This window comes from Mustelus asterias, chromosome 20 (assembly GCF_964213995.1).
Source record: "Mustelus asterias chromosome 20, sMusAst1.hap1.1, whole genome shotgun sequence".
Classification (NCBI taxonomy): domain Eukaryota; kingdom Metazoa; phylum Chordata; class Chondrichthyes; order Carcharhiniformes; family Triakidae; genus Mustelus; species Mustelus asterias.
Window position 1 is genome coordinate 57,003,129 of NC_135820.1, and position 72,089 is coordinate 57,075,217.

General features: G+C 43.8%; 1 protein-coding gene across 1 annotated transcript; it reads left to right on the forward strand.

The window, feature by feature from the left end:
* Positions 1 to 24,780: 24,780 nt before the first annotated feature.
* Positions 24,781 to 51,560, forward strand: LOC144508315 (protein LKAAEAR1-like). Its single transcript, XM_078236141.1, has 4 exons — positions 24,781 to 24,894; positions 42,152 to 42,470; positions 46,722 to 46,844; positions 50,567 to 51,560. Exons 2-4 carry the CDS (start codon positions 42,174 to 42,176, stop codon positions 50,627 to 50,629), a joined length of 483 nt encoding a protein of 160 aa, XP_078092267.1. The 5' UTR covers positions 24,781 to 24,894; positions 42,152 to 42,173; the 3' UTR covers positions 50,630 to 51,560.
* The last annotated feature ends 20,529 nt before the right edge of the window (positions 51,561 to 72,089 follow it).

Sequence of the window (72,089 nt, forward strand, 5' to 3'; positions counted from 1 at the left end):
CACACCACAAAAAGCTACTCACCATGCAGCAGGCTGAATGTTCCTTTGCGGACTATGCACAAGTCAACCCCTTTCAATCAGTGTGCATGCACAGCCACATAAAAGAATTAAATGGGTTTGCAGGCACTTTGAAAGAAATTGCTTGCATGTGTGGAGAATATTACAAGGGTTGTACTCAAAATTGTGCCCAAAAGTTCCAAATTGGAGAAGCACAGATATCACAGAGCAAGTTTATTTATTAGTCACAAGTAAGGCTTGCATTAACACTGCAATGAAGTTCTGTGAAATTCCCCTAGTCGCCTCATTCCGGCGCCTGTTCAGCTCAATGCACCTAACCAGCACATCTTTCAGACTGTGGGAGGAAACCGGAGCACCCGGAGGAAACCCACGAAAACACGGGGAGAACGTGCAAACTCCACACAGACAGTGACCCAAGCCGGGAATCGAATCCGGGTCCTTGGCGCTGTGAGGCAGCATTGTGCCACCTTGTCGCTCTAAAGTTGTAGAGCTGAAGAAGATTACAGAGTTACGGAAACCATGGAGGGATTTGAAAATGAGGATTAGAATCTTAAAATTGATGCGTGGTCAGACTAGAGGAATGGGCATTATTCTCTTTGCAACAGAGAAATTTAAGGGGAAGATTGATTACAAGTGTTCAAAATGATGAAGGGTTTCAATACAGTAAATAAGGAGAAACTGCTTACAGCAACCAACTGCTCAGTAAACAGAGAAAACAGATTTAACATAATTGCAAAGGAGCCAGACCCCTTCGGAGAGATTTCAGTGGCAGGGATTTAAGATTTGGAATGCACTAAGGATAGTGGAAGAAGATTCAATAGCAACTTTCAGAACAGGAAATTGAATCAAGGAAATATTTACAGATTCAAGGGGAAAGCACAGCAAAGTCAGGCTAACTGGATAGCTTTCTCAAAGAGCTGGTATATTATATACATGATGGCCTCTCAGCTTGCTACATATAAAGGCAGGTTGGCCAAAACTGGGAAAGATGTACATTTTTCTAATGCTGACAACAGCCATATTAAGTGGGCACTCAGAGTCATCTCTCTGGCTGGTTTCCATAGGTACAGGATGTCATCAATTGTAGGCATGTCACAATCCAAGCACCATCACAGCAACTGGAAGTTATTAATGCACAACTGATGTGAAAGCGCAATGAGTGGTTTATGCAGATATGTGCCAGATCCACTTGGAGCTGATAGAATGCATTCATATTGTGGCAGCCCAACATTTCAGACCTTTGCGTTCACAGCTGACTCTCTTTGGAGCCAATGGATATCCCTCCCTCAGACTTGGCTCAAGACGCCTGTGAGGAACCACATCAATGAGGCACAAGGGTGTTACAAAGAAAGCCACATGACCACCAGACGCGTCATAAAGCAAGCTATCAGAATGTTGAAGATACACTTCAGGTGCCAAGATGATATGGAATCACCCTTCAGTATGTGCCAGAGAGGGTGGCTAGAATGATAATGATATGTCTGGCACAGCATTCCACAGCCAACAGGACTGCAGATGGTGCCTCATCATTCATTTTTGAATAAGGATAACATAGAGGAGGAGCAGAAGAATTGGGCACCCATTGCAGACAGGCATGTCCTAATATTGCAAAGATTCAGCTGGTGTTGTAACCCACAGAATAACATTAGAAATGAAATCCTGAAATCCACTGCCAATAGGATCACCCTTCCTTCCCTTGCACTAAACAGCCATTCAACCTTGATCCCATTGTGTATCACAACATTAATTGCGCAGAAGGGCGAGTTAGGACTCAGGAAGCAATAATGGACAACATGCGGAATTGGTGAAAATCACATTTATGTAGCATTATAAACAAAAGGAAACTTAACAACATAACATTTTCTCAAATACCCATGCGCATATCCATGGTGGATTACAATTTCTTTAACTTGAGTTCTTACTGCTTCAATGTAGTGAATTCCATTTGGTTACAGCTAAGGTATATGCAGGATATTCAGATGATTTTGATTCATGTCTTCTGAATGTTAGAAGCCTTGAGAGTTCCACTAGTGCCTGCGCAGGCACCAACATGAGGTGAGCTGTCGAGCTTCGGGTGATAGGGGGGCGGGTGGCAATGAGGGAGGGTTGGACAGAGTATGAGTGGAGTTTCCACTTCCAATGCCCCTTTCGCCATTCCCTCTTCTTGGCCAGTACCACATCACTCCTATGACTATGATGCAGGCCAACTTTGTAGAGATCAGTAACACAATGTATGGCCCAGAATAAAGTATCTGCCACCCTGATTAAGGCACACACAATTCCTACCTAGCTGTGGTCATTGGTTGCATGGAAATAGTTGAGAGGCAAGCTTGAAATTCCACAAAGGTGGCCACTGTTTCCATGGTGGAGCAGACTCGATGGGCCAACTGGCCTAATACTGCTCCTATATCTTATGAACTTATGGCAGACTTAAACCTCCTTGCATCTCCAACCTACGAGCAATTAGATTGAAATCCTCCATTCTCTCTGTTAGTGTAGAGTTTGCATGGCACATCTGTCAATCAGGTTTATTTGGTAGCAAGTACCATTAGCTTTCGGAGCGCTGCTCCTTCGTCAGATGGATTGGAAATGTGCTCTCAAACAGGGCACAGAGACACAAAATCAAGTTACAGAATACTGATTAGAATGCGAATCCCTACAACCAACCAGATCTTAAAGATACAGACAATGTGTGTGGATAACGTTAACGGCCAACTTTGTCTACCTGATACGCTGCAGGAAAGGATGTCCCGAGGCATGGTACATTGGGGAAACCATGCAGACGCTATGACAATGGATGAATGAACACCGCTCGACAATCATCAGGCAAGACTGTTCTCTTCCTGTGGGGGAGCACTTCAGCAGTCACGGGCATTCAGCCTCTGATCTTCAGGTAAGCGTTCTCCAAGGCGGCCTTCACGACACACGACAGCGCAGAGTCGCTGAGCAGAAACTGATAAGCCAAGTTCCGCACACATGAGGACGGCCTAAACCGGGATGTTGGATTTATGTCACATTATCAGTAACCCCCACAGCTTGCCTCCTGGACTTGCGGGCTGTCGTGTCTGGAGACAATACACATCTCTTTAACCTGTGCTTAATGCTCCCTCCACCCACATTGTCTGTATCTTTAAGATCTGGTTGGCTGTAGGGATTCGCATTCTAATCAGTATTCTGTAACTTGATTTTGTGTCTCTGTGCCCTGTTTGAGAGCACATTTCCACTCCATTTGACGAAGGAGCAGCGCTCCGAAAGCTAATGGTATTTGCTACCAAATAAACCTGTTGGACTTTAACCTGGTGTTGTTAAAACTCTTACTGTGTTCACCCCAGTCCAACGTCAGCATCTCCACATCACATCTGTCAATGCCAGACTGAGTTGCTGATGCACCGCCAGCATTTTTCTTCTCAACATTAGCTGTCAGTACTCAACATCTGTGCTCAGCTGAGTGGATGTTGGAGAGGATTGTACACCCCTGCCGCAACACCTCCCTTCCCCCTTCCCCTTTCCATGTGAAATCTCCAGGGCCAGCGTGTCCACTAGGTGAACTAGGCAGGCACCTAGGGCGGCAGGGTTTGCAGGCAGCATAGAACTGCTGACCTTTCTTTAAAAAATGGAACTGAAAGCCAGCTGGATTTGTGTTGAGCAAATAACAAATTTGTCTTCGCTTTCCAGCAGGTTATTCATACTGAAATGAAGGGATTGTGTCCATTACTCAAGCTGTCTTTTCCTTTTAGAAATCGCAGTAACATTTTACATTGATCACTGTTTTATAGCCTTTTAAAATGAGCTGTGGTGTCAGCCAGGCCACCTAGTGCGTTCATTGTGACAATGTGCTGCTGGTGTATGCACCATCTTTTAATTGGGTGCAAATTGTGGCATTTTTTAGTTACCATCAATATATTGAAAAGTAGTTAGTGTATTGTAGATTGCATAAAATACTCTGATTTTAAACGACCCTGAATTGACTTTTTAACGTGTTTCTGTCATTAAACTTAATTGGGTAATTTGTGTTTTATTTCATAGAATCATAGAATCCCTACGGAGCAGAAGGAGGCCATTCGGCCCATCGGGCCTGCACCGACAACAATCCCACCCAGGCCCTACCCCTGTAATTCCACGCACTTACCCTGCTAGCCCCTCTGACACGAAGAGGCAATTTAGCATGGCCAATCAATCTAACCCACACATCTTTAGAGTGCGGGAGGAAACTGGAGCACCCGGAGGAAACCCACACAAACACGGGGAGAATGTGCAAGCTGCACGCGGACTGTGGGCTGCGGCTGGAATTGAACCCGGGTCCTTAGCGCTGTGAGGCAGCAGTGCTAATCACTGTACCACCTTGCCACAGTTCCAAAGGTCTGTTCCAAAATGTAGATTAGGTGGGTGGGTGGGGCTGGGTGGGGGCGGGGGGGGGGGGGGGGGGGGGGGAGCGGGGTGGTGTAGAAATTACAACAGTAAAGATAGTTTTCAGTTTTGAGTGTTTATTATCTTCTTGCAGTACTGATGGAACATGACTGATACAACATTTTGATGATATCTCCCATTAAATGGCAATAAACTCTCTGTGCCATAATCTAGTTTAATGACTATATTAAAATTTGTGGTGTGCGTAGCTGCCAGTCTATATTTATTTGCTGGACGATGATGTAGTGTAACCTTTAGCCTCATAGATGTTCGAGCTTCAAGATTCTTTATTATCGCAATTTCTACATCAAAAATCTAGTTCGGTCCAAGTACTTTGGAATTTACAGATATTTTGGAGTCTTCTTTAACTTATAGAATAATTGTTGATTTAATAATCATAGAATCCCTACAGTGCAGAAGGAGGCCATTTGGCCCATCAAGTCTGCATCGACCACAATCCCACCCAGTCCCTAGCCCCGTAGCCCCACGTATTTACCCTGCTAGTCCCCCTGACACTAAGTGGCAATTTAACATAGCCAATGAACCTAATCCACACAGCTTTAAACTGTGGGAGGAAATCGGAGCACCCGGAGGAAACTCACATAGACACGGGGAGAATGTACAAACTCAACACAGACAGTGACCCAAGTCGGAAATCGAACCCGGCTCCCCGGAGCTGTGAGGCAGCAGTGCCAACCACTGAGCCACCGTGCCGCCCCGGTATGATTTCCCATTCAGATTTTTTGTTCCATATGAACACAAAGGGGTTTGAGAATCTCAGCACAATGTTGCATTGGTGAGATTAAGATATAAATATGAAGAGGCGAAATAGCATCTTTATTGGGAGTAAGAGAGACAGAATTGTTCATCTTCGAAACCACAAAATCAATAGCTTCGACTTACAATTCGGAATTCATCACAAGGGGATCGATTTCCAGGGTTGCAAATATTTTGAAACAGCAGTACATGGCCAGATAATGTTTTTTTCTGGTGAGGCTGCACTAAAGAAAAATCAGAAGTGAATGTATTGGAGTAGTTTCAGATAATATTTGCATGTTTAACTGCAATGATTGAGACACCCTGGGGGAATGGATGTGTTTAGCAACAAATCTCATTGAGGTTGTAAAGGAAAAGATGGTTCATGAGAAATCACCAGAGCAACTTGACTGGTCTCAAAACACAGGCATTTTCATATGAATTTTATATTTTCAATTTCAGCTCTAATTTGACCTGCCCACTGAAAATTTGTCAGTTGCATATTTGAACACCCCATGTCAATTATAAAGATTGTAAATTCTGAGTGTTTCCGTGTCTCTCTCAAAGTCCAAATTTCTAGTATTCAAGTCATCATGTAATATGAATTCAAAAATCAAATTTAAATGTTTTTTTTATGGCTTATAAGTTTCTCAAGGGAAATTAGAGATGAGTAATAAATGTTGGCCTTGCCAGTGACGCCCACATCCCTTGAATGAATTAAAAAAGCGACATGCAGGGGCTGAGGGATCTCGGGGTAACCAAAAGAGAAAATGCTGGAAAGTCTCAGCAGGTCTGGCCGCATCTGTAAGGAGAGAAAAGAGCTGACGTTTCGAGTCCAGATGACCCTTTGTCAAAGCTATGACAAAGGGTCATCTGGACTCGAAGCGTCAGCTCCTTTCTCTCCTTACAGATGCAGCCAGACCTGCTGAGATTTTCCAGCATTTTCTCTTTTGGTTTCAGATTCCAGCATCCGCAGTAATTTGCTTTTATCTGGGGTCTAGGGGTATATGTACACAAATTGTTGAAGGTGGCAGGGCAAGTTGAGAAATAATGAAAAATGCATATGGGGGGATCTTGGGCTTTATAAACAGTGGCATAGAATACACAAGAAAGGAAGTTATGGTGAATCTTTATAAAGCACTGCTTCATCTTTAAGTTGAGTTTTGTGTCCAATTCTAGGCACCGCACTTTAGTAAAGATGCAAAAGCATTAGAGAGTGTAGGGGAATGGTTGTGGCCTGTAAAAACTTCAGTTATGTGGAATAGATTGGAGAGGTTAGGGTGGCACGGTGGCACGGTGGTGAGCACTGTTGCTTCACAGCACCTGGGATCCAGGTTCAAATTCCCAGCTTAGGTCACTGTCTGTGTGGAGTCTGCACGTTCTCCCCGTGTCTGCGTGGGTTTCCTCCAGGTGCTCCGGTTTCCTCCCACAGTCCGAAAGACATGCTGGTTCGGTGCATTAGCCATGCTAAATTCTCCCTCCGTGTACCTGAACAGGCACTGGAGTGTGGCGACTAGGAGATTTTCGCAGTAACTTCATTGCAGTGTTGATGTTCGCCTACTTGTGACACTAATAAATAAACTTTTTAAAAAAGTTGGGGCTACTCTCCAGAAAGAAGTTTGAGAGAAAATTTGATGAATGTGTTCAAGGTCATGAGGGATCTGGACAAAGTTGACAGGGATAAAGTGTTCCAATTGGCAGAAGAGTTGAGAAACAGAGGGAATTGATTTATTTTGAATAGCAAAAGAACAAAAGGTGAGATGAGGGAAACTACTTTTTATATGGAGCTAGTGGTTAGGATCTGGAATTCACTGCCTGAGAGCTTGGTTGAGACAGATTCAGTCATAGCTTTGAAAAGGGAATTGGATCATTCTCTGAAGAGAAACATATTTTGCAATGCTTCAGGGACAGGATGGTGAAGTGGAAATCTGCCAGTGGAGACATGAAGGGCTGAATGGCCTTCTTCAGTGATGTAACCATTTTATAAGTAAATTACTTATTGAAGATTCCCCTTTAGAAGAAGTTCATGCTCCAAAGACTAATAATTACCTTATCAAAAAAATCTCTTTCTTGATTAAGGGTACCTAACATCACCGACGTTGGCCAGAACACGCCGGTTGGATTCTCTGGTCCCGCTGGCGGCGCACCCCTGACATAAGTTTCCCACTGGCGTGGGGTGGCTTCAATGGGAATTCCCATTGATAGCGGCAGGACCAGAGGATCCTGTAGCCAGCGAATGGCACGCAGCCTCCTGCCAGAGAATCTCACCCATTACATATTTTTTGAATTGGTTGACATCAAACACAGATTATTTTTTGAAGACTTATTCATATTTGTTTATGATGAATCCTATGGAAGTAAAGAAATCCCATTCTCCCCGTGTCTGCGTGGGTTTCCTCCAGGTGCTCCAGTTTCCATCCACAGTCCAAAGATGTGTCTGTTAGATGGATTAGCCATGTTAACTTTGCCCTTTAGCGTCCCAATATGGGTAGGTTAGGGGGATTAGTGGGGTAAATACGTGGGGCAATGGGCATAGGGCCTTGGTGGGATGGAGAGTCGGTGCAGACTTGATGGGCCAAATGGCCTCCTTCTGCACTGCAGGGATTCCATGATTTTATAATATTGTTTATAATGGACAACATTACATACTAGATTGGCCCAGAATTATTTCTGGAAACTTGACATCATAGCACCTTATTTATGGTTCAAAAGGAAAGAATGACTTATGCCATTTTTGATTTCCTTGGAATTGTGTGCCATTCTTTTTAAAAAGCAATTGTCATAATTTGATAAATTTCCTAAATTATTACTACTTGTTTCACTGTTACCACACTAAGTGTCAAATAACTCCACTGGTGGCTGCTTGTAGGCCTGGGAGTGGTCTGACATATATGGGTGGGATTTATGGCCTTGCTCAGGTGAGACCGGAAATTCCCACCTGAGGTCAACAGAGATTTCAGTTGTCGAACCCTCGTCTGCGCCAATTCCGTGGTGGGAGAGGTTGTAGAGTTCCGATTTAAAGGATCTATCAGTTGTTCAATTTGCTATTTTTCAAAGAAAATTGCAGGAAATTACTTTGGCTACCTGCTGGTAGATTTATGGTGATTTCATTTCCTTCGGAAATTAGTTACTATTTTATTACTGTATTATGACTTAATAAATTAGTTTAAAATATGGCTTGTGGCTATAACATTACGAAACGTAAATTGTTAGCCAGGTTTATTCATAGATCTAAATAAATTATCAGTTGATTGCAACAAGTATTTTGTTTTCTTTAACTGATAGTTCCATTGCTATTTACTAGATCCTGTTGCCCAGGAATCAAGAAGTTCTAAATCCTATTCCAACAATTATCCATAGCCTCGGCAGAAACTAAAGATATTTTAGCTCAAGCTTAAGCTGATGTAAAGATGATCAGAAACGTAAGTGCGCTCATGAATATTATATATTAAACAGTTGAACAAGGATGAACTGCAGAGTTGTGTAAAAGTGTCCTATTGGATCCAGGTCAGTAAGCATTGCAGCCATCTATTGAAGTATAATGCAAAACTCAATTCTCAACTGTTCATACACATTATATTGTACCCCTCATCACCCCTTGTTATAAATGTTTGGAAGTTTATTTATTAGTGTCACAAGTAGGCTTACATTAACACTGCAATGAAGTAACTGTGAAAATCCCCTGGCCGCCACACTCCGGCGCCTGTTTGGGTACACTGAGGGAGAATTTAGCATGGCCAATGCACCTAACCAGCACATCTTTCAGATTGTGGCAGGAAACCCATGCAGACACAGGGAGAATGTGCAGACTCTGCACAGACAGTGACCCAAGCCGGGAATTGAACCCGAGTCCCTGGCGCTGTGAGGCAGCAGTGCTAACCACTGTGATGCCCTAAATGTGTCAGGTACATTTTGTTTTACCTCCAATTTTTGCAAAATAACTGGGATTAAGGGTAGTTAAAAACTAATCTTGTAGTGCCTTTGCAATTTTAGAACAATTTCCATGGTGAAGGTAATCAAAAATAAACATAAGTGCAAATAATGCAGATCAACAAACAGATATACTATAAAATATGTAGAACTAGACATAGCCAATTGAACTTTTGGAAGACGAGGGTCAGGATTTTCCAGTGTCGTTCAAGTTGGGTGGGTTTGGTGGCGCGAACAGGAAACATGGCGAGACCCCTTTTCCAACAACATAAATGTAGGACACTATCATCCTCTCCATTCATCAGTGGTGAGCCACGTTTCCCGCTATTCAACCTTGGGAGCATCATTATAATATATCAGCATGTCATTATCAGGTCCATACACTGGAATCATACCCCCATGTCAAATAGAGCATACACAGCAGTGTGATGTCGGAAAGATACAATATAATGCTGCTTTCAAAAAGCGTGTAACTGATAAGCAGAACTCCGAGGGAAGCTCAGAGGTGACTGCACTCAAGGTGGCACAGTGCTCCTGGAGTGGCATCATGTCTTCAGGATGGGGGGGGAAGGTGAGGAGAGTGGGGTAGGGGGAAGGAGGGAGGTCACAGGCATGTCGGAACAGCAGCTGGCTGTTTTCTGGTGTAGGACCATGGACTTCTTTGAAGAGCTGCTCAGAGGGAAGGGAGGCCTGGGGCCTGGTATTCAATGCAATATTGGGGAGCTTGGTCTCTGCGCTACCCCGGTCTGAAGGGAAGTTGAAAAAGCCATTAGACAACTGAAACACAACAATGCTCCTGGAGCAGATGGAATCCCTGCTAAGATTCTGAGTGAGAACTGGGGTCAAACAACACTTTGTCATTACACCAACTTTCTTCTTCTTTTTCCTCACTACAATGCTGTATCTCACAGCAAAGTATCCATAGTCGTGAAGATAATCTACAGGACAGGAAACTGTCTCAACATACGCCGCCTTCAATCCAAAATCAAAACAACTCCAACCTCAGTCTTAGAGCTTCAGTATGCAGGTGACACATGTAGGTGTGCTCACTCAGAAACTGAGATCCAGCTCATTGTTGACTCCTTTTCCATTATACAGTGCTCTGTCTAGCTTCAGTGCTACTTCTCCGAAATCATTATAAACACATAACATTTCTTCTCCCCTTAAATCAAACATCCCCAATAAATTTGAAGAAGTGTAACATGAATATTAATCAAACAACAATAATCAATAAGTCAGACAGTTTGGAGATCATTCACTGGTTGCTGGCAAACCTCAGGTATCTGGTTCTTAAAGTGGGCAGTGGGTGGGGAGTCAGCACAGACTAAAGTTGTCACATAATCACAAAGGTTGGTGAGGGGTTTATGGAGACAGGATGTAGGCAACAGCGAGGTTAATGGAAAAACATGTCAATAATCTGTACCCTATTGCAGCTGAGACCATTTAGCACAATTGACACGCTTGGAGTCAGACTGATCATGCTATTGTGTCCACTCAAGTAGCACTTATGGGTGAGCGTGCCAATGATTGCTTTGCAGCATTTAACCCTCAGTGCACGGACTTCCAAATTTGGTGACTGCTATGGTGCGGCTGTACCATTGCCTGGCTGAGCAAGAAACTATATCCCTTTAGAAAGGTGGCCATGGCATACTGTCTGAGTGGTTAGCACTGCTGCCTCACAGTGCTGGGGACCCGGATTCGATTCCCGGCTTGGGTGACTGTCTGTGTGGAGTTTGCACATTCTCCCTGTGTCTGCGTGGGTTTCCTCCGGGTTCTCCGGTTTCCTTCCACAGTCCAAAGATGTGCGGGTTACATGGATAAGCCATGCTAAATTGCCCCTTAGTGTCAGGGGAACTAGCTAGGGTAAATGCATGGGGTCATGGGGATAGGCCTGGGTGGGATTGTGGTCGGTGCAGATTTGATGGGCCGAATCTGCACTGTAAGATTCAATGATTCTATGAATGTGCTCCTAATCCTTGGCTCTGTTCTGAAGTGCCTATTGACAAGTGGCCTCGAGGGGTTAAACTGAGTAAAAGGGCTTGGAGTGAAGATTAGGACAATGCCTGTGCCTGAGATGTGAACTCAGAATGTAGCAGAGTGGCCAAAGCTGTTGCCACTTGGTTATGTGCTGTGGGGCAGGAGTGGTGTGGGGTCTTACTCAACCAGCATGTGAACCAAGCATCAATAGCATGGCCATGATATGAGTGATAATTTTAGACGATGAATGGATGAAGACTAGCCCTTAGCAGACAAATGCTAACTATCAGATCTCTCTCTATGACACTGCAGTGAGGAAACTGTCAGGAACTTGGAGCTTAATGATCCCACTGTCATTCTTCTCACTTATTGGCAGGAGAGAAAAAGACTTCAATGGTGGAGCTTGGCAGGAGCAGAACTGTCAAGAGGGAGAGGTGGAAGAGCCTGCTCCGCATGCAGAGGATGAACCCCATAATAACATCGCTCGTAGGCATTTGACTAGAAGGTCTACAGATGGTATTTGACAATACCTGTTGGAGTCTAAGAGCCAGTGTCACCAAAAACTGGGCATGTCCAGGGAACTGGTTGGCCCTATCTTGCACCTGCTGTAGGATTTGGTGCCATGGGGACTGAAAGTGATGTGACTATTTACTGTCCAAGGTATTTGGTAAGATACCATATAATGGACTTATCTAAAAAATAGGAGCACATGGGCATTGAAGGGATAGTGGTAACCTCAGTAAATAGTAAGCAAAGGGATAAGTGGCAGAGAGTAACGGTGAACGGATGTTTTTCTGACTGAGAGAAGTGTTCGGTGGTTTTTCTTAGACTTAGCTAAAGGGGTACAATTTCGGAGTTTGCAGGTGATACAAAACCTGCAGTAAATAGTGAGCAGTGTAGCAGCAGACTTCACAAGGGCAAAGACAGATTGTTGAACTTTATTTGTGTAAAATGATGTACGTTGGGAGAACAACATTGAGAGATCGTCAATTCCTGATCAGTGCTGTATGGAAGAGTGGCAAAGAGAAGGTTTGGTGACGTACCCATCAGAAGATCTAAATAGTACTGTTCTAAGGGAGGAGGGAAGGGTGCAACAGCATGGGACACATTTGGGGGACTTGGGGGGGGGGGGGGCTGAGTGCGTAGTCACAAATCTTTGGAGATGAAAAGGGGAGGATGATAAGGTAGTTAAGAAAGTACATGGGATACATAGCTTTGCAAACAGGGGCATTAAATACAAAAAGAGCGATAAGCCTTTACAAATCTCTAGTTAAGCCTCAGCTGGAGTATGGTGTTCAACTCTGGGCACCACACTTTTGAAAGGATGGTGAGGATTTGAAGAGGATACAGATTTACCAGGTGATATCAGAGATGAGGAGCCTTTACTCATATGAAGCCATGGGAAAAGCTGGCACCATTCTCCTGAGAGCACAGAAGGTTAAGAGAAGACCTAATGAAATTATCAAAATTATGAGGGTTTGAAAGAGCAAGTAAGGAGAGGCCATTTCCTCTGGCAAGCCTATCACAGATTCAGTTCACCTTGGGCACCTAATACTCTAGCACCAGCTCTGGTCCTGCCACACACAGTGGCCTTGGTTTAAATTTATGCAGTTTGATGGGACAAAAGTTCCTCGAATGAAAGGAGAGGATGGGCATGGAATTCGTTTGAGCAGTTTCAATGGATTTCCTAGCTGGAATAAAAAAGAACTGGATAAATATTGTCTCAAATTGATACAAATGTCAGCAATCTCACTCAAGAAAGCAATAACCTTGACTGATTTAAGAAATGAAAAATGCATCGTTTAACAGTTACACAACTCGGAAGTTAGTATTAAGAGTTGAAATATCGCACTGAAAGCTTGGTTTCGCATTCATTACAGTGATTATGTAGCCTTAGAGCTTTTAAGTGTGCATGACTCTTGCAGTGTTTTTGCATTAAAACATTCAAGAATGCGTTCAGTGTTATATTTTTGATATTATCCTGGCTTTTTTCATATATTCTAAGTATGTACAAATTTGTTATTTAAATAAAAGTACATTGTTCACAAAAGATGTTGATTCGTCCAGCTCATTTGCTACTGATATTAACCCATAAAACCGTCTCAACACCCTCTGCTTTTCAGTGAAATTGGTGAGTGAGACAGAATCAGCTTTCTGCTATGATTTAATATCATCTCTTAGGCTATATTTAGATAGATAGTCTTGTTCTGCGTGTTTGATGGCAAAGAGAAAGAAGCAGGAAATTATAAATTCTGTCGGTTCATTTGTGTTTGATAATTAATTGGGATACGATCAGCGCAGCGAGTTCTGTCCAGACAGACACACAGGATCGGTCAATTTAATATGAGTTGGATATAAAAATACAGACTGAGAAATTTCCTGAAAGGTTTGTTGTGCCTGCCCAGCCACCAGCCCTCCCCCATCAGATTGTTCTGTGGGTGTGTGCAAAGGATGGAATCACACTCCAATTTCCTGTACCTCCATTCTCAGTGCACCAATTATGACGAAAGCAACTGGAATTTCTAGGCCTAGATGTATAATGCTATGATGTGGCAATGCAGAGTCACTGCCTCTCAAGTGACTATTTGTGATTGTGATGTATTTACAGGCTGCTATATCCTTCAATGTGGGAATTCTAATGTTCCTACCTCTGAGCGAGAAGCTTCAAAGAACAAAGAACTATACAGCACAGGAACAGGCCCTTCGGCCCTCCAAGCCCGCGCCGCTCCCTGGTCCAAACTAGACCATTCTTTTGTATCCCTCCGTTCCCACTCCGTTCATATGGCTGTCTAGATAAGTCTTAAACGTTCCCAGTGTGTCCGCCTCCACCACCTTGCCTGGCAGCGCATTCCAGGCCCCCACCACCCTCTGTGTAAAATATGTCCTTCTGATATCTGTGTTAAACCTCCCCCCCCTTCACCTTGAACCTATGACCCCTCGTGAACATCACCACCGACCTGGGGAAAAGCTTTCCACCGTTCACCCTATCTATGCCTTTCATAATTTTGTACACCTCTATTAAGTCTCCCCTCATCCTCTGTCTTTCCAGGGAGAACAACCCCAGTTTACCCAATCTCTCCTCATAACTAAGCCCCTCCATACCAGGCAACATCCTGGTAAACCTCCTCTGTACTCTCTCCAAAGCCTCCACGTCCTTCTGGTAGTGTGGCGACCAGAACTGGACGCAGTATTCCAAATGCGGCCGAACCAATGTTCTATACATCTGCAACATCAGACCCCAACTTTTATACTCTATGCCCCGTCCTATAAAGGCAAGCATGCCATATGCCTTCTTCACCACCTTCTCCACCTGTGACGTCACCTTCAAGGATCTGTGGACTTGCACACCCAGGTCCCTCTGCGTATCTACACCTTTTATGGTTCTGCCATTTATCGTATAGCTCCTACCTACATTATTTCTACCAAAATGCATCACTTCGCATTTATCAGGATTGAACTCCATCTGCCATTTCTTTGCCCAAATTTCCAGCCTATCTATATCCTTCTGTAGCTTCTGACACTGCTCCTCACTATCTGCAAGTCCTGCCAATTTTGTGTCGTCCACAAACTTACTGATCACCCTAGTTACACCTTCTTCCAGATCGTTTATATAAATTACAAACAGCAGAGGTCCCAATACAGAGCCCTGCGGAACACCACTAGTCACAGGCTTCCAGCCGGAAAAAGACCCTTCCACTACCACCCTCTGTCTTCTGTGACCAAGCCAGTTCACCACCCATCTAGCAACCTCCCCCTTTATCCCATGAGATCCAACCTTTTTCACCAGCCTACCATGAGGGACTTTGTCAAACCTGCCAATTTCTGCCTAATCCCACTAAAGTTAGCCTTCCCCCAGTCCAACACCTTACCCTTGGGACACCACTCATCCTTTTCCATCACTATCCTAAAGCTAACAGAATTGTGGTCACTATTTGCCACATGTCCCCCTACCGAAACTTTGAAGACCTGACCGGGCTCATTCCCCAGTACTAGGTCCAGTATAGCCCCCTCTCAAGTCGGGCTATCTACATATTGTTCCAAAGAACCCTCCTGTACGCATTTTACAAATTCCTCCCCATTCAGAGTCCCAGCTCTCAGCGATTTCCAGTCTATACCAGGGAAATTGAAGTCTCCCACGACAACAACCCTATTTTTCCTGCACCTATCCAGTATCTCCTGACATATCCGTTCTTCCACTTCCCTTGGGCTGTTGGGGGGCCTGTAGTATACCCCCAACATAGTGACTGCGCCCTTCCTGTTTCTAAGCTCCACTCAGAGTGACTCGTTACACGACCCCTCTGAATTGTCCTCCCTCTGCACCGCTGTAATATGCTCTCCAACTAATACTGCTACTCCCCCACCTCTTTTGGCCCCTCCTCTGTCTCGCCTAAAACACTTGTACCCCGGAATATTCAGCTGCCAGTCCTGTTCCTCTTTCAACCAAGTCTCTGTCACCGCAACCACATCCAAATTCCTCGTGAGCATTAAGGCCCTAAGTTCGTCTGTCTTACCTGCTACGCTCCTTGCATTGAAGTATAAGCACTCCAGACCTCTAGGCCCAGTGAGGTCACCCTCCCCCAGAGTGCTCTTCTTCTTTGCCAGCCTTGTCCCAGCCCCAAGCTCGTCCCCAGCCTCTACACTTGGAGACCTAATATTTTGATCCCCACCCCCCTGCCATACTAGTTTAAACCCCCCTGAACTGCACTAGCAAAACTCCCAGCCAGGATATTCGTGCCCTTCCAAATTAGTTGTGACCCGTCCTTCTTGTACAGGTGCCATCCTCTCCTGAAAACTTCCCATTGAGCTAGGAAAATGAAGCCCTCCCTCCTGGACCAGTCCTTTAGCCAAGCATTCAATTGTACTAACTCCCTATTCTTAGCCTCACTGGCACGAGGCATTGGGAGCAGCCCAGAGATGGCCACCCTGGAGGCCCTACTTTTTAGTCTATTTCCCAACTCCCTGAATTGCTCTCGTAGGATCCCCCTGCTCTTCCTATCTACGTCATTTGCACCAATGTGTACAATGACATCCGTTTCTTTATCTTCCCCTTTTAAGATGCCTCCTATCCGCTCGGTGACATCCATTACCCCAGCACCAGGTAGGCAGACTACCATCCTGGAGTCCCGTTCGCACCCACAGAATCGCCTGTCCGTGCCTCTAACCGACGCATCCCCCACCACTATTGCTCTCCTAACCCCTCTCTTTCCTTACCGGGCCACAGAGCCTGACTCTGTGCCAGTGACCTGGTCACTGTGGCTTACCCCTGGAGAGTCATCCTCCTCCACACTATCCAAAACAATATACTTGTTTTGGAGTGGGACAACCACAGGTGACCCCTCCACTAATTGCTCACTCCCCTCCCCTCTCACACCTGTCGCCGAGCCCTTCCTATTATGAGAGACAGCCACTGGAGTACTCTCTGGTTCGTTACCCTTCTGACCTTTACTTCAATTTCAAGTCCCATCCCAGGACTTGATGGCCAGAGGAATGTACAGACATAACATGGCCAACAAGTTGAGTATCAACCTGTGTATCCTTCCAACACATGCCAATGTCATGCAGTTAGAGTGGAAGAGATTTCTAGACAGCCATGTGGTATGTAAATTTGAAGCCTCTACCATCATGTCGATAGTCCCAGCCTACATATTGATCATTAATTGACACTTAAGGGCCTCAATTGGTGGTAGGGTAGGAAAGTTGACCGGGGGCTTCCTGGAATTTAATTCTGGCTGAAGCAGGAGGGTGGCAGGATTCTGGCACTACCATCCTGCCTAATTACATGCCCTCCCTGTCTCCAAGCTCGTCACTAGCTAAAGCAGAAGATCTGTCCCCTGAGTAACAGACCACCACTGTATTCTTCAATAGATACCGTGGCAATGTAAAACAGTGCCTCATCCAAGTTATCAACTTCAAGAACAGCAAGTCCAAGGCATCCTCAGTCTGAATGTAAGAATTTCCTGAGCTGAAAACTGAACAGCTTGGACACAGTATGAAATTACATCAAGGCGAAATCTATTACACTATTCTGTCATTCACTGCCTTAAGTTTAAGTACTGCACTCAAAATATGGTGGACAACTTTGTTTAGAAAGTATTTTATAGAATAAATATTCGATATGTTTATTACATGGCATTTGTTTTACATTGTGAATCAACATCATAAATACAATATTCGTTGAATGCTTTCCAAAAATTGGATTGCAAATCTCCGGTGTGCCACTGAAATACATCACTTGTCAATTGCTAAAAGGGCATTAGTAAATGTTTCAGAAACAGATCACCATTCAACTTCCTGGTAGCATATTATATATAAAAAAGGAAAAACAATACAGGATTAAAATAATATCCAGACATAAATATTGCAAAACATGCATTGAAAATATATCAGAAAAAAATACTAACTTCGTAAATTAAATTAATACAAAGAACATACCCAGAGAGTTGTGGAAGCACAATCATTGAGCAGGACAAAAAGAAAAATCAATAGATTTCTGGAAACTAATGATATAAGGGATATGAATATAGTAGGGGAAAGTGGTGGACAGTGGATGGGTGGAGAAAGCTCAACGGGCTGAATGGCCTACTCCTGTTGCCTATGTTCCTCACATAAATAGGTATAGTACAACAGGGTATAAAAATCTAAATTACTTACAATTACTTTGTCCCTTTTAAAATATACCAACTTTTCCACCTGACTTTTAAATCACTAAAAACTACCAGTAATCAACTCAAAAGGCAAGCAAATTGTAAAGCTTCTCCTGCCTTTGAAATTCTCCTTCAAATATAACATCAGCACAATTTATCTCTCGAGAGGAAAAGCTGATGTTCAAAATGAAGCACCCTTGATGACCCAGATGTTCAATCACAGAAAAACAAAATCTCTATGCTTTTTAGAATATTGCAACTGATGCTGCTATGAATGTGTGAAAATAACTTGAATTTGAATTCATGTCCCTGACCTGTGAGCAGAGATTCTTCACTTCCCTGAATGCGAGGTTTTGACATCCTGAACTGTTTTATTTGATTGATTAGAAAGTAGCAAGATTTTTTCTAATTCATTAATGGGATGTGGGCATCACTGGTATGGTGTAATTCGAATCCAGGTCCCCAGGATATTATACTTGATCTCTGGATTACTAGTCCAGCGACAATACCACTACGTCATCATCTCCCCAGTTTGAGCAGCGTTTATACTGAGTTGGCTAATCTCACTATATATTTGGCTGCAGCAACCCTGGACGGCTGAGATGATGAAAGGAAAGGATTCTCTGTGTGAATTCATGTGATTGTGCCTCTGACTTTCAAGGCTTTAGTTACCTATGCTTAAACATGATCCCTACATTAGAATAGTGTGGGGGGTTGGGTAGCAATGTGGGGGGGGGGGGCGTGGTTGGTGGGCTGGGTGGAAGCAGTAATTATGTTCTTAGAACATGTATTGTTTAAGACACACCAGTCCCCGTTATTGGAATCATATATAATCCTACAGTGCAGAAGGAGGCCATTCGGCCCATCGAGCCTGCACCAGCCACAATCCTACCCAGTCCTACCCCGAAAACCCCACATTTCTACCCTAACTTTAGCTAGTCCCCCTGTCACTAAGGGACAATTTAACATGTCCAATCCACCTAACCCGCAGATCTTTGGACTGTGGGAGGAAACCGGAGCACCCGGACGAAACCTACATAGACATGGGGAGAATATGCAAACTCCACACAGACAGTGGCCCAAGCTGGGAATTGAAGCCGGGTCCCTGGCACTGTAAGGCAGCAGTGCTAACCAATGTGCCACCATGCTGCCCTGTTTTTGGACATGAATTATTTGAGACACACCACCTGTGTTCTTGGAACATGAATTATCTGAAACAGGCCAGCCCCTGTTCTTGGGACATGAACTGGTTGAGACACACCAGTCCCTATTCTTCGAACATGAATTGTTTGAGACACATCAGTCCCTATTCTTGTAACATGAATTATTTGAGACACACCATTCCCTGTTCTTGGAACATGAATTGTTTGAGACACAGCGATCCTTGTTCTTGGAACATGAATTGGTTGAGGCACACCAGTTCCTATTCTTGGAACATGAACTGGTTGAGACACGCTGATCCTTGTTCTTGGAACATAAGTTGTTTGAGACACACCATTCCGTGTTCTTGGAACATGAACTGGTTGAGATACACCAGTCCCTGTTCTTGGAACATGAACTGGTTGAGACACATCAGTTCCTATTCTTGGAACATGGACTGGTTGAGACACACCAGTCCCTATTCTTGGAACATGAACTGGTTGAGACACACCAGTCCCTATTGTTGGAACATGAACTGGTTGAGGCACACCAGTCCCTATTCTTGGACCATGAACTGGTTGAGACACACTAGTCCCTATTCTTGGAACATGAACTGGTTGAGATACACCAGTCACTGTTCTTGGAACATGAACTGGTTGAGACACACCAGTCCCTATTCTTGGAACATGAATTGGTTGAGGCACACCAGTCCCTATTCTTGGAACATGAACTGGTTGAGACACACATGTCCCTATTCTTGGAACATGAACAGGTTGAGACACACCAGTCCCTGTTCTTGGAACATGAACTGGTTGAGACAAACCATTCCCTGTTCTTGGGACATGAACTGGTTGAGACAGACCATTCTCTGTTCTTGGAACATGAACTGGTTGAGACAGACCAGTCCCTATTCTTGGAACATGAACTGGTTGAGACACACCATTCCCTATTCTTGGAACATGAACAGGTTGAGACACACGAGTCCCTGTTCTTGGAACATGAACTGGTTGAGACACACCAGTCCATATTCTTGGAACATGAACTGGTTGAGGCACACCGTACCTATTCTTGGAACATGAACTGGTTGAGGCACACCAGTCCATATTCTTGGAACATGAACTGGTTGAGGCACACCATACCTATTCTTGGAACATGAACTGGTAGAGACACACCAGTCCCTGTTCTTGGAACATGAATTATTTGAGACACACCAGTCCCTATTCTTGGAACATGAACTGGTTGAGACACACCAGTCCCTATTCTTGGAACATGAACTGGTTGAGACACACCAGTCCCTGTTCTTGGAACATGAACTGGTTGAGACACACCAGTCCCTGTTCTTGGAACATGAACTGGTTGAGACACACCAGTCCCTGTTCTTGGAACATGAACTGGTTGAGACACACCATTCCCTGTTCTTGGAACATAAGTTGTTTGAGGCACACATGTCCCTGTTCTTGGAACATGAACTGGTTGAGACACACCAGTCCCTGTTCTTGGAACATGAACTGGTTGAGACACACCAGTCCCTGTTCTTGGAACATGAACTGGTTGAGACACACCATTCCCTGTTCTTGGAACATGAATTGTTTGAGGCACACCAGTCCCTGTTCCTGGAACATGAACTGGTTGAGACACACCAGTCCTTATTCGTGGAACATGAACTGGTTGAGACACACCATTCCCTATTCTTGGAACATGAACTGGCTGAGAAACACCATTCCCTGTTCTTGGAACATGAATTGGTTGAGACACACCAGTCCCTATTCTTGGAACATGAATTGTTTGAGACAGACCAGTCCCTATTCTTGGAACATGAACTGGTTGAGACACACATGTCCCTATTCTTGGAACATGAATAGTTTGAGACACACCAGTCCCTATTCTTGGAACATGAACTGGTTGAGACACACCAGTCCCTGTCCTTGGAACATGAACTGGTTGAGACACACATTTCCCTATTCTTGGAACATGAACAGGTTGAGACACACCAGTCCCTGTTCTTGGAACATGAACTGGTTGAGACACACCATTCCCTGTTCTTGGAACATGAACTGGTTGAGACAGACCAGTCCCTATTCTTGGAACATGAACTGGTTGAGACACACCAGTCCCTATTCTTGGAACATGAACTGGTTGAGACACACCATTCCCTGTTCTTGGGACATGAACTGGTTGAGACAGACCAGTCCCTATTCTTGGAACATGAACTGGTTGAGACACACCAGTCCCTGTCCTTGGAACATGAACTGGTTGAGACACACATGTCCCTATTCTTGGAACATGAACAGGTTGAGACACACCAGTCCCTGTTCTTGGAACATGAACTGGTTGAGACACACCATTCCCTGTTCTTGGAACATGAACTGGTTGAGACAGACCAGTCCCTATTCTTGGAACATGAACTGGTTGAGACACACCAGTCCCTATTCTTGGAACATGAACTGGTTGAGACACACCATTCCCTGTTCTTGGGACATGAACTGGTTGAGACAGACCAGTCCCTATTCTTGGAACATGAACTGGTTGAGACACACCAGTCCCTGTCCTTGGAACATGAACTGGTTGAGACACACATGTCCCTATTCTTGGAACATGAACAGGTTGAGACACACCAGTCCCTATTCTTGGAACATGAACTGGTTGAGACACACCATTCCCTGTTCTTGGAACATGAACTGGTTGAGACAGACCAGTCCCTATTCTTGGAACATGAACTGGTTGAGACACACCATTCCCTGTTCTGGGGACATGAACTGGTTGAGACAGACCAGTCCCTATTCTTGGAACATGAACTGGTTGAGACACACCATTCCCTATTCTTGGAACATGAACAGGTTGAGACACACCAGTCCCTATTCTTGGAACATGAACTGGTTGAGACACACCATTCCCTATTCTTGGAACATGAACTGGTTGAGACACACCATTCCCTGTTCTTGGAACATGAACTGGTTGAGACACACCAGTCCCTGTTCTTGGAACATGAACAGGTTGAGACACACCAGTCCCTGTTCTTGGAACATGAACTGGTTGAGATACACCATTCCCTTTCTTGGAACGTGAACTGGTTGAGGCACACCAGCCCATATTCTTGGAACATGAACTGGTTGAGGCACACCGTACCTATTTTTGGAACATGAACTGGTTGAGACACACCAGTCTCTGTTCTTGGAACATGAATTATTTGAGACACACCAGTCCCTATTCTTGGAACATGAACTGATTGAGACACACCTGTCCCTGTTCTTGGAACATGAACTGATTGAGACCCACCTGTCCCTGTTCTTGGAACATGAACTGGTTGAGGCACACCAGTCCATATTCTTGGAATATGTACTGGTTGAGGCGCACCGTACCTATTCTTGGAACATGAACTGGTTGAGACACACCAGTCTCTGTTCTTGGAACATGAATTATTTGAGACACACCAGTCCCTATTCTTAGAACATGAACTGGTTGAGACACACCAGTCCCTGTTCTTGGAACATGAATTGGTTGAGACACACTGATCCTTGTTCTTGGAACATAAGTTGTTTGAGACACACCAGTCCCTGTCCTTGGAACATGAACTGGTTGAGACACACCAGTCCCTGTTCTTGGAACATGAACTGGTTGAGACACACCAGTCCCTGTTCTTGGAACATGAACTGGTTGAGACACACCATTCCTTGTTCTTGGAACATGAATTGTTTGAGGCACACATGTCCCTGTTCTTGGAACATGAACTGGTTGAGACACACCAGTCCTTATTCGTGGAACATGAACTGGTTGAGACACACCATTCCCTATTCTTGGAACATGAACTGGCTGAGAAACACCATTCCCTGTTCTTGGAACATGAATTGGTTGAGACACACCAGTCCCTATTCTTGGAACATGAACTGGTTGAGTCACACCAGTCCCTATTCTTGGAACATGAACTGGTTGAGGCACACCAGTCCCTATTCTTGGAACAGGAACTGGTTGAGACACACCAGTCCCTATTCTTGGAACATGAACTGGTTGAGACACACCAGTCCCTGTTCTTGGAACATGAACTGGTTGAGACACACCAGTCCCTGTTCTTGGAACATGAATTGTTTGAGACATACCAGTCCCTATTCTTGGAACATGAATTGGTTGAGACACACCAGTCCCTGTCCTTGGAACATGATTTGTTTGAGACACACCAGTCCCTGTTCTTGGAACATGATTTTGTTTGAGGCACACCAGTCCCTGTTCTTGGAACATGAATTATTTGAGACACACCAGTCCCTATTCATGGAACATGAATTTGTTGAGACACACTGATCCTTGTTAGAAATCATAGAAATCATAGAAACCCTGCAGTGCAGAAGGAGGCCATTCGGCCCATCGAGTCTGCACCGACCACAATCCCACCCAGGCCCTACCCCCACATATTTTACCCACTAATCCCGCTAACCTACGCATCTCAGGACTCTAAGGGGCAATTTTTAACCTGGCCAATCAACCTAACCCGCACATCTTTGGACTGTGGGAGGAAACCGGAGCACCCGGAGGAAACCCACGCAGACACGAGGAGAATGTGCAAACTCCACACAGACAGTGACCCGAGCCAGGAATCGAACCCGGGACCCTGGAGCTGTGAAGCAGCAGTGCTAACCACTGGGCTACCGTGCCGCCCCTATTGTTCTTGGAACATAAGTTGTTTGAGACACACCAGTCCCTATTCTTGGAACATGAACTGGTTGAGACACACCAGTCCCTATTCTTGGAACATGAACTAGTTGAGGCACACCAGTCCCTATTCTTGGAACATGAACTGGTTGAGGCTCACCAGTCCCTGTTCTTGGAACAAGAACTGGTTGAGACACACCAGTCCCCGTTCTTGGAATATGAATTGGTTCAGACACACCGATCCTTGTTCTTGGAACATAAGTTGTTTGAGACACACCAGTCCCTGTCCTTGGAACATGATTTGTTTGAGACAGACCATTCCCTGTTCTTGGAACATGAATTAGTTGAGACACACTGATCCTTGTTCTTGGAACATAAGTTGTTTGAAACACACCAGTCCCTGTTTTTGGAACATGATTTGTTTGAGGCACACCAGTCCCTGTTCTTGGAACATGAACTGGTTGAGACACACCAGTCCCTATTCTTGAAATATGAATTGGTTGAGGCACACCAGTCCCTATTCTTGGAACATTAAATGGTTGAGGCACACCAGTCCCTATTCTTGGAACATTAATTATTTGAGACTCACCAGTCCCTGTTCTTGGAAAATGAATTATTTGAGACACACCAGTCCCTGTTCTTGGAACATTAATTGTTTGAGACACACCAGTCCCTGTTCTTGGAACATGAACTGGTTGAGGCACATCTGTCCCTGTACTTGGAACATGAATCGGTTGAGGCACACCAGTCCCTATTCTTGAAATATGAATTGGTTGAGGCACACCAGTCCCTATTCTTGGGACATTAAATGGTTGAGGCACACCAGTCCCTATTCTTGGAACATTAATTATTTGAGACTCACCAGTCCCTGTTCTTGGAAAATGAATTATTTGAGACACACCAGTCCCTGTTCTTGGAACATGAATTGTTTGAGACACACCAGTCCCTGTCCATGGAACATGAACTGGTTGAGACACACCAGTCCCTGTTCTTGGAACATTAAATGGTTGAGGCACACCAGTCCCTATTCTTGGAACATTAATTATTTGAGACACACCAGTCCCTGTTCTTGGAAAACGAATTATTTGAGACACACCAGTCCGTTTTCTTGGAAAATGAATTGTTTGAGACACACCAGTCCCTGTCCATGGAACATGAACTGGTTGAGGCACACACCAGTCCATCCTCAGGTGACCCACCACCATGTGCCTTGTGACGTCATTGACCCTACCACAGGTAACCAGCGGAAGTGACCCGTGACCCGGAAGGAAAGCTGTGGGCCGTTACCTTGGCGACGTTTGTTTGGTTTCCTTTCAGCGCCTTGAAAATTGCCGATATGGCCGGGCGTCTCCTGCAAGTTTAAAAGCTCTTTACTGGAAAGGTGCGTTTATACTGTCGGTGTTTAGGTGCTTAGTGCTGTTAGTGTTTTGCCGAGGGAACCCGGGGTTTGCAGGAGGAGTGAGTGCAGTGCAAGTCAGCACATTCACCTGTGTGAGCGGGCCTGGCAACACCAGGCAAATACTCGGATTCAGAAGAGGGCCATGTATTGTATAACCCAGCTCAGCCTGCAGAGTGGGTGAGCATACACCGAGGTGGGCCTTGCCATATTGGAGTTTATTTATTAGTGTCATAAGTAGGCTTGCATTAACACTGCAATGAAGTTACTGTGAAACTCCCCGAGTCGCCACACTCCGGCGCCTGTTCGGGTACACTGAGGGAGAATTTAGCATAGCCAACGCACCTAACTGGCATGTCTTTAGGACTGTGGGAGGAAACCGAAGCACCCGGAGGAAACCCACACAGATATGGAGAGAACGTGCAGACTCCACATAGACAGTGACCCAAGCCCAGGAATCGAACCTGGGTCTCTGGCGCTATGAGGCAGCAGTGCTAACCCTAACCACAGCTTTGTGGTGTTGTGCACGGTTGCAGAAAATGTTGGAAACTCTCAGCAGGTCTGACAGTTTCTGTGGCGAGAGAATAGAGCCAACCTGTGGAATATTCGCATCCCGCCCGCCACGGGAATCATAGTGGATGGGGGTTGGGGGCGGGGAGGTTTGGTGGGACAGGGCCATGCAATGGTCCGTTGATCTCGGGTGGGATTTTCCAATATTGGGGTGAACGCGGCTGGAAGAACCCACCCAACGTTTCGCGCCTGGACGACCCTCAGAGCTGGCTCATTAAGCTCTGATGAAAGGTCACCCCAACTCGAAACGTTGGCTCTGTTCTCTCTCCACAGATGCTGTGAGACCGGGTGAGATTTTCCAGCATTTGTTGTTTTTGTTTCAGATTCCCGCATCCACAGTATTTTTCCTTTATCATTGTGCACAGTTGATTAATTTTACGATGGTAGAGGTGGCACAGAGGGCCCACTGGTTAGCATTGCTGCCTCACAGCACCAGGGGTTCGATTCCAGCCTTAGTGTCCTAAAATGTGTAGATTAAGGAGATTAGTGGGGTAAATATATGGGGTTACTGGAATAGGATAGCGCGGTGGACCTGGGTAAGGTGTTCTGATAGAGAGACGGTGCAGACTCCTTCTGCACTGTAGGGCTTCTATGATTCTAATGTTATAATCATGTTGCATATTTGGTAAATTCAGCAGTTCTGCCGTTCTGGTTAGCACTGCCGCCTCAAGGCACCAGGGACCCAGATTCAATTCCAGCCTTGGGTGACTGTGTGGAGTCTGCATGTTCTCCCCAAGTCTGAGTGGGTTTCCTCCAGGTGCTCCAGTTTCCTCCCGCAGTCCAAAGATGTGCAAGTTAAGTGGATTGGCCATGCTGAATTACCCCTTAGTGTCCCAAGATGTGTTAGGAGAATTAGCTATGGGAAATATGTGGGGTTACAGGGATAGGGTGGGGGTGGGGGGGGAAGCGGGGGAGGGGGGGGGGCGGTGATGGCCTGGGTAAGATGCAGACTCGATGGGCTGGATGGATTCTGTGATACCAAGCCAAGGAACCATGCTGAAGAAGAGCACAATAATGTTGCCAACCCTCCAGATTGACTTGGATTCTCCAAGGTATTGAAGATCAATCTCCAGGATACTGTTGTGTGCAACCTTCGAAAAAAGTCGTCAGGACATTAAAAAAGATTGGGTTTTTTTGGCCATTTTCTGTGAGCATTTCTCTCCAGAGAGGGGGAGGGAGTGTTTGTTTGTTTGTGGGATGCAGTGAGGCTGCTTGGCTGACAGCCAAGCATCATCCAATTTGGCAATGAGTCTTTTTGCTTTCCAGTTGTTGTAGGAAAGCAATGCGTCACCAGGATGGTGATTAATGGCAAGAGCGTGTTTTGTTGAAACCCCCAGGAAAACATTTAATTACAGTTGACAACCCTACCAGCTGAGTACTTGCAGCATTTTGGATTTTTTTGTGATAGGGACACCATATTTTTGTTCCACTTCTCCAAACTGTGCTGCCTTCCAAGTGCAGCTGCCCACTAGGAGCATGATGATATCAGTTAATTTATCTGACAGTGTTCACAAAAAAATTTAAATTATTTTCCTGTAAGTGTCTCTTATTCCCCAATTGCTTTTTGTGCCCTCTGGCCCTCTGAATGTGTTCCTCTACTGGCATATTCTGTATTGATGCTCCCTGCATCTCTTCTCTGTGCCTCTACTTTGGGCTTTCCTACATAATTTTGCCTTTGCCCTTTATCCATGAATGCTTCTCATTTCCCATGTGCTCACATGCCTGGGAAAGAAGTCAAGAGTTTTTTGATTTGATTTATTATTGTCACATGTATTAGTATACAGTGAAAAGTATTGTTTCTTGTGCGCTATACAGACAAAGCATACCATTCATAGAGAAGCAAAGGAGAGAGTGCGGGATATAGAGTTACAGTCGTAGCTAGGGTGTAGAGAAAGATCAACTTAATGTAAGGTAGGTCCAGTCAAATGTTTGATGGCAGCAGGGAAGAAGCTGTTCTTGAGTCTGTTGGTACGTGATCTCAGACTTTTGTATCTTTTCCCCAATGGAAGAAGGTGGAAGAGAGTATGTTCAGGGCGCATGGGGTCCTTAATTATGCTGGCTATTTTTCCGAGGCAGCAGTAAGTATAGACAGGGTCAATGGGTGAGAGGCCGGTTTGAGTGATGGACTGGGCTTCGTTCACGACCCTTTGTAATTTCTTGCGGTCTTGGATAGAGTAGGAGCCATACCAAGCTGTGATACAACCAGAAAGAATGCTTTCTATGGTGCATCTGTAAAAGTTAGTGAGACCAACTTGCTGTCATGGATGATCTTACTCTCATGGATGATCTTAGTGTATTGTATGGCACAATAACGTTTGTGTGGTCCAACTAGATCTAGTAATGGATATCTGAACTGGATATGCTCAAGTCTGTGACCCAGAACTTTAGGCGAAGGTAGCATTTTACCAAGAGGATTGACCACGATCGGAGAGAGTAAAGGTTTGCTGTGGACAAGGGCTACAAGTTGAAGTGAGGGTGTGATTGAGCAGATTGACAACTTCAGAGCTATTGAAACAAACGAAGAAAAAAAAAGCTAATCAGTTGAGAATTAGAAAGCATGTCTGAAGATGATTTGGGGGTTTTCTTATGCAGTGAGTTTCAAAAGGGGTCGGGGACGTGGGTGAGAAATACAAAGAAGTGTTGAGAGATGACTATATCTGTGCTGGAGACCGGGGAGTAGAGAGGCCATTTGCAATGGCAAGGTCAAAGGGGTGACTGCCAGTATTGATGGGAGAGGTCATATAGAAGTAGAAATTTAGGGTGGACCAGAGATATGTAAATTTGGAGAAGAGAGTGTAAGGGCAATGATAATTGATGTTGCTGAGGACAAGAAGTCATTCAGTTCAGAGGCTGAGGGAGGAAAGAGTAGGGAGGATATCTTGGTAAGAAAACTGATATGAGGTGAAGTGATGTGGTACACAAGGAAGGGAAATATCAGATGAAATCAGATGAATAGAGGGAGAGACGAGGTTGTGATTTGGTGATAAGAGCTACAATATCACCGCAGCCGTTTAGATGGATGGTGGAAACTATATAAAAGCAAAATACTGTGGATGCTGGAAATCTGAAATAAAAGCAGAAAATGCTGGATAGACTCAGCAGGTCTGGCAGCATCTATGGAGAGAGAAACAGCTAATGTTTCAAGTCCATATGACTCTTCAGAACTGGTGAAAACTATAGCTAGTCTTGTAGGTTTCAGTAAAGGACTAGATATCACCAATTGTAAGCCAATTTTCAATCAAAGCCAAATCATGGAAGACAAGGATCTCATTTTCGAGTGAATTGTAAAGGAGCTCTTATGGTTGGTCAGCTGGCAGTGATTATTCGGCTGAGCAACACAATAAAGGTTAGTGTGTACCTTGTGTTGGAAAGTTAGTGAAAGAGGAGGATGGTGCAATTGGGGTTGCTGTATGAGAGGAGACCATTGACAGTTAATTAGGTGCGGCCATTCAAAGAATGCCAAATATGGCACAGAAGGTAGCTATGTCCTTATCCAAGGAGGATGCGTGCCTGGCATGGTGGCAGCAGAAAAGTAGCGATGGATTGGGGAAGGCGAAGTATCCAAGAGATGATGACAAGAAGGTGCTAAGAGACTGATGCAATGGATTGAGATCTGGAGCAGCAGCTAAAAACCACATATGAATAGTGACAGCACACTGCGTTTCTTGCTACTGTTCCACTGAGATCATAGCACTGACTTTTAAAATTTCCCTTCCCTGTGACCCTGCTCCCCTGATCCTCTTCCTGAGTCTCCATGGTGCTTTTTTGTTTCTTTCCAAGTCTGCTTGATCAGGGGAGGCGATGGTCTAGAGGTATAATCGCTCGACTATTAATCCACAAACTCAGATAATGGTCTGGGAACCCGGGTTCGAATCCCGCCACGGCAGATGGTGGAATTTGAATTCAATAAAAAATATCTGGAATTAAGAGTCTACTGATCACCGTGAAACCATTGTCGATTGTCAGAAAAACACATCTGATTCACTAATGTCCTTTGGGGAAGGAATCTGCTGTCCTTATCTTGTCTGGCCTACATGTGACTCCATGGCCACAGCAATATGGTTGACTCTCGACTGCCCTCTGAAATGGCCTAGCAAGCCACTCAGTTGTAACAATCAGTACAAAGTCTCAACAAAGAAATGAAACCGGACGGACCACCTGGCATCGACCTAGGCACCGTAAAAGACAATGGCAAAACAAAACAGTCCTGTCGACCCTGCAAAGTCCTCCTTACTAACATCTGGGGGCTAGTGCCAAAATTGGGAGAGCTGTCTCACAGACTAGTCAAGCAATAGCCTTAGTCAAGCCACTATCATTCTCACAGAATCTTACCTCACAGATAGCACCCCAGACACCACCATTACCATCCCTCGATGTGTCCTGTCCCACCGGAAGGACAGACCCAGCAGAGGTGGTAGCACAGTGGTATACAGTCGGGAGGGAGTTGGCCTGGGAGTCCTTAACATTGACTCCGGACCCCATGAAGGCTTCAGGTTAAACATGGGCAAGGAAACTTCTTACTGGTTACCACGTACCGTCCTCCTTCAGCTGATGAATCAATAATCCTCCATGTTGAACAACACTTGGAGGAAGCACTGAGGGTGGCAAGAGTGCAAAATGTACTCTGGATGGGGGATTTCAATGTCCACCACCAAGAGTGGCTCGGCAGCAGCACGACTGATCGAGCTGGTCGGGTCCTAAAGGATATAACTGCTAGACTGGGTCTGCAGCAGGTGGGTAAAGGAACCAACAAGAGGAGATAACATACTTGACCTCATCCTTACCAATCTGCTGGCTGCAGATGCATCTGTCCATGACAGTATCAGTAAGAGTGACCACCGCACAGTCCCGCCTTCACATTGAGAATAATCTCCATTGTGTTGTGTGGCACTATCACCGTGCTAAATGGAACAGACTTCGAACCGATCTAGCAACTCAAGACTGGGCATCCATTGAGGCGCTGTGGGCCATCATCAGCAGCGGAATTGTACTCCAGCACAATCTGCAACCTCTTGGCCCAGCATATCCCCGACTCAACCATTACTGTCAAGCCAGGGGATCAACCCTGGTTCAATGGAGAGTGCAGGAGGGCATGCCAGGAGCAGCACCAGGCATACCTAAAAATGAGGTTTCAAACCTGGTGAAGCTACCAAACAGGACTACTTTCATGCCAAATGGCAAAAACAGCAAGTGATAGAGCTAAATGATCCCACAATCAACAGATCAGATCTAAGTTCTGCAGTCCTTCCACATCCAGTCGAGAATGGTGGTGGACAATTAAACAACTAACTGGAGGAGGAGGCTCCACAAATATCCCCATCTTCAATGATGGAGGAACCCAGCACATCAATGCAAAAGAGAAGGCTGAAGTATTCACAGCAATCTTCAGCCAGAAGTGCCGAGTGGATGATCCATTTCGGCCTCCTCCAGTGGTCCCCAGCATCTCAGACGCCAGTCTCCAGCCAATTCGATCCACTCGACGTGATATCAAAAAACGGTTGGAGGCACTGGATACTGCAAAGGCAAAGGGCCCTGATAACATTCCTGTAATAGTACTGAAGACTTGTGCTCCAGAACTTGCCGCTCCCCGAGCCAAGCTCTTCCAGTACAGTTACAACACTGGCATCTACCCAACAATGTGGAAAATTGCCCAGGTATGTCCTATACACAAAAAGCAGAACAAATCCAACCCGGCTAATTGCCGCCCAGTCAGTCTACTCTCGGTCATCAGTAAAGTGATGGGAGGGATCATCAATAGTGCTATCAAGCAGCGCCTGCTCAGCAATAACCTGCTCAGTGACGCCCAGTTTGGGTTTCGCCAGAGTCACTCAGCTCCTGATCTCATTACAGCCTTGGTTCAAACATGGACAAAAGAGCTGAATTCCGGAGGTGAAGTGGGAGTGACAGCCCTTGACATCAAGGCTGCATTTGACCGAGTGTGGCATCAAGAAGCCCAAGCGAAACTAGAATCAATGGGAATCAGGGGGCAAACTCTCCGCTGGTTGGAGTCATAGGAAGATAGTTGTGGTTGTGGAGGGTCAGTCATCTCAACTCCAGGACATCTCTGCAGGAGTCCCTCAAGGTAGTGTCCTAGGCCCAATAATCTTCAGATGCTTCATCAATACCTTTCCTTCATCATAAGGTCAGAAGTGGGGATGTTCGCCGATGATTGCACAATGTTCAACACCATTTGTGACTCCTCAGATACTGAAGCAGTCCATGTTCAAATGCAACAAGATCTGGACAATATCCAGGCTTTGGCTGACAAATGGCAAGTTGTCGCCATGCAAATGCCAGGCAATGACCATCACCAATAAGATACACTCTAACCACTGCCCTTGACATTCAATGGTGTTACCATCACTGAATCCCCCACTATCCACATCCTTGGGGTTACCATTGACCAAAAACTCAACTGCACTCACCACATAAACACAGTGGCTACAAGAGCAGGTCAGAGGCTAGGAATACTGCGGCGAGGGACTCACCTCCTGACTCCCCAGAGCCTATCTGCCATATACAAGGCACAAGTCAGGAGTGTGATGGAATACTCCCCACTTGTCTGGATGGGTGCAGCTCCACCAACACTCAAGAAGCTTGACACCATCCAGGACAAAGCAGCCCACTTGATTGTCACCACATCTACGAACATTCAATCCCTCCACCACCGACGCTCGGTAGCAGCAGTGTGTAATCTCTACAGGATGCACTGCAGCAATTCACCAAAGATCCTTAGACAGCACCTTCCAAACCCACAACCAATTCCATCTAGAAGGACAAGGGCAGCAGATAAATGGGAACACCATCACCTGCAAGTTCCCCTCCAAGTCACTCACCATCCTGACTTGGAAATATATCGCCGTTCCTTTGGGTCAAAATCCTGGAATTCCCTCCCTAACAGCAGTGTGGGTCAACCCTCAGAACATGGACTGCAGCGGTTCAAGAAGGCAACTCACCACCACCTTCTCAAGGACATCTAGGGATAGGCAATAAATGTGGCCAGCCAACGATGCCCATGTCCCAATGAATAAAAAAAAGATCCTGGTATGAGGGTTTATTCTGCTTCCTGTGGTCCTGGACCCAAGTCTTTCAATCACTTTAACCCATTGGAGTAATTTATTTCAAACTAATTCATTACATTTTCCTTTGTCTGATGTTACCTTTAATTAATGTAATTGTGAGAAGCAGTTGAACAGAGAATAATGTATTTATTTGCTGAGACCTCATTTAATTAGTTAATTCCTTAGATTTCTTGTATATTGGGTTGAAGGATCATGTTTATTTACTTTTATAAGTAATTATCATTGTCGATATTGCAGCAAGAGTGCCACAGAAGAAATTCAAATTTTAAAAATAATTTAGTCAAGCTTGAATGTTTCACAGTGCCACCTATAGTACCATAATAAATGATGCAGATGTGAGAATGTGTAAAATAATTCGATGGCTGTGGAATTACCATTCAATACGGACCATTGATATGTTTTTTAAATTTGTCTTTACGATTAGATGTCCAAAGTCCTTTTTAAACTCTTCAACATTGTGTTAATCAATATATCAAAAGGGCAACTGGGTTAAGTACCGATTTGCATCTATACAGTGCTTTTCACAACTACTGGCTTAAAACATTCATTTGTTAAAGCAATTGAAGTACTTTTGAAGTATAGTCACTGTTGCAATGTGGAAACATGAGAGTCACAGAATCACACAGTGCAGGAGAGGCCCTTCGACTCATTGGATCTGCACCATGAGAAACACCTGACCTACCTACTAATCCCATTTACCAGCACTTGGCCCATAGCCTTGAATGTTATGTCAATGTGTGTCCAGCATGCTTCCCAAACAGCAATGTGGTAATGACCAGATAATCTGTTTTTGTGACATTGATTGAGCGATTGGCCAGGATGAAAGAAAGGCTCAGGTTTGCAATTAAAATGGAGTGGCTGCACTTTCCCCTTCATTTCTGCCAAAGCACAATGTTAATATAGCTTTTGTTGGTGACAGATAAGATTACTCCCAGACTACAGCAGGATTCTCATTAATAAATGAAATTGAGACCATGTGATGTAAATAGGATTCCAATAAATTCTAACCCACCTCGCACTGGCTGTATCAGGAAAACCACCTGGCTGCAATAAGGAAAGTAAAATATTTATTAAATGTGGAACCGCAAGAAGCAGAAGTGATACTCCCACCCCCACATTAAATGACCCTCCAGATTGCAGATCCTGTCCGAGGATCCCCTACCGTCACTGCCATTATCTGCTAAGTGAACTTATCCTCCTTTTGAGGATCTCACCATGATTGTGCTCAGCTAATTCTGTTCACTCCATATGACATTTAAATAGCTGTGTACATTGGACAGAACAAACATTAAAGATCCATGGGACAGCACTGAGGAAGGTGGACATAGTTGTGGGAAATGGATCATTACCATTATGCAGTATTGCTGAAAGACTCCTTCAGGGCAATGTCCTTGGTGCAACTTTACCAATGACTTGCGCTCTGTCAAGGAGACAGAGTGGAATTGTTTTCTCACAAGCAGCTCGGTTCACAACTTCTCCAATGATGTAGCAGTCTAGGATAGTCTATAACAGGGTCTGGGAAGTTTTTAGGCTTAGACTGGCAAGTAACGTAATCTTTGCACCATTTAAGTACCAAGCAAAATTCCTTTGCATGACCTGCAGTGAGTGACATCAATATTGCCAAAAAACCCTATCATCGACATCCACTAAGCAGAAGCTTAACTGGAGCAGCCATAAGAGAGCAGGCACTCTTGGTACTGGTGCACTTTGACTAGTAGCTCTCCAACACATACAAAATGCAAACCAGAGGCATGATGGAATACTCACCATTTCCCTGGATGGACAAAGTTGTGACAACATTCAACATTGTCTAGAAACAACAAATTCACTCAATCAGTGTTCCTGCCACTGAATTCAGTATCCCACTCCTCCGTCACCGACAGTGTGGATGCAGTATCTACTAACTCCAGAATGCACTGCAGCAACGCTGTGCAACTACTTTGACGACACTTCCTAGCCTCATAGCTACCCCCAAAAAGGACAAGAATAGCAATGTTGTCGAAAATCCATCATTTTACAAGTCCTCCCACAATTCATGTATCATCCCAACTTGTTGTTAATTACCATCCCCTCATTGGCACTCGCTTTAAGCTCTAATATCCTCCTAACACCATTATATATACATCAACATGACAAGGACTGCAATTGTTCCTGAAGAAGCCCAGCAGTACCTTCTCAGGAGACTGCCACTTTTCTCTATGAGATATTGGAGTGCAAATATAATATGAATGTGGCTCATCAAACTTTTATCTCAGCCTAATTAGTACTTTGTACTGGTTCATTTTTGTGAGAAGGAAATTGAGTTTCAAGGCACATTTATAAATATAAAATACAATATATATGCATGATGCCATTCTTCATGATTTGCAATTCATCTCCGCATGACCGCAGTAACTAAAGTTTCGTTGGTTCAATCATTTATCATCAATTGTATGATTCAGTCATCATGCTTGATTGTGCTACCTAGAAGTTGTTTAGAATACCTTCTGGAGAACATTATTAAAACAAAATAGTTTTTAGGCCTATATTCTCCTCTAACTGGAGGCTTTGACCTTGTATTTAAAGGACTAATGAAAGTCTTATCCAGTAAGACAGTATATAAAGCAAGCACTGTATAATTTATGTCCAATATAACTATTTCCACTGTAGATAGAGTAGTAGGTAGGAGAAATAACAAGCAATGAAACAATTCCCTGGGCACAAGTCCACCTAGTTTCAGTTCCCGAACATGCTGTTTCTCATGTATTAGAGCATCAACAAAAAATATTCTGCTAGTTTTTCAAGGACCAGCTTCCTACTCATGTGGAATTGAATTTTCACTAGTATAGTCATATCTGAGCAATTTGGTGGACTTGGGGAATTTTAAACATGAGTGAGTTATGCCCAAAATCACTTGCATTTGTGTTTTCTGCAACCTTTCACCCTGGTTCATGATTCAATTCACCCACAACACTGGCCGTGACTGCTGGTCAAGATTACCAGATGCTCAATTGCATTGCTTTGGAAAGGTTATTCAAATTACCCTTATTTCCTGAGGCACATTATAATAAACTGGTGCACACCAATGAAACAATTAAATCATCCAATATAATTTTTAAAGTCATTTTCAGCAGTTTTTAACTGTGGTTACTCATACATGGAGGACTGGACAAAATGTGCACCAGACTGCAACTCTTAAATACATTGAGGACAACTTGTTAATGGAAAGAAAGGAAAATAAATGATTCTTTTCCGCCATGTTGTTCAATGTGCTGGTTCATGGATAATTTTATGTTTGTGGTTATTCAAGTTTCTTTACCCGGAAATTTGAACTGTAAACTAACATAAGAGATTAGCGTGCAAAATTAACGTGCATGGGATTAGGGGTTGTGTATTGAAATGGATAGAAAACTGGTTGACAGACAGAAAACAAAGAGTAGGAATAAATGGGTCATTTTCTGAATGGCAGGCAGTGACTAGTGGGGACCCAAATATGACTTCTCAAGATCCCATTTTTATAACTTAAAGATGTTGAAAATCCACCTTAGTCGATTGTTGGAAAATAACTAATTAGTCTATAATTTGTTAGTCATAAAATAAGAGTTAGCCCATTGGTTTTTAGCTGATTACACACATTCTTTATCTTGAGTTAGCCTTTGTCTTGAAGTTAAAAGATATAGCTTAAGAGAAGCCATAGTGTTAAACAATAATTGGTTAACTTAACTGTCTGTCATTTATAATGGATACATCTTGAATAAAGGCCTATTCATTCTTTCAGTCAAGGTTAACAGAAGGTTCATATTATCTTTTCAATCTGTCTGGGAAAGCAGCACCTTGCAATTTTCATGACATCTAAGGACCATATTAAAATCAAGTATTAAGTGATTATAATTGTAAAAGTTATAAACTTTTTGTGTCACTGATTACATTACGAGCTTTACGAATTCATTTATTAATGAGTTACTTATTCTTTAAAAGTTTCACAATTAAGACTGTCTATTTAACTAATCTGACTAGTTTCCAATAATGCAGGTTTCATTTTTTTTAAAAAAGCTTTTTAAAAATTATTTAACACAAAGTGCAAACTAATATGTTACTTCAGACTACAAAATGATAGGTGCACTAAAACTATTCATTTTGAAACTGCCAAAATATGGGAGAGGTTGTAAAGGAGATTTGCAAGAATGCTACCAGGGATGTGTGGGTATACATACCATGAATGATTGACAAGAGTTGGTATTTTTTCTCTTGAAAGGTCTTTAAAGGGGTCTTTAAAATTATGAATAGTTTTGAGAGTGTGAATACAGCAAAAATGTTTCCTCCTGTGGGGAAGCGCATAACTAGAGGCCATCAATCTATGGTAGTCACCAAGAAATCAGATTGGAAATTTATAAGAATCTTTCCCCAAGTTGTAAGAATATGGACTCACTATCACAGGGAATGGTTAAAGCGAATAATACAGATGGAGCTGAGGGAATAGATTCTGATGGTAGATTTAGATGGGAAAGGATGGGAGGAGGCTCAAGTGGGATATAAACACCAGCATGGATCAGTAAGACTGAATGGCATGTCTATCCTATGTAATGCTATATAAGCTTTCAATGTTACAAAGGAGACATCGTTTTAAGTTACTTTTAAACTTGGGACTAAAATAAAAATCAAAATGACCTGGATATGAGCAAGCATGAAAGGCAGAAGTGAAAATGAGGAAGTACTGTCATAGCAGAATGATCACATTCTCTGATGATTAACTAGTTTATAGATTTCACTATTGCAGAATACTGGCAGTACCATATTGTAATTTTGATACTTAGAATCCCATTCAGGTTGCAATGTAAAACCCTAACATATTGAAAATACTGAAAGAATATGATTGAGATGGCACCAACAAAATTTACTTGCGACTGGAATAGTTAAAGGAATTGCTTGTTGGCCTGTGCATGCATTTATCTTACAAGTTTTGTATTGACGCGAAGCAATAGCTTCTGATTTTCCATCAGGAAAAGCTAGAATTCCAACGTGTGTTGTAGAGTGCATGTTATTGCTCCAGGCATACTGTAGACTGCATTTTCTCCTTTATAAGATAGGATAATAGGTCTTAGTAGGCATGTAGGTTTTATTGCAAGAGCATCGGAGTACAAGGATGAGGAAATCCTGCCGCAGTTCACAGGGCTTTGGTGAGACCACACATGGGATACTATGCGCAGTTCCGGTCTCTATATTTAAGGAAGGATATATTTGCATTGGAGGTGGTGCAGTGGAAGTTCACTTTGGTTCCTGAGATGAGAGGATTGTTTTATGATGAGAGACGGAGTAAATTGGGCCTGTACTCTCTGGAGTTTTAAAGAATGATCGCAGAAAACGTTTAAAAATTCTGAAGGGGCTTAACAGGGTAGATGTTGAGATGTTGTTTTTCCTGGCTGGGGAATCGAGATCATGGGAGCACAGACTCATGATAAAGGGAAGATTATTTAGGCCCAGGGTGAGGAGAAATGTCTCCACTCAAGTCTTCAGAATCAACGGGTGGATCTTTGGAATTCTGTACCCTAGCGGGTTGTGGAAGCTCCAGCATTGAGTGAATTTAAGGTTGAGATAGATAGATTTTTGGCCTTTCAGGGAATTGAGGGATATAGGGAGTCAGTGAGGGAGTGGAGTTACGCACGTGATCGTGTTGAATGGTGGATAGGCTCAGGGGTTGTATGGTCTACTGCTGCGCCTGTTTCTTATGCTCTCATTAAGTGGGAATAGTGAAAGAAGTATATGGGTTAGTAGTTTGGGAGTATTGGGAATGTTATGGGGCTTCTCTCTGACCTGATATTTCTGGCACTGATCCCTACCTCAGTATTTCTCCCTTTCCCTTCCCAATCTTTCTCTTTCCTCTGATACCTACTTTGGTTCCTAATATTACTCTCATTGCAATCTGTCTCTTTTGTTCTTGCCACTGTCTTTCTGTCTGTCTTCCTCCACTGTTCTCTCCCCAAGTTCTCTTTACCCATCTCTCTCTTTAAAAAATCCAGAAATTTAATTTATCTTGCTAGAAATTTCTTCCTCTTAACTCCCACCAACAACTCTTTCACCATCTCAATAGAGATTGGGTAAACTGGGGTTGTTCTCCCTGGAAAGACGGAGGATGAGGGGAGACTTAATAGAGGTATATAAAATTATGAAAGGCATAGATAGGGTGAACGGTGGGAAGCTTTTCCCCAGGTCGGTGGTGACGTTCACGAGGGGTCATAGGTTCAAGGTGAAGGGGGGGAGGTTTAACACAGATATCAGAAGGACATATTTTACACAGAGGGTGGTGGGGGCCTGGAATGCGCTGCCAGGCAAGGTGGTGGAGGCGGACACACTGGGAACGTTTAAGACTTATCTAGACAGCCATATGAACGGAGTGGGAATGGAGGGATACAAAAGAATGGTCTAGTTTGGACCAGGGAGCGGCACGGGCTTGGAGGGCCGAAGGGCCTGTTCCTGTGCTGTATTGTTCTTTGTTCTTTGTTAATAACAATGTCTGCCCTACACCATTGCTCCTAAAAATCATCCCTCTGTGTCTTGCTAAAAAAATTTCTTCTCCTCATTGCATCTCTTTTACTCTCCCTAACTCTGTGTCACGCTTCCCCTCTATCTCTCACCTTGCCTTGTGTACCCTCTGAAGTTACTGGGATGAGCTGGCTGGAATGTCAAAAAGGGAAAGTAAAAGTCTAGAAAGAAAGCCAGTGCAGCCAAAGAAGATCAGCAAGTGTGGGATTGGTTCAATGTAAGGTGGAAATGGACACCTTGGCTAATCAGGTCAGGGAGGAGGAAGGTGTTAGTTAGTTAATAGGGCTTATAATAGAGGACGAGAGGCCAGGGAGCATTGAGGAGGTGAGCGGGTGGTGCCAGGGAGAACGGGAGACCTTGGTCAAACCAACCTCACTCATTGGTCTAGAATGAAAAATTTAAATGTGGAGCATGGAAGAGCAGCAGGTAAGGGTAGTTATTAAGACTGAATGGCAAGTGCACTTCAAGGCCAGCATCCAATGTCAGGTCAACTTGGAAATTGAGAGCAGAGATGCAACAGCACCACCTTTTGTTTAAAGCACAGAACTGCAGTTAAGTAACAGGCAAGAAAGCATTTAAAAAGGAAAAAAATAACTTGCTTTTTTATATAGTATCTTATCAGATCTCAGGAGGGACCAGACACAGTGCTTTCCAGGTAATTGGTTAATTTTGATGTATGGTCATTAAAATCTCAACCAGTTTGCACGCAGCAATGGTTCACAATTGTAGAAATGAATTGCCAAATAATTTTATTTCAGTCTTGTTGATTGAATGAGAAAACATTAAGCAGCTCATTGGGAGAAGTACTCGTGTTCACCTGAGGGGATTAGTTTAATTCTGAAGGACAGGCACCCTAATAATGCTTTGTACAGAGCTGAGCAACTTTCTGATTTCCATGTTTAACCACGCATACGTGGTCTCTGGAAGTTGTTGTCCAATTTGCATTTCAACAATGGTGAGCACTAATAACCATAATACATGGACCAAGAAGTCAGAGAATGCTCTGTTCCAAATTCCTTACATTTGACCTCTGACCCAATCCTAACCCATCCATTTTTGAGAGTTAAGATTCATATCCTATATCCTATAAGCAGGAGTACCTGCTTCCCTGTTACATTCAAGACCCAGCATCACATGATGGCTGGTCTGCCAGTTGAGCTGAGAGGTACTGATCACCCAGTAGGCTGAGTTAACCTCATCAGGGGCCATGGGCTGCTGTGTTGCCTGGAGTTTTGAGGAAAGTAAGAAGTCTCACAACACCAGGTTAAAGTCCAAACAGGTTTATTTGACAGCACAAACTTTCGGAGCACTGCTCCTTCATCAGGTGAGTGAGGACTTGTGTTCACAAACAGTGAACACAAGTCCTCACTCACCTGATGAAGGAGCAGTGCTCCGAAAGCTTGTGCTGTCAAATAAACCTGTTGGACTTTAACCTGGTGTTGTGAGACTTCTTACTGTGCTTACCCTAGTCCAACGCCGGCATCTCCACATCACGTTTTGAGGAAATGCAGTATTTTTAATTGAGGTATCTTGATTAGCACTCTTAACACAGAAAAACAAAGGGGATGTGATTGAAGTGAGCTTATGGTTTGTGCAGTCAGACCATTCCAATGAAAGATGGACAGGAAAGCTGTCAGGGACTCATGGGCACAGTGGCATTGGCACCAACCTGCTATATGCCAATTAGTGGTCCTCCCCCGACCCTTCAAAGTTAGATTGGGTCAGTGCTGGTGAGCACAACAGGCACAATACCAGTATATTTGATTTGATTTATTATTGTCACATGTATTAGTATACAGTGAAAAGGGTTGTTTCTTGCGCACTATACAGACTATAGGATACACTTTCAAGAACTTTTAGAGGCACGGGTTATATTTTTAAACAATTCTTATGTTACGCTGCAGAGATAGAACATGGGTAGGGGTGTGGGGCACAATGGAGTCACGAACCCATAGGCCATGAAGCAATAGAGATTTCATCAAGTGCCCTGACTTGGGAACTGGAACACTTTTTTCAACTGAATTACATTGTTAATGCTTGGCCTGAAACTATGATAAGGCAGACTTGTGGCAGCAGAGGGAAGCCCCAGAAAAACCTCAGTTGAATACAAAAAAGATTGATCCTTTCTTTTGTCTTTTTCATTGAGCCAAAGTAATGCCAAAGTCCTAAGGGTTTGAAAAGAGGAGCATCCACCCTAAGCAAAAGGAAGTACAGTAAGATCCTGATGGTAGCCATGCTTACAACACTACACAGTTCACTAGCTCATAAAATCTAAAGATAGGGCACATTTCTGATTAAGAATCCACCAAATTGCAAATTTTATGGTGACACAGTAGCGGCGCACAGTAGGGTGGCACGGTAGCACAGTGGTTAACACTGCTGCTTCACAGCTCCAGGGACCTGGGTTCAATTCCCGGCTTGGGTCACTGTGTGGAGTTTGCACATTCTCCCCGTGTCTGCGTGGGTTTCCTCCGGGTGCTCCGGTTTCCTCCCACAGTCCAAAGATGTGCGGGTTACGTTGATTGGCCATGCTAAAATTGCCCTCAGTGTCCTGGGATGCGTAGGTTAGAGGGATTAGTGGGTAAAATATGTAGGGATATGGGGGTAGGGTCTGGGTGGGATTGTGGTCGATGCAGACTCGATGGGCCGAATGGCCTCTTTCTGTGCTGTAGGGTTTCTAAGATTTCTTCTAAGTGGTTAACACTGCTGCCTCACAGCGCCAGAGACCCGAGTTTGATTCCCAGCTTGTGTCTCTGTCTGTGCAGTCTGCACGTTCTCCCCGTGTCTGCGTGGGTTTCCTCCGGGCGCTCCGGTTTCCTCCCACATTCTGAAAGACATGCTGGTTAGATGCAGTGGCCATATTAAATCCTCCCTCAGTGTTACCCGAACAGATGCCAGAGTGTGGCGACTAGGGGATTTTCACAGTAACTACATTGCAGTGTTAATGTAAAACTACTTGTAACTAATAAATAAACTTAAATAAATACAGAACTACCAAGGTACCCCCAGGCTAATTTTAGATTATTTTTTCTCATACAAACTCTAACATTTTTGTTTACAATTTGTTACAGAATCTAGAAAAAAAATTACCAAATGTCTGAGAAGGAAATGAATTCGCGTGGCTTAGTTTCACCCATTGAGATTAAAGTCACTACAGATCTAAAGAAAACAATTTCTCAGCCACAGGTTTCTCAGGAATTCCAGAAAGATGCACCAAGTTCACAGGAATACCCAAAGATTGGAGATTTTATTATGCTTAGACCAGATGTAACTCTTGACTGTCATCAACAATTAGAAAGGAAAAAACAACAAAATCTTATTGGGCAACTAAATGCTGCTAAATCGTACAACAAGATACACAGTATGAGAATGCGTTACCGAAAGATGAGAGTAAGTGAGATTTTCAACATTTCTTGTAATTATCATGCAATTGAATAATCATTTTTGATTTGTTCATAATATATTGGTTACAACTACTGAGAAACAGCAGAATTATCTCATGTCATCTTCAATTAATTAATTGGGCACAACTCACATAATTGCAACAGATATCATTATTAAAAGTTCTAACTTAAATATATAAGGGAAAAAACTTTAAAGTCTCTAAAAACGAGCATGGGGATCTTGGTGCATGCCTAACCTGTGCCCATTGCTTCTGGTGCAGGTAGCACACTTAACCTGAGCACTGCTGCCTCACAGCGCCAAGGAGCCGTGTTCCATTCCCGGCTTGGGTCACTGTCTGTCCGGTGTCTGCACGTTCTCCCCGTGTCTGTGTGGGTTTCCTCCGGGTGCTCCCGTTTACTCCCACAGTACGAATGACGCGCTGGTTAGATGCATTGGTCATGCTAAATTTTCCCTCAGTGCATCCGAACAGACGCTGGAGTGTGGCGACTTAGGGGGTTTTCACAGTAACTTCATTGCAGTGTTAATGTAAGCCTACTTGTGACACCAATAAGTAAACTTTGAACTTGGTACAGTGTGCTAATTTGCATGATTTCTGCATGCAAGGCTCTTAAAGGCATGGTGTATTCGAGCTGGAGCGGAGTGGAAGGGAGTCTGAGAGGAAGAAAAATTACATTATGATGCAAGAGGTTGGAGTGAGCTCCAAAGTTCTCCTGATGCTGAACTGGATGCCTTAGTGGAGGAGGTGGACAGGAGAGAAGTTCTCTATCCACATGGAGTCAGGAGGCCTCAAATTGTCCACAGGCAGTGGTATCAATTTACCAGGTCAATGCCAGCAATCAAGCTCTGAGGTCCTGGAAGTAGTGCTGCAAGTGGTTCAATGACCTTACACAAATGGTCATAGTCAGTGAATGTATTTTAAAATGCTGTATCCCACCAGCTAAATCACCAGCCTCGCACACCATTCAATGCAAAACATCCTATCTACCAACAATCTCTTATCAATGATGACTCATTTCACACATTCATAGCTTTAATTCATTCACCCTCACACACGCTTAGCGCTGCTGCAGGCTTCATAGCCGTTTGTGGGTGCTACTAGTTATTCAACCATGGCAGGCAAATCACCCAAACAGATTGCATGACACTCAATGATACACTTCCTCTCGCGAAGAGGACAAGCTGACACAACCAAAAGCCACAGGAGCTGATCAGCATGGAACCAACATAATTTCACCCTCATGGAGGCGAGATTGGTCACCATCGTCGGAGTGGTCACTGCTGAGGCTGTGGGGTTAAACCATTGAAGATGACAGCATTATTATGTCTATTCCTTTCTCTTGTATCCACTTCCCCTTTCTTCCACAATCTCTTCCAATTTAAAAGCTACAGAGGATGGAAACATGGAAGTTATTTTCACCCTACATCCCTCTCATCACCCACCCTTCTGCCTTTCTCTTCCCAGATACCCAAGAACTACAATATATCTAGGAGAAAGCATTCATAGAAAGCATTCTTTCTGGTTGTATCACAACGTGGTATGGCTCCTGCTCTGTCCAAGACCGCAAGAAACTACAAAGGGTTGTGAATGAAGCCCAGTCCATCACTCAAGCCAGCTCTCATCCATTGACTCTGCCTACACTTCTCGCTGCCTCAGCAAAGCAGCCAGCATAATTAAGGACACCACAGACCCCGAACATACTCTCTTCCACCTTCTTCCGTTGGAAAAAAGATACAAAAGTCTGAGGTCATAAGACATGGGAACAGAATTAGGCCACTCAGCCCGACGAGTCTCTCTGCCATTCAATCATGGCTGATAGTTTTCTCATCCTCATTCTCCTGCCTTTTCCCCATAACCCCATATCCGTTTATGAATCAAGAACCTATCTATCCCCGTCTTAAAGACACTCAATGACCTGGCCTCCGCAGTCTTCTGAGGCAAAGAGTTCCACAGATTCATCACTCTCTGGCTGAAGAAACTCCTTCTCATCTCTGTTTTAAAGGATCGTCCCTTTAGCCTGAGGTTGCCCCTCTGGTTCTAGTTTTTCCTACTCGTGGAAACATCTTCTCCACGTCCACTCTATCCAGGCCTCACAGTACCCTGTAAGTTTCAATAAGATCCCCTCTCATCCTTCTAAACTCCAATGAGTACAGACCCAGAGTCCTCAACCGTTCCTCATACGACAAGCTCTTCATTCCAGGCATCATTCTTGTGAACCTCCTCTGGACCCTTTCCAAGGCCAGCACATCCTTTCTTGGATATGGGGCCCAAAACTGCTTACAACACTCCAAATGGGGTCTGACCAGAGCCTTATACAGCCTCAGAAGAACATCCCTGCTCTTGTATTCTAGCCCTCTTGACATGAATGCTAACATTACATTTGCCTTCCTAACTGCCGACTGAACCTGCACGTTAACCTTAAAAGAATTTTGAACAAGGGCTCCCAAGTCCCTTTGTGCTTCTGATTTCCTAAGCATTTCCTCATTTAGAAAATAGTCTATGCCTCCATTCCTCCTTCCAAAGTGCATAATCTCGTGTACCAACCGACTCAAGAACAGCTTCTTCCCTGCTGCCATCAGACGTTTGAATGGACCTACCTCATGTTAAGATGATCTTTCTCTACACCCTAGCTATGACTGTAGCACTACATTCTGTACTCTCTCCTTCTCTATGAACAGTATGCTTTGTCTGTATAGTGCGTAAGAAACAATATTTTTCACTGTATACCAATACATTTGACAATAATAAATCAAATCAAATATATAGGTTAGAGGGATTAGCAGTGTAAATACATGGGGTTACGGGGTAAGCCTGGGTCTGAGTCAGTGCATACTCAATAAGCTGAATGGCCTCCTGCTTTATAGGGATTCTATGAGTCTATGATGTATGAGATAATGCATTTGGGAAAGGCAAGCCAGGCGAGGGAATGCGCCATATAAGGTAGGATTTTTAGAAGTTTTGGGAGAAGAGGGACTTTGAATGCAAGCCACAGATCTCTGAAGGTAGCAAGACAGCTATGTAAGATGGTTCGGAAGGCATATAAAATGCTTTCCCTTACTAGCCGAGGCTTAGAATATAAGAATGGGGGCATTAAGCTGGAGCTTAATGTCACAGCTAGAGTTCTGGCCACCACATAGGAAGGATGTGACCAAGTAGAGGACACAGAGGAGATGTAGATGACTGTTGCCAGGAATGTAGAATTTTAACTAGGAGGGAGAATTGGATAGGCTGGTGTTGTTTTCTTTGAAACAAAGGAGGTTGGAAGTTTAATTGAAGCATAAACATTATGAGAGGCCCACGTACAGTGAATAAGAAGGAGCTATTTCCCTTCGCAAAGAGACCAACAACCAGGAGGCATGGATTTTAAGTAATTGGGAGAAAAAATGAAGGAGATTGAAAGGTCTGTAACTCATTGCCTGAATGAACGGTTGAGGCAGTTCCCATCATCTCATTTAAATGTGCTCATGCACTTGAAATGTCCTAGAATCTTAGAAACCCTACAGCACAGAAAGAGGCCATTCGGCCCATCGAGTCTACACCGACCACAATCCCACCCAGGCCCTACCCCCATATCCCTACATATTTACACACTAATCCCTCTAACCTACGCATCCCAGGACACCAAGGGGCAATTTTTAGCCTGGCCAATCAACCTAACCCGCACATCTTTGGACTATGGGAGGAAACCGGAGCGCCCGGAGGAAACCCACGCAGACACGAGGAGAATGTGCAAACTCCACACAGACAGTGACCCAAGCCGGGAAATCGAACCCAGGTCCCTGGAGCTGTGAAGCAGCAGTGCTAACCACTGTCCGACCATGCCGTCCTAATTTACAAGGGCATGCCCTAGAAACAAGAGCTGGAAAGTAGCACAGAAATAATGGGCTGAATGACCTCCTTCTGTGCCATTAAGTTTCTATGTTTCTAATTTCTAATAACAATTATGCAAATTTCGCACAATATATAAGTCTGTATCTTCAGTTTGTTATTGAATATCACTAATTTTTCTACACATCAACGACAAAAAGTAATACTGCACCCTGCAGGTATCTTCAGAATACTTGCGACCTTTTCTACACTCGCAACAGTTTACAGTTTTCTCCACAGGACTGATTTTACAGAATTGCGCTCCATGTGGTTAATACACCACAAATGCCTCTTATTTTACCCCAACAACTTATGAAGTAAGATCAGTGTACCTTGAATAAGACAGCAACACTTGTGTTTTCTCTTGTTAGGCTGAAGAAATAAATCATTTAATATTATCTCAGCCAACAGCCAGAAAGGCTATCCGACTAGAGGCTCTTCTTCCGCCGTGGCATGAAAAAAATGATCTCAAAGATCCCTTGAAGAAACTGGAGGTACGTCCCTGCAAAGTAAACCCAGTGAGTGAGAGGCAACAGGCATCCCTCCAGCATGGAAGGAGAAAAAGCCGAGATTTCAGATAAGGAAGAGAGAAAGTGGGTGAAATTTCAGGGCCATTATTCTTTGGAAGAGGAAATACTTCATTCTCATTGACCGAGGGAAAAGCAATTACAATGCCTCCCTTTCTTTGAGGCACAGTGGTTAGCACTGCTGCCTCACAGTGTCAGGGACCCGGGTTCGACTCCCGGCTTAGGTCACTGTCTGTGCAGAGTCTGCACGTTCTCCCCGTGTCTGCGTGGGTTTCCTCCGGGTGCTCCGGTTTCCTCCCACAGTCCAAAAGACATGCTGGTTAGGTGCATTGGCCATGCTAAATTCTCCCTCAGTGTGCCTGACAGGTGCCGTTGTGTGGCGACTGGGGGATTTTCACAGTAACTTCATTGCAGTGTTAATATAAGCCTACTTGTGACACTAATAAATAAACTTAAAAACTTAAACTTTATCAAGATGTGGACTACCTTCCCAAATCATAGAATCTATGGCACGGAGCCAGGTCCTTCGGCCCAAACTGGTCCATGCCGACCAAAAAGCCCATCTAAGGTAACCCCATTTGCCTGCATTTGGCCCATATCCCTCTAAGCCTTTCCTATCCATGTATCTATTCAAATACCTTTTAAATGTTGTCAATGTCCCTGCCTCAACCACTTCCTCCGGCAGCTCATTCCACATACGTACCATCCTCTGTGTAAAAAAAGTTGCTCCTCAGGTTCCCATTAATTCTTTCTCCTCTTAACTTAAACCTATGCCCTCTAGTTCTCGATTCCCCAATCCTGGGAAAAAGACTGACTGCGTTCACCCTATCCATGCCTCTCATGATCTTATACACTTCTACAAGATCACCCCTCAGTTTCCTACGCTCCAAAGAAAAAAGTCCTAGCCTGTCCAAGCTCTCCCTATAAGTCAGTCCCTTGAATCCTGGCAACATCCTTGTAAATGTCTTCTGCACTCTCTCCAGTTTAATAACATCTTTCCTATAGCAAGGTGCCCAAAATTGAACACAATACTCCAGGTGCAGCCTCAAAAACGTCCTGTACAACTGCAACATAACTTCCCAACTTCTATACTCAATGCCCTGAAATCCAGCATGCCAAAAGCCTTCTTCACTGCCCTATCTACCTATGATTCCACCTTTAGAGAACTGTGCACCTCAACTCCAAGGTCCCTCTGTTCCGCAATACTCCCTAAGGTCCTACCGTTCACTGTTAAAGCCCTACCTTGATTTAACGTTCCAAAATGCAATACCTCACACTTATCTGTATTGAACTCCATTTGGCATTTCTCGGCCCACATCCCCAACTGATAAAATCCTGCTGCAATTTTTGATAACCTTCTTCACTGTCTACAATACCACATATTTTAGTATCATCTGCAGACTTACTGATCATGTCTTGTATATTCTCATCCAAATTGTTGATATCGATAACAAACAGCAATGGGCCCACCACTGACCCCCTAAGGCACACCACTAGTCACAGGCCTCCAGTCCAACAAGCATCCTTCCACCATAACCCTCTGCTTCCAATCATCAAGCCAATTGTATATTCAATTTGCCAGTTCTCCCTGGATTCCATTTGATATAATCTTACAAAGGCCTTACTGAAGTCCATATAGACTACGTCTACAACCCTGCCCTCATCAACCTTCCTGGTCACTTCATCAAAGACGTCTAACAGATTTCTAAGGCATGATCTCCCATGCACAAAGCAATGCTGACTACTCCTAATCAAACCCTGTCTATCCAAATGCCTGTATACCTTATCCCTCAGAATCCTCTCTAGTAACTTACCCACTACAGATGTTAGGCTTACCGGTCTATAATTCCCAGGTTTTTCTTTGCAGCCCTTCTTAAATAAGGGCACAACATTTGCTACCCTTCAGTTTCTGGTACCTCACCCGTGACTGACGATGATGTAAATATCACAGCCAGGGTTCCTGCAATTTCTTCTCTGGCCTCCCGCAGTGTTCTTGGATATACCTGGTCAAGGCCAGGAGATTTAACCGCCTTCATACATTATAATTCGTCCATCACCACTTCTATTGTAATGCGAACTGTCCCCAATATATCACCACTAGCTTTCCCAGGTTCCCAAGTCTTCATGTCTTTCTCCACAGTAAACACAGAGGAGAAATATTCATTGAGAACCTTGCCCAACTCCTGCGATTCCACACATGTGTGTGTCCATTTTGGTGCTTGAGGGGTCCTATTCTCTCTCGAGTTATTCTTTTTCCTTTAATATACTTAAAGAATTTCTTTGGATTCACCTTAATCCAAAACTAAATCCTTATTTAAAGCTACCTCATGCCCCTTTTTGTCCTCCTAATTTCCTTCTTGAATATACTTCAGTATTCCCTGTACACCTCCAAGAAATCCCTTGATCCCAGCTGCTTGTACCTGAGCATGACTCCTTTTTCCTGGCCAAAACCTCAACAAGTTTTGTCATCCAGGGTTCCCTACACCTGCAGACAAAGTATATGCAGGATTCTCACAGAAGACGAGGTGCAACAATAATGCATTGCTTTGGAACCATTCACAGGACCATTCAAGAAATTTTCCAATTTCCAATGCCTTTTGTGCCCGAACTTTGCCTTGCTTGGGGATGACTTTGCTTATTATTCCCAAACCTGCCATTCAGTTGGCTGAGAGGGTTAATAATGGGGTGGTGGTGATGGGGGCAGGGGTGGTGGGTGGGGGGTTAGTTGCAGAGTGCGGTAGTTGCTCAACAAGGAAGGGTGTAGATTTGTTGACTGGGGTGGAGGTGCAAAGACCCACTCTTTTGCAAATTGTGGTTGTAAGAGCAATTGAGCCTCAGAGAATGCACAGTTAAGCCTCGCCTACTGACAGAAATGGAACCCAAACAATTAATGGAGCCTCACAGCCATCAAAATTCACTCTGAACTTCACACCATTGCAGCCTCGGAGTTCGTCAGCTTATAATCTCATCCACAACCCTGCTGCGGGCCACACCCCACATTTTGGCAACCCCATGTCTATGGCTAGGGTCAAATCACTACTTGGTACAGTGAAACAAGCCATCAGACCCGACAACAAAAATTCTACCCCGACTAAATATATGAAAATGCAGTGTGTCTTATACCATACAACTTATCCCTCTTCGTGTGAAAATTCTAGTTTAATGCTATATTTTGAGCCATGGATATACCATTGTGAGGAATCGATTAATCTAGCCCTGCTGCTTCACAGCACCAGGGACCCAGGTTCGATTCCTGGCTTGGGTCACTGTCTGTGTGGAGTTTGCACGTTTTCCCCATGTCTGCGTGGGTTTCCTCCGGGTGCTCTAGTTTCCTCCGACAGTCTGAAAAGGCGTGCTGGTTAGGTGCATTGACCCGAACAAGCGCCGGACTGTGGCAACTAGGGGAATTTCGCAGTAACTTCATTGCAGTGTTAATGTAAGCTTACTTATGACTAATAAATAAGCTTTATCTTTAAGATTCATCTATTCTCATTTCAACTGAGAGTAGTATTTAATCTCATCTGTCTGTCTATCATTGATGAAAGGAGCGTGCTTCACTATCCTTCATTTTCTTATGTAATGTATGTGTAAGAACAACTTATCTACATGTCCTTATCACTCTTAGAACAATGTAACCCTTTTTCACAATGCCTTTGATAATTTATTTTTCTATCGATATTGTTTTACAGAGAAGAAGAGTAGAACAAATCATGAGCGATGAAGCAGGACTGACAATAAATCGAATTTTATAATAGATAATGTGCCATAAATTTGTACCAATTGACAGAGAATCAATTTTCGGTGCTTTGTTTGTAAAATTAATACTTTTAATAAAACACGGGACATTTTGATGGTAGCTTAATGAAACATTTATATACAAGGAGCAATGCAGTGTGCAAGTATATTCATAAAATGGAATTGAGTACATCTCAAAAAAGTTCAAAAAATCAATCAAAACTCAATTTTGTGAAGTTTTGTATTTCTTTATTAAAGCACGTACCTTTTTATGTTATTGACCATCTGTCCAAAGCAACCAAAAATTAGTCTCTTTTGAAAATCTGGTGAAATCATCTTTGTGATCTAACGGTTTTAATTCCACGCCATTTCTTTCTATTCTCAATTTGGAATAAACTTTGCATAAGATTTATTTTTAAATATTCGTGTTTGGGGCCCCCATTTGAAGAATGCAGTAAGTTATTTTAATTTTGAGTCCCTCTAATAATTAAAAATCTGTGTCATTAAAATGCACCTGATGGAAAAATTATTTTATTTAATGTTATGCAAGTATTCATAATCACCTTACTACATCGGTATGATGTGATCACTATTTTAACAAATGTGATGGCTGGTGCCATTAAGGTAGCAGACTTCTAAACAAATTTGTTACCAATAATGCAGTGCAATTTCAAGGCGCTAAAGTTCTGAAAGGCAAGATTTATTTCTTATTGTGTTTATTTATCCACAGACTGGGCAAGTGTTGGAAATCAGCTGCAGAGGAGAAGTAATTAGTGGTTTTTATTGGAGAGGGGAAATTTAAAGAGGATAATCATGATGGTTCATTTACAAGCCAGTGTAGCCTGGGGTAGAATTTTATTTTCAGTGATAAAAGTGACCCTCAATGTTTTGAAGCTCTCACTTTGTTTAAGTTTGTTAGCTGAAGTGCTAAACAAATGTCCTGACATCGCTCACCAATTTGATAAAGATCATTGTGCCATTATTTTAAAAAGCTGCAAGGGGTCGACCAAATAGTTATAGACTGGTCAGTCTGACTTTAGTAGTAGGAAAATTATTGGAATCAATTCTGAGAGACGGAATAAACTGTCATTTATAAAGGAATTGATTAATCAGGAATAGTCAGCATGGTTTTGTTAGAGGAAGGTCGTGTTTTACTATTTTGATTGAATTTTTTGAGGCAGTAACAGGGAGGATTGATCAGAGTGGCGCAGTGGATGTTGTCTGCATGGGTTTTAGTAAGGCATTTGACAAGGTCCAACATTGCGGACTGGTCAGAAAAGTCACAGCCCCTGGGATACAAGGAAATGTGGCAAGTTGGGTCCAAAATTAACTCTTGACAGGAAACAATGGATAATGGTCAATGGATGTTTTTACAAATGAAAAGCAGTTTCCTGTGACATTCCACAGGGCTTAGTGTTGGGTCCCTTGCTGTTTGTTGTATATATTAATGATTTTAACTTAAATGTGGGAGGTATGATTGGAAAATTTGCAGATGACACAAAAATTGGCCATGCAGTTGATGGTGAAAAGGAAAATCATCGACTCCAGAATGATATCAGTGGATATACGTGGGCAAAAAAGTGGCAAATGGATTTTAATCCGGAGAGGTATGAGATATTGCATTTGGGGATGGCACACAAAGCTAGGGGAATGCACAATAAATGGGAGGATATTGAGAGGGAGTGAGGGACCTTGGAGTACATGTCCACACGTCCCTGAAGGTGGCAGGACAGGTGGTAAAGAAAGCTTTTATTTTATTAGACGAGGTATAGAATACAAAAACAGGGATGTAATGCTGGAACTGTATAAAATGTTGGTTAGGCCACAGCTGGAATTTTGTGTATAGTTCTGGTTGCAACATTACAGGAAGGACACAATTGCTCGAGGAGAGAGTACAGTGGCGATTTACAAGAATGTTCCATGTTCTATAATGTTGCTAGGGCTTGAAAATTGTAGCTATGAGGGAAGATTGGCTAGACTGGAGTTGTTTTCCTTTTGAATAGAGGAGGCTGAGGGATGACCTAATTGAGGTGTACATGGTTATGAGGGGCCTAGATGGAGTAGACAAGAAAGACCGGTTGACAGGAAAGACTGGTTTTCTTTACCAGAGAGGTCAATTATCCGGGGATACAGATTTAAGAGCATACATAAGAACATTAGAACTGGGAGCAGGAGTAGGCAATTCAGCCACTCAGCAATGCTCCAACATTCGATATAGTCATGGCTGGTTTAATCTCAGCCTCATCTCCACCTTCCTGCCTGCTCCCCATAACCCTTCATCCCACTACTAATTAAAAACCTATCTATCTCCTCAAGTTTGTTTAGTGTTCTGGTGTCCACTGCACACTGAGGTAAAGAATTCCACAGATTCATGATCGTCTGAGTAAAGTTGTTCCTTCTCATTTCTGTTTCAAACTTGCCACCGTTTAACCTAAAACTATGGTGTCTCATTCTAAAATGTCCAACCAAGCAAAACATCAGTTCTACATCTACCCTGTCAATCCCCTTTACCATCATATACACCTCAATTAGATCTCCACTCTTCTAAATTCCAGCAAAAATAGTCCTTCATCCCTGGAATCAATCTAGTTCTCTGAACTGCCTCTACTGCACTTACATCCTTCTTCAAGTAAGAGGATCAAAACTGCACAGTACTCCAGATATAGTCTCACCAGTGCAACAGCACTTCCCTACTTTAATATTCTATTCCATTATCAATGAATGCCAAAATTACATTTGTCTTCCTTCTTACTTGCTGCACCAGTATTCTAACTTTCTATGATTCGTGCACGAAGACACCCAGATCCCTCTGCACTGAACTATTTAAATATTAATTTGCCTTTTTATTCCCCTGACCAAAATGAATAATCTCACACCTATCCACATTAAATTCCATCTGCCAAATTTAGGCCCACTCACCTAATCTAGCCATATATGGGCGGCACAGTAGCACAGTGGTTAGCACTGCTGCCTCACAGCGCCAGGGACCCGGGTTCCATTCCCGGCTTGGGTCACTGTCTGTGAAGTTTGCACGTTCTCCGCTTGTCTGCGTGGGTTTCCTCCGTAAGAAGTTTAACAACACCAGGTTAAAGTCCAACAGGTTTATTTGGTAGCAAAAGCCACAAGCTTTCGGTTTCCTCCCACAGTCCGAAAGACGTGTTGGTTAGGTGCATTGACCCAAACAGGTGCTGGAGTGTGGCGATTAGGGGAATTTCACAGTAACTTCATTGCAGTGTTAATGTAAGCCTTACTTGTGACTAATAAATAAACTTTATATCCATTTGTAAATGTCTTATTTCCTCATTGCTACTTGTTTTCCCAACTATTTTAGTGTTGTCTGCAATTTTGGCCATAGTACACTCTATCCCTTCATCCAACTCTTAAATACGGATTGTAAATAGCCCGAGGACCAAACCCTGTAGCACACCACCTCTGAGATTCTACTTTGTCTAGAGATTGCTGCAAAATGAATATTGGTGATCAATCTACCACCACAAATGGGGACAGGTCAAGGAAGGGAAAGAAAGTATCGGATATGGACTGTTTGAAGATGAGAGAGGGGTGGAAATTAGAAACAAAATTGATAAATTTTTCCAGATCCAGGCAATAGCATGAAACGGCACTAATGCAGTCATCGGTGTAACAGAAAGAGTTGTGGGAGGGGTCCTATAAGGACTGGAATAAGGAATTTTCCATAGACTATGCAAAAAGACAGGAATAACTGGGGCCCACGCGGTACCCATAGCCACACCATTTTGCAGGAATCATTGGGAAGACAAGGCTAGCAGTATGTTAGACAGGGTGACTGAGAATCATTCCTTTCAGCAAAGGTGCAGCAAGCTACGTAATCTCAAACTATTTTTTTCAAGACATCCCCCAGCAAATGTGCAGCATCTATTTCTCATCCTAACTCTTTCTTGAATTCTCCTCTTTGCAGAAACAGAACTTGCTGAAGAACTGTGCATTCTCAGTATTTAATTGACATAGGGGTTGTGTGAGTGATCCCTTCTATCTTTTGTTGCAGTGGTGCTGTTTTGTCTGTTCCATGGTACTCTCCTGCTTGTCTTATTCGATGAGGCTTGGTTCCTCTGACTCTTCAAACATTTTGCAAGTCAAAGTTGTAAAGAATGCAGCAGATGACAACTACGCAGGAACTCTTCATGAAGCATATTATAGATGCTGCTCCCCTAGCCTGGGACTAGTCAAGCCACCTGAACATTATTTTCAGCATCCCTTTAGTGTGCTCAATTTTGATTCTGGTTGTCCCATGGGTTCTATTCGATTGGAGAGGGTTGGGGGTCATAAGCCAAGCCTGTAGAGGGATCCAGCCAAGCACCTGGAAGGGTTAAATAATAGTTGTATGTTAGAATATCTCCATTCAAATTTGTCATGAAAGTGTTTGGGTATTTTACATAAATTTGCACAAGCCAGCCAATTCTATGATGTTTGAGTTCTTTCCCGCAGACTGTGATTTGTTGTGACAGGCTGTAAAGAGTCAGTGGTGAAAGCTGGAATGTAGTCGATGAATAGAATAAAGTAGCACAGTGTAATTTGAAACACACATTAGGTAGAGCAAATAATGGTGCCAGACGAGGAGAGGGAACCTTGTCACTATCAAAAATCTGTACTTTGCTTTCCTGAAAATCTGTCCCTCAACATTCTTGGCATTTTGATCCTGTTCTTCGCTCTGATGGAGAATCTATTAAATTTATCTCCTCCCTGACTGATTGATTCTTAAACAGCAATACGACCGCTGATGTCAATGTAACCACTATTTGGGTAGCATTTCAGGCTTATATGCATGGTCAGATCATTTCATACACTAAGAATAAATAAGCAACACTCAAATTGTCTATCTGAATTAGTTGACCTTATACTCCAAGTTGACCGGCATTACGCATCTGCTCCAATTCCTGAGCTTCATAAGGAAAGACTCCATTCACAGTCAGTGTTTGATCTTTCATCACCAACCAGGCTGACAACTGTTTCTGAAGACAACGGTACTATGAGCATGGTGAAAAAACCAGTACAATTCGTTCTCACCAGCTTTGCAAGTCAATGACCTCTAATCTAATCACGGAAATTCCCACTGAATGCCATCTAATACATCCTGGGTGTAGTTGCCTCCAGATTGGAATACACGACAAGGAGTGAAGGGCTAGCTGAGAGAGCCACCCAGGACTGCTTGCCTGTGTGTGTGTATGTCTGTGTGTTTGTGCGCGTGTGTATGGCTGTGTGCATGTGTGTGTGTGTGTGTATGTCTGTGTGCGCGCTGCGGCAGTTGCAAGTTTTCCAAACTGAAGGTGTGTGGTACAGTAACCAAAGCAGGACCCCTGCATTAGATTCCAAGCATGTAAATGATCAATATAAAATGTTTTATTCTGTCCTGTGTTCCTCTGAGGTACTCAGGCAGAGTTTTATGTTCATTTTTTGACAAGCTTGATATTCCAACCTTGAACCCTGTTAACAGGTCCACATTAGATAATCCCATCTTAACTCGAGATATCAATCAAAGCAGAATGTACAGTTAGCCACTGACAGGAATGGTTGCAGTGTATTTCTCAGAGGGTCAATGGATCTCCTCCTCGTACCAGACATCCAAGCATCCAAAGACTGATTACCATCTCCTGTATAGGCAAAGGAACAAGGAACATAAAAGGACATCCCATCTAATACAGCCTGGGTGTAATTGCCTCCCTAGGCTGACTAGTGGACTCCAGATTGGAATACACAAGAAAATAAGTGAAAGGCTAGCTGAGAGAACCACCCAGGACTGCTTGTCTGTGTGTGTGTGTGTGTATGTGTGTGTTTGTACACATGTGTATGAGCGTGTGTGTGTATGAGTGTGTGCATGTATGTGTGTGGGTGCATATGTGCTGCAGCAGCTGTAAGTTTTCCAAACTGAAGGTATGTGGTACAGTAACCAAAGCAGGACCCCTGCAAAAATAGCCATCTTTTTCAGGAATATCAAAAAAACCTCTCTGAATGTGGAAGCCAATCAGCCAGCAAAAAAAGGATCACAACTGGAAAAAACGAACTAAATTATCTCTGCCAAACCACTGCACACCTGAATCAAAGCATTAGCACCTTACCTGCAGAAGTCAACTACTGGAGTCAATTTGTAATGGCCGCAATGTTCATCATCTACTCTTCACAACTCAAATTTCCGAATAACTTTGTATTTATATTTACTTACTTTTGGACTCAATTTTCACTCCCAATCCATACAAATGTAGATGCATGTGTTTTATCATTTTCCCTTACCTTTTCAGCAGTTAATAAACTTACTCTGAAAGCCTGATTAGATGGGCTCCTTTTAAAACATAACTATTGGGCCTGGACAAGTTTTCCAAGGGAAAGGGAAACTGGTTAGATTAAACCTTGATGCTAGCAGCAGAGGGTGGGCTGAATAAAGGCACAGAGCCAGTCATTCCTGTAACAATTTGGGGGTATCCCAGACAGATGGTGACAAATTGAGGGGTCTTGCCTGAATCAATAACTTTTGGGGGTCTTCACCTGCAACATTGTTTTATATGTTTTGGTTATTGTCCAAGGCTGGCTACTTTCTGGTACTCTGTGTTCTCAACTTTTTCATATGTGTGACAAATCTGTTGATATTAACCCTACTGTTGGTATTTTGGGAGTAATCCCTGACGAAATAGGTAGATCATCGCCAGTCAAATGCTTTGGCCTTCACCTCATTGCTTACACATTGACTTCTCTTATTCAATTGGAAATCCACCCTCCCACTTGCAATGGGTCACAGAGATGATTTGGGCAGCACGGTGGCACAGTGGTTAGCACTGCTGCCTCACAGCGCCAGGGACCAGGGTTCAATTCCGGCCTTGGGTCACTGCCTATGTGGAGTTTGCACATTCTCCCGCAATCCAAAGATGTGTGGGTTAGGTTGATTGGCCATGCTATATTGATCATAGTGTCAGGGGGATTAGCAGGGTTATGTGGGGTTACGAGAATGGGGCCTGGGTGGGATTGTGGTCGGTACAGACTCATTGGGCTGAATGGCCTCCTTCTGCACTGTAGGGATTCTATGATTCTATGAATTTCTTACACTTGAACAGATTAAATGTAACTTACACCGATCAATTCAAAAATTTGATTCAACCTTTTATTCTTTCTTTTTCCTCTAAAAGTTGAATAATTCTGTCTATTACTCTTTTTTCCTTTGTCTCTTTTTTTCTAACATTTTCTTTGCTTGTATTTTACGATGTACCTTTCTGTAAAAACCAATACATTAAGTTTGAAAAAAAAGTAAAGAGGAATTTGAAGTCCAACATTAAAATCATGAATATTTTTATTATTCCATTTGGACATGAAAGGAGCTCTGCTGTGCCAAGCACTTGCTTTTCAAAGCATTATGAGTATCCGTGCCATGTATTAAATAGTAAATGATCTCTCAGTGCAGAGATACAGTCAATATTTGAAGATCAAATATTTAAATAAACCCATTAATCTCTTAATTAGCCGTTAGGATGACATTTCATCATCTTAGCCAAAGGTAAATAATTGAGCATAAACTGCAGCAGGTCTTCCCATTAGGCCTTTATAGCAGTTTAAAAATGAAATGTCAATTAATACCCACATCTTGTTGGAAGTTATAAAGTTGCAGAAAGAAATTCTTCATAAATACATTTATTTTCTTTATTTGTACTCAAGAGCAGGAGTCCCATTTTTAAAGTTAATTTATTAGTCACAAGTAAGGCTTATATTAACACTGCAATGAAGTTACTGTGAAATTCCCCTAGTCGCCACAGTCCAACGCCTGTTCTGGTCAGTGCACCTAACCAGCGCGTCTTTCAGAATGTGGGAGGAAACCGGAGCACCCGGAGGAAACCCACGCAGACATGGGAAGAAACATGCAAACTCCACACAGTGACCCAAGCCGGGGATCGAACCCGGGCCCCTGGCATTGTGAAGCAAAAGCCACACAAGCTTTCGAAGCATCTCGGAGCTTCGAAAGCTTGTGTGGCTTTTGCTACCAAATAAACCTGTTGGACTTTAACCTGGTGTTGTTAAACTTCTTACTGTGTTTACCCCAGTCCAACGCCGGCATCTCCACATTGTGAAGCAGCAGTGCTAACCGCTGTGCTACCGTGCCGCCCCTTTTCTCCTTCACATAGAGAGATAATGGAGCGATAATGAGTTCAGGCTTCTCCCAATGATGCTCTAATTGCGTTTTAAGAAGGAGCAGGACAATGAGTGGTGCTTTCCTGCTTTCTGGTTCACATCATACAAATTTGTGTAAAGAAGGCAAAATGCCTGATCTTAACTTCTGGGATAACCTAGTCTCCCTGTTCTACCCAACTGTCTGGAATTAAGATTTGCCTTCACTACTTTACTCATTTCATGTTTTGATCTATCTTTGTGTGAGGAACTCCCTGACATCAGTTCTAAATTTGCTTTTCACTGTTTGGAATTAAAGCTCTCGCCATTCCACTCTCAAAGTTTACTTAGAAGTGATACTCCAGAGTTATCTTTTCAATTCTATTTAACATGTTACCTGTACCCATATGTTCCTCTCTCAAGCTGAAGAACTAATTTTTTCCTGTTCGTCACAACACAAGTCTTTCGGATACTTTACAAGTGGATACCACTTGCTGCTTCCCTGCACTAAAGCACTTGGGTTCAGCAGCTTAGTACACATAGAATCACAGAAATTGTTCATCTCAAGCAGCCCATCCTGCTGTTTTTCATCTGGGTGAACAGTTGTCCTAATCCTGTGCCCAACCGCTTTCCACATTGAATCCCAGAATCCCTACAGTGCAGAAGGAGGCCGTTCGGCCCATCAAGCCTGCACCGACCACAATCCCACCCAGGACCTATCCCCATAACCCCACATATTTACCTTGTGCTAATCTCCCTGACACTGAGGGGCAATTTATCATGGCCAATCCACCTAACCCGCACAACTTTGGAATGTGGGAGGAAACCGGAGCACCCAGAGGAAACCCACGTTGACGCGGGAAGAACATGCAAACTCCACACAGACCGTGACCCAAGCCCAGGGATCGAACCTGGGTCCCTGGCACTGTGAGGCAGCAGTGCTAACGACTGTGCTACCGTGCTGCCCCTTGCTTGGTCCACTTTTTTTCAACCACCCATCTTAAAAGTCAACATGTTTCATGTTTAATGTTTCATCAAGCCATCCATTTTAGTGTCATCACACATCTTTAGAGCAACATATTTAGCAGAAAGAAATCATAAAGCTTGGCAGTTAACTAAGTCATAAATAATTGGTATTTCATTACCCACGCGAATAAGCTAAACAAAATAAATAAGGAAGACCTTTTTAGAGCAGCCATTCTTCTGTTTTTTTGCACTATTTTGTCCTAAGTGTATTATTTCAGTGGACTGTTGTGCCCCTTTAACAATGACTGTGTTCTACAACTGTGTTGCTCCACATAACACATTTTAAGCTACATCACTTCTTCATTTTAATATATTTGTGGAAACTTCAATGTTAAATCTTGCTGGTGATTCCTCGAATCAGCTGCTGTAGTTCAGGTGGACAACCCATTGGAAACTCTAGACTGTGTATCTAAACATAATGTAACACGTATGAAAAGTTTTCACATGGACTCAACTTGAAGTTACCAATTAGTAAGAAGCAAATTATTGACCAGCTTTGATTATTGATCACATTGGACCTGAGGGATTGGGAAATGGAGCTATTTGTGAGTTAAGTAAACTCTGAATTGACAGAATTTCTAATCCAGGTCTGAGCCCATTAGAACAAAGAACAGTACAGCACAGGAACAGGCCCTTCGGCCCTCCAAGCCTGTGCTGATCACGTTTACCTATCTAAACCAACCGCTTATATCCCTCTATTCACCATTTGTTCATATGCCTATCAAGATAAGTCTTAAATGTTGCTAATGTAACTGCCTTAACCACCCCACTTGGCAGTGCATTCCAGGCCCCCACCACCCTCTGTGTAAAAAAACTTTTCCCGCACATCTCCACTGAACCTTTCCCCCCATATCCTGAACTTGTGCCCCCTTGTAATTGTCATTTCTGCCCTGGGAAAAAGCTTCCAACTGTTCACCCTATCCATACCCCTCATAATCTTATAAACTTCTATCAGGTCACCCCTCAGCCTCCGCCTTTCCAGGGAGTACAATCCCAGTTTATTCAATCTCTCCTCATAGCTAATACCCTCCATGCCAGGCAACATCCTGGTAAACTTTTTCTGCAGCCGCTCCAAAGCCTCCACGTCCTTCTGGTAGTGTGGTGACCAGAATTGGACACAATATTCCAAATGTGGCCTAACCAACGTTTTATATCACTGTAACATAATTCGCCAACTTTTATACTCGATGCCCCGCCCGATGAAGGCAAGCATGCCATATGCTTCCTTCAGCACCTTTCCCACCTGTGCTGCCACTTTTAAGGATCTGTGGACCTGTACTCCCAGATCTCTCTGTGTCTATTCTCCTGATTGTTCTGCCATTTATTTTATAGCTCCCACCTGAATGCATCACCTTATTTTATAGCTCTACCAAAATGCATCACCTCGCATTTGTCCGGATTAAATTCCATCTGCCATTTCTCCGCCCAATTTTCCAGTCTATCTATATCCTGCTGTATTCTCTGACAATCTTCATCACTATCCGCAACTCTGCCAATCTTAGTATCATCCACAAATTGCTAATCAAACCAGCTATGTTTTCTTCCGAGTCATTTATATATATATTACAAACAGCAGAGGTCCCAGCACTGATCCCTGTGGAACACCACTAGTTACAGACCTCCATTCAGAAAAACACCCTTCAACCGCTATCCCCTGTCTTCTGGCCAAGCCAGTTCTGAATCCATCTAGCTAGTTCACCACTGATCCCATGAGATTTAATCTTTTGCACCAGGCTGCCACCTTGTCAAATGCCTTACTAAAGTCCATGTAGACAACATCCACAGCCCTTCCCTCATCAATCATTTTTGTCACCTCCTCAAAAAACTCAATTAAATTAGTGAGGCATGACTTTCCACGTACAAAACCATGCTGTCTGTCACTAAGAAGACCATTCAATTCCAACTATGTGTAGATCCTATTCCTAAGAATCTTCTCCAACAGTTTCACTATTACGAACGTCAAGCTCAGTGGCCTATAATTACCTGGGTTATCCTTGCTACCTTCTTAAATAACAGGACAACATTGGCTATCCTCCAATCCTCTGGTACCTCACCAGTAAGAAGTCCAACAGGTTTATTTGGTAGCAAACGCCGCTAGCTTTCGGAGCGCTGTTCCTTCATCAGGTGAGTGGGAGATCTGTCAACTCACCTGACGGCGTTTGCTACCAAATAAACCTGTTGGACTTTAACCTGGTGTTGTGAGACTTGTTACTGTGTTTACCCCAGTCCAACACCGGCATCTCCACATCATGACCTCACCAGTGGCCAACAAAGAAACAAAGATTTCTGTTAGAGCTCCAGCAATTTCATCTCTTGCCTCCCTCCATAATCTGGGCTAGATGCCACTTGGGGATTTGTCTACCTTAATGCTTTTTAATTCACCTAGCACTTCCTCCCTCGTAATGATGACTTGTTCTAAAGGATTTACACATCCCTCCAAGACACCAGCAATTGACGTGTCCCTCTCATTTGTGAATACCGATGCAAACTACTCATTAAGAATCTCATCCACTTGCTTTGGTTCTACACATAATTTCCCTCCTTTGTCCTTAAGTGGATCAACTCTTTCTCTCGCCACCCTCTTGTTCCTAATATATGTATAAAATGCCTTGGGATTTTCCTTAATCCTGTCTGCCAAGGACATTTTGTGACCTCTTCTTGCCCTCTTAACTCCTTATTTGAGCTCTTTTCTACTTTCCCTGTATTCTTCAAGTGCTTCATTTGTTTTTAATTGCCTAGACCTCATGTATGCATCCTTTTTCTTTTTGATTCGCCTAATGATTTCCCTGGTCATCCACGGTTCCTGAATCCTGCCTTTCCTGCCCTTTCTTTTCATAGGCACATGCCTGTCCTGCACTCCTATCAACTGTTCCTTCAAAGATTCCCACATGCCAAATGTAGATTTACCCACAAACAGCCTCTCCCAAACAACAGCCTCCAAATCCTGCCTGATCTGGTTGTAGGTAGTTAATCTGATACCTGAACCAGGCAGGTTTACAGTGCTCCAGGACATTGTTAATAATTAATAAGCTGCTCTAACCAGAAGCTAGGAGGGTACACCTATCATTGCATCTGGGATTGTTCCCACTCAGCTCCACACCCTGCATACAAACCCGTAATGGATGAGGTGGTAAACAACTAGACAGATGTGTGGAATATCCTGTACTGGTAATACACCATTTTAGGTAGTTGAGCCCTTAACCCGTTTGTACATTTGACTGTCCTTATCATTCCACATCTGAGTTCACAGAATCATAGGAACCCTACCCATTGAGTCTGCACTGACAACAATCCCACCCAGGCCCTATCCCCATAATCCCACATATTTATCCCGCTAATCCCTCTAACCTACACATGCTGGGACACTAAGGGACAATTTAGCATGGCCAATGCACCTAACCAATGGACTGTGGGAGGAAACGGGAGCACCTGGAGGAAACCCACGCAGACACAGGGAGAACGTGCAAACTCCACACAGACAGTCACCAAGCCGAGAATCGAACCTGGGTCCCTGGCACTGTGAGGCAACAGTACTAACCACTGTGCCACCATGCCACCCTGAGTTCTTTGGATTTGGGTAACATGGGTGCATCTTTATGGAGGTAGCATGAACACTTCAGAATCGCCAGTGATTCCATGGGAGTAGATTTGGCTTCAATACTCTTGATACTACTCAATATGTTGATGGGCTTCTGGTAATCAAAACAAATTGTTCCACCGAACTCTGAATCCAAAAATAGAATTCACACTATCATCAGAATCCTGTGTGAGCTGAAAAATATAATTCACTCCATGAATCACTGTGGTAATATGAAGTGTGTGTTTTTCAAATCATGGAGAAGTTACTCTCACAAAGTGTGAGCTAACAAGCTTTATATGAATGAAAAAGGCTTCTGCAAACGGATTTCCTGTTTTACTGAACACACAAACGTGGTGATATTTGCCATAAAAGGCTTGAAGTTATTGAATCAATATGAATAACTTAAAACAGGAAGTATTGTTTTTACTTCGCAAGTAAAATAGTTCTAAAATAACCTTTAATGGGCAAAATAGGAAAAGTTGCACAATTGTTGTTTGCAATATATTTATAGTAATTTTACTGAGGCAGAAATTTCTTTAGCTTTGTGTCTGAACACTTTAGGCTTAACCTTATGATAACTGCATGCCGTTAAAGATACAGATCTCTAGTTCCTAACTGCAAGATGTTTCCTGCGTTTTGATGTTAAAGATAGACAGGTGGGGCTTTGCAATTGCAGCTCATATATCAGAGTAATTTTGCATGATTAATTCATAAATGGGGATGATTAAATGTCCAAATTTTCAGTCCCGTGGATGGAACCTTCCATTCTGGAGATCAGTTCTGGTAGCGGACTTGGACTTCAGACTGACTTCCACTGGAGAACGGGGAAGGTGAACAGACAAGACCTTGCGTCGTTCAGCTCATTAATTATGTATCCGCGAGGAACACATGAAATCTCATGGCAGATTGGGCAGGAAGTGGCCCACCCCGCTGTTACTTCATAGACTCCAACATCCGGGTGCCATATTTAACGGCACCCGGACAGCCATTCATGCTTCAACTTTGCTTCTTGACTCCAACCCAAGTCCTGCCTTGGTCTCACTCCTCCCCTGTGCGCAACCATGGAGCAGCTTGTGTTGCAGGCAGTTGGCATCTCTAAGTGACGGTGTGAAAGGAAGGCCAAAGTAGCTTCTGCTGACCTCAAGGTCCAGGGAGAAATCTAGTTCGCCAAGAGCATGCTATTATGTACAGTTATGAAAGTACACACTCTAAATTCCCACTGGTGGGTGCTTAATTTGGAGGGGGGGGGAACAATATTCCATTCTGTTGGCCTACTAATAAGCATTCACATGATGCAAATGGAGTTCCTAACATAGCTCCACGGGATGGGTGGCACGGTGGCACAGTGGTTAGCACTGTTGCCTCATAGAGCCAGTGACCTGGGTTCAATTCCGGCCTTGGGTGACTGTGTGAAGTTTGCACGTTCTCCCCATATCTGCGTGGGTTTCCTCCAGGTGCTCCGGTTTTCTCCAATTAGGGGGATTCACCATGCTAAATTGTGTCCCAAGATTCGTAAATTAGGGGGATTAGCGGAGTAAATACGAGGGTTACGGGGATGGGGTCTGGGTGGAATTGTTGTCAGATAGTCGGCGTGGCCACAATGGGCCGAACGGCCTCCTTTTGCACTGTAAGGATTCAGTGATACTTGACTCACCTTTAAGCTGCCATGAAAATCAGGAGAACAAGATTTCAAACTGATTCCTGTCATTGGGAATATGATTTCTAGCCTCCTGCCAAATCTTACTTCCTCACCCACTATGATTCCCACTACAGGTGGGAGTGGAAGATTCTGCCCGAGGTAAGCTTGCATTTTTCAGGATCAAAAATTTAATCTAATCACTGATCCATCTATTTGATCTGAACATTTTATAAATATTTTGATATTATAGCACACAATCTCTTTGACTGTGACAAGGTTTTTGTATCCCATATATATAAGATACATAAAAGTAATACATGTCATCTGTCTTACAACCTGATCCAATGTCAGATGATCTTGTCTGAGTACAGATACATTTTTCACTTCACTTCAACCCCCACTACTTCTTATTCCACCCACAGCTATTTCTCAGCAACTTCATAATTCAGTATCTTGCACTTTTGAACTAGATTTGTCTCAGAATCGAGGCTTTATTTTGAATTGAACAGGGTGGCCTGGAGATTGTCTTGAGTACTTTGCGGCCTTCTAATCTTCAAAGGTCGTGAGCAGGAAGTGCGCACTCAATAGAAATCATAGAAACCCTACAGTGCAGAAGGAGGCCATTCGGCCCATCGAGTCTGCACCGACCACAATCCCACCCAGGCCCTACCCCCCCATATTTTACCCGCTAATCCCTCTAACCAACACATCCCAGGACTCTAAGGGGCAATTTTTTTAACCTGGCCAATCAACCTAACCCGCACATCTTTGGACTGTGGGAGGAAACCGAAGCACCCGGAGGAAATCCACTCAGACACGAGGAGAATGTGTAAACTCCACACAGACAGTGACCCGAGCCGGGAATCGAACCCGGGACCCTGGAGCTGTGAAGCAGCAGTGCTAACCACTGTGCTACCGTGCCGCCAATAGGAGAAGAAGGACCGCCACCCGCCATATCAGTGCAGGTAGACAAGTTCACATCAGGAAATACTCATCTAAATCATGCAAATCACAAAATATTTTATTTAAATAGGGGTCCTAAAATGTATTTATTAGTCACAAGTAGGCTTACATTAACACTGCAATGAAGTTACTGTGAAAATCCCCAAGTTGCCACATGCCGCGCCTGTTCGGGTCAATGCACCTAACCAGCACGTCTTTCAAACTGTGGGAGGAAACTGGAGCACCCGGAGGAAACGCATGTAGTCACGGGGAGAAGGTGAAAACTCCACACAGACAGTGACCCAAGCTCGGGAATCAAACCTAGGTCCCTGGCGCTGTGAGACAGCAGTGCTAACCTCTGTGCTGCCGTGCCGTTCTGTCCTTCTTGCAGGATCCACTTTCAATGTTGGTAAGCCCCGATGCTTTACTCGCCATGTGTTAAACCTGTACAACGAGACTTTGCACTATCTTGCAGAAAGGACCCGTCAAAGTCCTATTTAAAGGGATTGTGTGTCCCGATATGTTCTGTAACGACTTTAATCAGGCAACTGAGGTGGGCCTGTTAGAATATGAACTCCCTGATTAAGGGCCACATTGATGGGCCAATCAGGAACCCTCTTGCTTTGTACTTAACCAGGCGTGTCAGTTCCTCTGGGACTCCTCGGGTCCGATTTTACCATTTTCATTCTAAGTGCTGAATCTGGGCGCAATTCAGATCCAACTTGGAAATCTGCTCTCAGGCGCTCCCATTCGCACTCAGCCTGAAAAAAAAATCGCAAGTCTGAATCGCGCTGTGGCTGGGCTTAGTGCACCCAAAACGATCGGAGCTTTGAACTGCGCATGCGCAGTTAGAAAAAGAATTTAAAATCGCACCGCTGTCACATCGCTCGTGAGCCGCAAAAAGCGGATAAAGCTGCCTGGGAGTGATGGCCCCCACAGACATCGCCCCCACCCTTACAACATAACTTTCCCCCTTATCCACCCACCCCCCTGCTACCCAGACCAATCGCGACCCTCTGCCCCCTTCCCCCACACCGATCGCTCACAGAGTGGCAGTGAACCCCCCTGCCCCCCCCCCCCACTCCCCCTCCACCAGAGATCCATCTGGCCTCCCTCCCTCCCCCCCCCCCCCCCACCAGACAACAATTGGGCCTCCCTCCTCTCTCACCCCCATCCACCAGAGATACACCTGACCCGCCTCCTCCCCCCCCCCCCCCCCCCCACCAGAAACTGATCAGGCCTCCCTCCTCCCTCCCCCCCTCCCCCAACCAGCGAATGATCTGGCCTGCCTCCCTCCCCCTCCACAACACTGATCTGAGTCAGAGAGCCATTGGAAGCTCTGAACTTACCTCTTCAGCAGCTGGAGCGCCCGAGACAGACCTTTGCCGAACAGGTCTGTTTCGCGCCGAATCTGGACGGGCGAACGCGTTTCGGGCGCAAATCGGATCACGGCCATTTTCGGACCTCGGTAAAATGGGCATCTGCGTGGACCCGGGCGCAGATTGCGTTAATGGCCTCACTCCCGACTTTACCAAGTTTTCGTGCCCGAAAACGAGCGCGACACAATGGTAAAATCGGGCCCCTAGTGTAGACTGCTGACTGAAAGCACTCTGTATGCTGTTATTAGACTTGTAAATAAAGGGATTTTGATGAAGGGACTTCTGCCTCCAAGGACTTATTACATGTTCACTGCCGGTTTATCATTTCAAACTGCTGTATAAATTCTGGAAGTTCCTCGGCATGTTTTATTTGGTAAGTACACTTTGAACAGAGTTCGATTTTGCTGGTGTACTGTTATTGGCTGCAGCAGAGATGGATATGCAGTCGTGGATGTTCTGTTGACACTGCCTTCATTGATGAAGGTCAAGCAGCAAGAAGAGTATAGGGAGCTGGATGGGCTGAATGAACAGGGATGAGGAAGAGAGTGTCACACAGGGAGCCATACCCACAGTGATTATTCAGCTTTCAGGAGCAATATGTCTCAGGTGCCTTCACTTCATCAAGGAGATTATAACTGGACTGTTTCTACGACTCAAGCCTTAAGCTCAAAAGGTAATAAGGATGAAACCAGATGGGCAGCAGATTCGGAAATTTCAATTATGTACCTAAGTTAAAGTTTTTATTAGTGTCACAAGTAGACTTACATTAACACTGCAATGAAGTTACTGTGAAAATCCCCTAGTCTGTTCGGGTACAATGAGGGAGAATTTAGTGTGGCCAATGCACCTAACGTCTTTTGGACTGTGGGAGGAAACCGATCACCCGGAGGAAACCCACGCAGACATGGGGAGGATGTGCAAACTCCACACAGTCAGTGACCCAAGCCAGGAATTGAACCTGGGTCCCTGGCACTGTGAGGTAGCAGTGCTAACCATTGTGCCTCACTGCTGCCCAGTCAACTGTGCAAAGTCATCTGCATTAATATCTTGGGATTTGTGCCAAAATTGGGAAAGCTGTCCCAGAGACTTGTGAAGCCACAGCCTGACATAGTCAAACCTTTCAGTCAATATTTCACAATTGTCTTATCACCATTTCTGGGCATGGGCAGGATGGACCCACCAGATGCAATGGCACAAGGACATAGAGTTGGCAAGGAGTGGAACTCCTGAACATTGAATCCAGATACAGTAAAGCAACATGGCACCAGGGAAAACATGGCCAGGGTAAATCTCCTGTTGATTACCACCCACTATCCTCCCTCAACTGATGAATTCGTCCTCCTCCATCTTGAACACCAACAAGAGGACAGAATTCTTAGTAGGGGAATTCAATGTCTATCACCACATATGGCTCAGTAGCACCACTACTGATCAAGCCAGCCAAATCCAGAAGGACATAGCTGCCAGATTAGACTTGCGACATATGGTAAAACAAACACCTATTTGACGCTCTTTTCACCAATCTACTTGTCATAGATGCCTCTGTCCATGGCAATTTAGCAGGAATGACATCTCTCCACTCTTTGTGTTCACAAAGCCCTGTCTTCACATTGAAAGCACCCTCCTTAAATTGTGTGGAGTGGCACTACCACCCTGCTAAATAGGATAGATTCAGAATGGATGCGGTAGCTTAAAGTTGGGCAACCATGATCCTCACGCTGCGGCAGAATTGTACTCCGCCACAGCCTGGAACCACATAGTTTGGCCTATCACTCACATTATCATTAATATCAAGCCACGGGACCAACCTATCTAATGGGGAAAAGAAAGACATTTCTATAACATCTTTTATGACCACAAGACATCCCAAAGCAGTTTCCAACTGACTGAGTACTTTGAAGTGTAGCCACTGTTGTAATGTTGCACATATCCTACAGCAGTCATAACTCTTATACAATGTTGGTTTTCTATGCCACTTTTATTCAAACCAGGCTGGCAAATGATAAGCTTATTTATGGTGCAGAATTTGAACAAAAAATAATTGATAAAAAGATAAATTAAAAATAGTCAGCAATCCTTGGTATCCCTACAGTACAGAAAGTGGCCATTCAGCCTGTCAAGTCTGCAACGACTCTCCAACATCCATCCCACCCAGGCCCTCCCCTCCGCCCTATCCCCATAATACTGCACATTTACCATGGCTAAGCCACCTAACCCACACTTCTTTGGACGTTAAGGAGCAATTTCGTTTTTTTTATAAAAAACAAGTTTATTTGTTAGTGTCACAAGTAAGCTTACATTAACACTGGGTGGCACGGTGGCACAGTGGTTAGCACTGCTGCCTCACAGCACCAGGAACCCGGGTTCAATTCCGGCCCCAGGTCACTGTCTGTGTGGAGTCTACTTGTTGTCCCTGTGTCTGCTTGGGTTTCCTCCGGGTGCTCTAGTTTCCTCCCACAGTCAGAAAGACATGTTGGTTAGATGCTAAATTCTCCCTCAGTGTATCCAAACCGGCGCCAGAATGTGGCGACTAGGGGATTTTCACAGTAACTTCATTGCAGTATTAATGTAAGCCTACTTGTGACCAATAAATAAACTTTACTTTACTTTACACTGCAATAACATTACTGTGAAAATCACTTAGTTGCCACACTCCAGTACCTGTTCAGGTACACTGAGAGAATTTAGCATGGCAATGCACCTAGCCAACATGTCTTTCGAACATGGAGGAAACTGGAGCTTCCAGAGGAAACCCACATAGACATGCAGAGAATGTGCAAACTCCACACAGTCACCCAAGGCTGAAATCGAACCCGGGTCCCTGGCACTGTGAGGCAGCAGTGCTAACCAATGAGTCACATGGTTTTACTTGTTCTTATACTGTTTCTTCTTTCTCCCACAATATTAGAAATTGAATTAATCTTACTATCATTACATGATATATAATCTACAAAATAGCAAATAACAACTTAGCACAGTTCTTCCATGATTTCCGCATTGCAGTCCTCCAATGGTGGGGTGTGATTTATTTCTGTACATGAACTTTGTTGACTTAATATATTTATTTTGCAGCAACAGAAGTGTCTCAAAGACAATGTGATGCCATATTGCAATCTTTTTCTTTAGTTCTCTGCCTAAAGGCAGGTCCAACCCACAGGGCAATGAATAAGGCCCCGAATCCACCCCAGCCGAAACACGGATCGAACGCCATGCTGTTGGCACCAATCTGATCTACCCCAGCCATCCAACCAACTGCTAACCGGACCCTCAAGGAGTGCAGGTCGCAGTGATGACATACACTTTCACATGCATGTTGTAGCCTGGAACTTGGATAGTGATGGTAGAGGCTCCAATTTCTTTCCATCATATGGCTGACCAGCAATCTCTTCCAATCTTCACTGCTACCAGAGGCATATGTTGGAAGGATTTACAAGCTGATACTTGGCCTTGTTATGAACACACTTGGCCAGAGTGGGAGTTGAGCCCAGAGCTTCCGACTCAGAGGCAGGCACTGTGCCACAAGACCGCCTAAACTGCAACCTTTCCCATCCAAAATTTAAGAAATTACATACATTAAGCTGCAACCCTCGACTATGTTGGGTGCCACTCCTATAAGATATCCACATTAAGTCTTTTAAAGAATGTTATAAATCTCAAGGACAGTTAGGGATTGGAAACAAATGAGTGTCTTGCAATCAATGTTCACATTCCATGAAAGAACAAATTTTTAAAAAGAGCAAAACTTGGGATTTCCATAGTTATGAATAATCTAATAAATTTCTTCTGCTGTATATGCTCATATTTCATTCGTTGTTAACCAGTTTGGAGGATGTGAAAGGCACTATATTTTCATTACAAAGCACCAGAAGTCATTGTATCTCTTCATTGTCAAGATAGCCAAGATTCTGTGGCTATACTAAAAGCACAAGTCAATGATGAACACATTCTCATAGTTGGCTGGACGGCTGGTTCATGATGCGGAATGACATCAAAAGTGTGCGTTCAATTCCCATACCGGCTGAGGTTATCCATGAAGGCCCTGCTTTTCAACCTTCCCCACACCTGAGGTGTGATGATCCTCAGCTTAAATCGCCACCAGTCAACTCTCCCCCTCAAAGAGAAGAGCAGCGTATGGTCATCTGGGACTATGGTGATTTTACCTTTTTCCATATCCCAGTGTGAGACTAAACTATGATGCCAAATCCATTGCTGCGTAAAGAATTGATTTATGGTAATAATTTGAACTACAGGTATATGGTCATTGCAGTGTAAAGTAAAGTAAAGTTTTATTTATTAGTCACAAGTAGGCTTACACTAACACTGAAATGAAGTTACTGTGAAAATCCCCTGGTCGCCCACATCCCGGCGCCAGTTCAGGTACACTGAGGGAGAATTTAGCATCTAACCTGCACGTCTTTCGGACTGTGGGAGGAAACCAGAGCACCCAGAGGAAACCCACGCAGGCACAGGGAGAACGTGCATACTCCACACAGACAGTGACCTGAGGCCGGAATAAGGTATAATTTCAATTCTGTATAGAATATCTAAAAATGTTGAATATGTATGAGTTAATGTTTGCCGTAAAATTCAGCCACCAAAGGAAATCTTCACACTTCATTCCCCATCTTGCTAGCACATAGTAAACCAGAACAGATCTCCCTGTTGGCCTTTAAACCAACCAGATACAATATACAACCACAATTAGCAAAACACAACAGCCAGGTTTTACTGTAAAAATAATGGTGAGGCTGGCACAACGTTATTTATACACAAATCGGAAAGCAACTTCC

Excerpts from the sequence above, each read along its gene's own strand:
- LOC144508315 (XM_078236141.1), top strand. The coding sequence starts at position 42,174 with ATGTCTGAGAAGGAAATGAATTCGCGTGGCTTAGTTTCACCCATTGAG. Across the intron at positions 42,471-46,721 it reads TGCGTTACCGAAAGATGAGA|GCTGAAGAAATAAATCATTT; the intron begins GTAAGTGAGATT and ends TTCTCTTGTTAG. Across the intron at positions 46,845-50,566 it reads ATCCCTTGAAGAAACTGGAG|AGAAGAAGAGTAGAACAAAT; the intron begins GTACGTCCCTGC and ends ATTGTTTTACAG.